Source organism: Gouania willdenowi, chromosome 9 (genome assembly GCF_900634775.1).
Source record: "Gouania willdenowi chromosome 9, fGouWil2.1, whole genome shotgun sequence".
Taxonomy (NCBI): Eukaryota; Metazoa; Chordata; class Actinopteri; order Blenniiformes; family Gobiesocidae; genus Gouania; species Gouania willdenowi.
In genome coordinates, this window is record NC_041052.1 from 8,917,526 (window position 1) to 8,983,299 (window position 65,774).

General features: G+C 37.3%; 1 protein-coding gene across 1 annotated transcript; it reads left to right on the top strand.

Annotated features, from left to right (window-relative positions):
• The first annotated feature begins 15,442 nt into the window (after positions 1 to 15,442).
• Positions 15,443 to 55,310, top strand: LOC114469995 (calcium-binding protein 7-like). Its single transcript, XM_028457964.1, is given in 6 exon segments — positions 15,443 to 16,066; positions 46,570 to 46,713; positions 46,813 to 46,925; positions 52,362 to 52,512; positions 55,181 to 55,222; positions 55,225 to 55,310. Coding segments are annotated over 6 exon segments (645 nt in total). The 5' UTR covers positions 15,443 to 15,957.
• The last annotated feature ends 10,464 nt before the right edge of the window (positions 55,311 to 65,774 follow it).

Sequence of the window (65,774 nt, forward strand, 5' to 3'; positions counted from 1 at the left end):
CCCACCCCTTCCATTATCCTACCCCAACTCCCTCTTCCCTGTTTCCTTCCCCCTCACTAAGGTGTAACACTGCGCTCTCTTTTTATACCCTCCCTCTAATGAAGTTTTTTACCCTTCCTTAGGGAGGGCTGGTGATGATCACAATTATTAATTCATTAAATTAAAATGAAATTAAATGTATTCATTCAATAAATTAAATGTATTCATTTAATTTCAATAATAAAACATGCATAGCTGTCGCAAAAAGATTGCACTCCATACTGTATAGTGTTGATTTTCGACAGCAGGTAGAAGAAAAAAAATATGTGAAGCATAAACAGTATGAATGGAACAACCGTGTGTATTTGAATTCTTGCTCGCTAGCATGCTTTTTTGAAGTTCCCTTTTACACTTCAAGTTTGAATTTGTCAGCTGAAGCAAAAATAAATGCTAGCACTATAAATATAGTCTGTTGCTTTCTTACTTGATGGTATCTTGTTAATGCTTGTTAACATGCCTCGATCTTTGCACTGTTGTACATTCATTTAAAGTGAGGTGACAGTAACGCCAAACCCAAAGTGTGTTTTACTCTATATTTGTTTGCAGTTTATATTGAAACTGTCCTAAATCTAATTTAGAGTCTGTCAAGTGAAGATGTGCATCCGACTCTATGGCAAAGAGTCTCTTTAGCATGCAGGCAGAAAGACGAATTAACCTGAACATCACTTGGATTCTGTGGAGTTAAATCTATTCACAGTCTTGCTGATGGATTTATTGCTTTTTAATTTTATCTTCGTTCATTTACATTTTGTGGGAAAACGTCTTGCAAAGTTTCTGTTTAGCAAGTTTAGTAAGAATAATGTACATTAAAACCTCATCAAAGTGTTTAATTTCACAGCATATTTTCATCATGTTAAAGCTTATGACGAGATTTAGGCATACACTTTGATGACTTTAAGCAAATAGTTAAGACATTATAATATGTATGGAAATTTATAAAAAAATATATATATAATACTTGAGGGGTAAACAGACAAGTGCTATGAGTGAGGAATTACCAAGATTTTGTTTCTTCATGGGGGCGACCGTGGCTCAGGAGGTAGAATGTCGTCTTCTGATCGAGAGGTTGGGGGTTCGATCCCAGTACCTGAGTATGTGTCGAAGTGTCCTTGGGCAAGACACTGAACCCTAAGTTGCTCCCAGTGGTCAACTAGTGCCTTGCATGGTGGTCCTGTCCCACTGGTGGGTGAATGTGAGAGTGATTGGGTGAATGAGCTGATATGTAAAGTGCTTTGAGACTGCTTCAGTGTGGTGATAAAGCGCTATATAAAATCAAGTCCATTTACCATAACTACTTTTTTTTGTTGACTTTAAATACCTTCAGGTATCTCCCTCCTCTTTCTCATTGCTGGTTATTCTTGCAGTTCAATAGAACAGGCTAGTCTTTTAGTCAGGTTAGTTCACAGTGTGCTTTTAGAGGAAAAACTTTGTTTTAGAAAGAGTAATTTTAATCTTCAACTTCTTGCATGATGATAACCGTCCTGTTCATTGGAAGAAATTTTTGTCTTTGCAAATTATAGCATTCATATTTGTGCATAATTAATAAATCCTGGACCATTCTGAACACTGTTCATTTCCCTTAACCAATGAAGGAGAGTTTTAATGTTCTTTTAGATATTAACAACTTTCTAACTTTTCATTTGTACAGTCATTTTGACATTTGCCTGGTCTGAAGAGGATAAATACACAAGTGTCAAAGACATGGCGTGGGGGGTCAAATCCGGCTCATTAGGCTCAATTCAATTCGGAAAGTAGGAGAAAGTGGAAATAGAAAACAATGATTGTGTAAATTACCAAATAATTCAGTTTTCGATATCCCAGTACCTCCAAATTCACAATCTTTGTAGGGGCTCACTATTTCCCTGTGAGATTAAAAAAAAATGACTATAGTCATGTGATGTACGCAAATTGTGGAAGAATCCTGCAACTTTTCAAAAACATTCCCACAAAATTCCCCTAAATTAGACAAAAATTGGTCACACAATCAAAGAATTATTAAAAGCTGGATTTTTCTACGATTAAGTTTCATTTCCTTGATTCCTTTAATTGTCGGTGCTTTACATTTTGTATTGATCAGTTACAGGTTCAAACTGGGACACAATTAAGTAGAAAATGCTATCTATGCTTTATGCTACCTCCAATCTGCAGCCCACTTGGGCTGAAACTGGTCCTGAGCAATTGTGTTTGTGTACTTATTAATGAACTTTCCAATAAGCTCTTGTTTTAAAGCAATCATCTAAAAAGGCAGGCAGCTACTACGATGAGCAGAGTAGACCGGTCAACACGCAGTAATCTCTCAGCTGTTTGTTGTGACTACATCTGTTTTGACTGAGCTGGAAGCGGGGGAGGGATACGAGTTTTATTTACATTTTTATTTATTTATTTTTTATTTTTATCTATACGTTAATGAGTACAGACAACACAAGCCATGGTTTTCTTACAAAAGTATTTCAAATAAGTAAATGAAAAGCTAAATATGCGGAGGCGGGTGCTGTGGGCTGAACTAAGGAAGAGAACATAGGAGAGGGTTGGGGCTCTGCTGTGGAGCGGTGGGCGGCAACTCGGCTGGTGACAAAAGGTCAGAGGTGTCTCTAGGAGGTGGGGGCGTTCCTAGGAGGTGAGGGCGTTCCTAGGAGGACTCGGGCGTATTTACACCTAAAATGGCTGCGTCAAAGTTTTTAAAGATTACTCAAACATATATGAATGAGCCAAGGCAACACTCCAGACATGTTTTTTTAATGAGGGAATGATTTAAATCTTCATTAAGTCGATTTTACATAATATCCCCCCCTTTAATGCTATTTTGTCATGTAACAAACCCTTAAAGGTACGCTTATTGTCCCCATAAGGCAATACATTTAATCTATAAATCTGGTCAAAGCAGATTCTGTCACATAATGACTCAGCAGTGAAATGCAATTAGAAGATATTAAGGCATTTTCAAAGGTTTTGTCAATATATTGCGTTACTCTCGCACTCCGCCAGAGTGACTCACATATTTCCTTTGTTTTATTTCTTATATAAATTTGACTCCTGCGTACTGCGTGTACCTCTCATACCCTCCTGAAGAGAACACAGTTCTGTGAAGATGTGCCTCACGCATGTCGCTTGGGATTACATCAACAATGCAACACAGGAAATAGGTGGGTGCAGCATCATCATTGCGCTCCTTTTTAAGCACGAGGTGTCACAGCTACATCAAATGATGCGTGACACTCTTTACCTCTTTATGCCATTTTTACGCACCTCACATTTCTCAAACAGGCTATTTTTCTGCAGCCCCGGTAAAAGCAGGCACAGAATGTACAGCGACGACGTCCCGGTGACATTTAGTGAAAACAATCTGGATTTGTTGGGGAACACTGGTTAAATAAAAACCATGGGGACCCTTGTTTTTGAAACTTTGCCATGGACATGAGAATGAGCAGAATAAAAACAATGGGCTTCTCAAGCGACATCTTTCAAATGCTAATTATTAGCATAGTTTTGACATTTCGAAAGGTTGCATCACCACTAAACAGCCAAGCTGTAAACATTAGGAGCATTGGAACTGACTTTGTATTATGGTAAACAAATAGATACAATAATGAATTCAATAATAATGCTATATATTTAAGACTTTATTAAGCTATAAAATATGTACAATATTTTAAAAGCATTTAGGCATAAAGATAATACAGTGACATCTGTAAAGTGGGGTACATGCTTATTTTTAACAGTTTTGATCGTGCTTTGTGTGTGTGTGTGCTCTGATAATCTCACCACATGCACACCACATACAAAACTATTCTCTCCCTCCACCGATATTCCTCCAAGCCAGAACTCTCTCGTGATCCAACAAGATCTCACAGTTCTTGGTAATATATAGAACGTACGACTAAACCTGAGATATGGAGAATTCATGTGTGCACGGATAGCTATCGAAGCCCATGACCTACTAAGGCTGCGTCTTTTTCAACCTTCTACTTAAAAAAGCGACTTGGAACGTCACCCAAAGTCGGAGCTTCTACTTGTTAAAGTTGGAGAACAAAATGTAATATTATAGTGGTCAGACATGTTTGAGGTATTTCAATTGGATTTGTACTTTGGAATTTTTATCTCGGAAAAGCCGAGTTCTGGGTTTCCCTGGAATGCGGTATTACGTGGCTACATTTCATTCCACATCAAAAATGAGCTGATGAAATGGCAGTAGTCGGTTTTCCACGCAATGGAGGAGTTTTAGTCGTAAATATTGAAAAAGTTTATTATTTAATTGTCGGCCTCGATCCGTTTCGGAGCCAATTATTGAGACAAATTCACTCTTAACACACCTCAGACCACAGGATAATTTTATAAGACATATTGTAGCATTGTAGCACAAAAATCTTGGGGGTTAACCCCTCCAGCTCCAATCACAGGATTTAGAAAAAGGAGGGGTGAGCAGAGCCCACGAAGGAGCTTCGTCATTGGCTGCCGCGATATATAGTGAAGCGTGTGCACGGTGCAAACTTGTTTTCAGTCTTGGACACGCAAGTGGCTGTTCACCTTCTAGACAGGTCATCTAATGTTTCATTTTCCTATATTTTGTGTGCATTCTTTTGCATGGCGACGTGTTTTACCGGTAGTGCACGTTGAGCTCTCGTGCGCGATTTTGTGCACTTCCATCAGAGGAGGAGAATGGGAGGGATTTACGTTTCAAATTCAGCCATGCCCCTCTGTCATAGTTCAAGAATCAGGTCGTGCAGCTTTAAGCGAACAAAGGGAAACATTGACTATCACAGCACCATTTCATCCCAAGAATCTCAAGAATACTTCCTTTTCGGGAACTGAAAGTAGTAAGTCAGGTGGTGTTAATGTTTACAAATGTAAAGCATACAGTATGTACAATTTATCCACTGTGATGTCCGCCACATGCTTGAAACTATAGCCATAGGTCAACTTTACTGCGTAAGGCAAACAGAGACAAACCTTTTAAGTAGACAGAAGAGGACATTATTTTTCAAAGTAACAATACAGAAAGCTTTTCTATCTGCACTTATAGACCTGTTATCAGAACCCAACAGAGAAAAAATGTTCGCCAAGGAGGAGACAGCGGTGGTAGGAAACCTTGCCCGTATACACTCATTATTTTCAATGCTACTCACATTATGCAAAAAAAGGTTTCGCTTCACACGCGTTCAGGCAGGCACACACAAATGCATGCTCACACGATTTCAGTAATTGCTGGAAACTACCGGGTCCTGCACATCTTTGGTGAAAATCGATTACACACCAGTCATCTCTATGCATTTAAGTTTTTCCATCCATTATTAGGAGGAGGAGTGTTTCAAGTCTGTGATTCAATAGTCAACTTGGTGCTTGCAACACTTAAAGCTGCAGTATGTAGAATAGTGTGCCTTGTATAGAAACAGCCACGCTCACCCTCCCCTCCCCGTTTTGGAACCTATCGTCCTTTTCCGGTATCGTCGTGAATGCGCACAACTGTGGAGCTCTTGAGACTAGTGACAAATGTAGGGACTTCATCTTGTGTTATTGGAGAGTTTTCTGATGTTTCAGATTAAGACTCTGACATGAATACACGTATCACTCTGTAGTTAACCCTCTGAGCAGCGGCAGACCCACATCATTCAGGTGTCTTGATGCTGGAGCTGGCAGTTCCTGATCTGCTCAACTAGTTTGGGACACTCTGATGTTCTATTGAATTGAATCACGCCGCATTCAGACTGAATGAATTATATCTGTTCTTTCCACTTTGGAAATGCCTCTCTTAGATTTACATGCAATGTATCCCACCTGTTCTCACTCTCCTTCTGAAACCAGTACAAGAGATAGATGCTGTGCAATCACGCAGGTCCACATGGACTCAAATCAGCTTGCTTAGTTAAACTATATTTCATTAAACCACTGTTCACATTTTGGTAACCACTCCTTGTTAAATTTCCTTTCTTGACACTAAATGACTATTTTCTCCAACAATACATAGGGTCAAGAGAAGGTGCAAAAGTGCACTGTCCTTTCAGAACACTTTGGATTACAATAGGCTCAAATGTGATTATGGATTTTTGACCAAATGAAGCAAAAAAATTAAAAACAAATAAACTTACATACTGCAGCTTTAAGATAAAGTTTAAGAATTTCCTCAACATTTTGTTTTATTTGTACTAAGTGTGTGATGGTTGTTGACTGAATTATTAAAGGCAGTGGCTATCCGTACGGTTGCCATATCAATAGACCGACATTCTATCCGTACACATAGCCCCTCATTGGCCAGTTTAGGTCACGTGATAGGTCAGTCATGACTAAGACTATACTTAACCATAAACCTGACCCTAAAAATGATTGTGATATAGGGTTATAACCCTAACCCTAAGATGCTTCCTACGTGTTCTTTGGTAAACGCACCAATAGCACCGGGGGTTGTCCGTACGGCAAACGTACAAATAGACACTTTGTGTGTCTATTGTCAATATTTAAATGAACATCGTGCTGTAGGTGTGAAGCAGATGGTATGCCTGAGAATCCTCAGAATCCATTGTTTTCAAGTTTGATGATAATTTTAGAAGCAAAAATAACTATAAAGAATATTTGAACCAGCATTATGGTTACCTAATGAGATTTCACCTCACTCTGACTGAACTTTGAGTTAGCTTAACTTTTTTCAAAAGGCCCAATCCCCTTGTGGTCCCTGCACGCCTGCCTCGAGTGTTATTCTTTTTTATTTTCTGGGTCATGAGCGGGAAAACATAAATCGGGGGGGGGGGATTGTTTTTGATGTGTCAAAACCATTTATGTTGGAAAAGGTGCGTAAATACTCAGCAGCCCAGCACAACCAGGAGGTAAACATGACGAGGCGTTCTTAGCCTGGTTTGTGCAACTTTGATGTTTGTGTGATTGTGTTAACATTCTGGAGGGAGAGTCACCTTGGAGCTGTCTTTATTTTGATATTGCTTAACCTTGGAGCTAGAGGGGAAAAAAAGAGATATCGACAAAGAAATCTTTTGTACTCAAAGTAGTGAGCGTCTGATGGATTAGTCAGTTGGGATTCGAATGCCCCAGGCTGTTGGTAATATGCTCAGTCTGGCTCCGTAGTCAAAATGTTTTGTGGAGGGGGAGACAGATGTTTGATGGCTTCTTTAAACAGATAATGTCTCCTATAGCTCTTCAATATTATTAGACAAGAAAAGGTCCCAGCGCTGTGACTCCGTAATGGTGCAACGGGATTAAAAATGACTTAGAAGCTGATGGATGCACTCTTAATGGCACATTAGGTTTCATGACATGTCTGCTCCTGGCCATTGCAGGGTTACCCCCCAAAGATTTCCTGCTTTTAATGAGCAGTGGTCTAGGTGATATCATGTACGGACAGTGTTATCTTTGCATTTAAATGAGATGATATGGTAATATCGACTCATTGGTGAACACATTTGCAGCAAGAATGTGCTCATTATATCAATATATAGTATTGAGCGGTCGGTCAAATATTGAAAACTAATAATGAGCAGGACACTTAAAATGTCAATGTGTCCTCAGTGATAGAAAATAGATCAACATTATATTCTCCGTTGCCAAAAGTATAGTGAGATGTAGAGGTTCTCACACTTTGACCTTTAAAAAATATACAAGCAACCTATTTCATACTTACATTTTTTTGTTTTTTACATGAAATATGTGCACAATCAATTCTAGCAAATAAAAGTGAATCAGTCATTATTAATAACTATAGTGTCTATTCATTGCATTTGGCATTAACCTTTTAGACAAAGCTAAATTCTAAATCCACAAATTATAACAAAATTAAGTTATTAGGCCAGTTTTCCAACCTTGGGGTCACTTGAAATTTAGATGGGGTTGCCAGGAATATGTTGTAGAAATAATTATTGTTTGAAAATATATATTAAAACACAACACACAATCTTCATTTCACATAAAAAGCAAGATTATAAAAATAAACCTCAAATACTATGTTTTGGGGGTTCTTAGAACAAATGGAGATGGGTGAAAAATAGCATGACATGGGACCTTTATTCTCCGCTAACTTCATTCTCTTGTTGTTGCTTTTGAGTTGTGTTGTGAGTTTTCAGAGAATGAAGTCACAGCCATGATGACTGCATCCTTTGCTTTAAACATGTAAACCACCATCGTCTTTCTCTGAGACTGCAAATACCACCAATACCATACCATTTCTGCCTGTGTACATTCCCACACACCTGCTTGTCCCCATCCATCCCAATGTGTTTGCTTTGCTAAATGGCTCTAGATGCATGCGGCAAAGGACAAACCGTAATTCAGGTTTTTCCATTTCTTTCACAAACAAAAAAATGTCTTTGCTTTCTAATGTCACCTTTCCCCATTCCACAAATCTTCCTTTTCAGCCCAATCCCCAATATAGCAAAGCAATACTTGAGACATCAACATCCAATGACATGGTCCATCTTGGGCATTTGCTAAAAACTAAAAAGAGAATGACAAAAAAAAATAAAAAAATGGTAATGCAAATTACCAAGAATACCATTGGGAATACTGTACATGTTTGTGCAGCAAATGTTAAGCCTGTAAGTTCATTTACAAGCAGCTTTGGCCCAGATTCTCATCGGAATACTGGTAATTTCCCATTGGATTGAAACTCATTGTCCAACCAGGGGTGGACAGGCCATTTGGCATACCGGGCATCGTCCCGGTGGGCCGTCGACCCGAAGTGGGCCAGTCTTGTACTGTACCGGCGATACACTACATTTTTTTTTTTTTTTTGACAAGCAAGTGGAGGCAGATGTGGTAACTGGTGGCCAAAAACGTGGCAAGAAAAGAGTAAAAAGTGCCAAAAAATGGCATATTTGGATGAAAAGTGGTCAAAAAGAACCTGCAAAAATGGACAAAAAATAGAGGGTAAAAGGGATATTTATTGGCAAAAGGTAGCTAAACTCTGAAAGAAAATACTTTTTTTTTAAAAAGGTGCAAAAATGTGACAAAGGATGTTGCATAATGGAAGGTTTTCTGAGGAAATAATAATTCAAACTAAGACAAATAACCACACGTTGAGCATCTCTGACTTAAAAATGGCTTCTACGTGGTGTCTGCAGATAATGTAGCGGACTGGTCTCGATAGAAAATGCCAGGGCTGAATAGTTTTCCCAGTCTCCCCCTGCGTCCTACTTTTAGGAATGGAAGTGGTTGGTCAGGAGTGTTTAAGTGCAAAAAAGGTGTGGTTTAGAAAGTGGATTTCTGGTCTCTGAGGAATATGTGATATGACCGAGGGATAGTAGTGTGGTCTGCTGAACTTCTCTCAGACTTAAAAAAAAAGCCAAACATGTATAAACATCACTGCATAATAAATACCAGTATAGTTATCTTGCCTAGATGTTGCTAAACATTTGTTTTCACAAACCAAACATGAAAGCTTTTCCCCCATATACCTTTCCTCACAGTGTCCGAAAGAATAATCGCTGAGAAGCCCAATGGATTCCCAATATGGGCCATTATTCACTTCAAAACCTTTTCTCGGTGCTGCTCACGAGCCAAGAGTGTAGTTCCTGATTGAAAAGTTGCATTTGTTCCACTGGAGCTTATGTTAGCGCTTTGGCTACATCACAATAAAGCAACATCCACAATCTTTTTTCTGTGGAAAACAAGGATGACCATATTTTTCACTTTTTGTTTGCTTTGAAGACAAAAAAGAAAGAAAAACTCATCTGGACAGTGTTTTATATGGAAAACAGTAAATCATTAAAGGTGATAACTTATGACTGTCATGAGTTGAAGCAGTAGGCATGAGTAGCGGTCACAAAACTAGTCCATGTTTATGTTCCACACTCCAAAAAACAAAGTACAAAGTAAAGATCAACCAGGGAAGCATTCTGTGTCCAAACCAGGGGTCACCAACACGATGCCCGCAGGCACCAGGTAGCCCGCGTGGACCATGTGAGGTGCCTTCAGGAGGTCGATAGTCACAGATGAACTCCATCTAAAATGTGATTTACTTAGATAAATACATACGACAGATGTAGTTGTATTTAGGAGTTAAATACTGCAGCAGGTGATAGAGTTTTGTATTAAATTACCATCTTTAAATGTTTATCTTCACTGAATTATTGGGAAAAATGTTTTTAAGTGTTGCAGATATGGTGTTATATACAGTATAATATGATAAGACGCAAAGTAGATTTTAACAAGATACGCTATATGATTAGTTAAAAGTTGTTTGTTCATTGTAAAATAGTAAGATGATAATTTTCTATGAAATATCATGAAAATTAAACTGCATACGTTTTGCTAATCCACGTACCCTTTGTTCTTTGGTGATTCCGTTTTAAAACCAAATGAAAAAATAGATTTGTTTTATTGATTTAAAACCAGAAACAGGAAAACAGAAAACCAAAAGAGCAGCATTTTTTGGTCTTACAATTAAATTTGGTTCTGTTTGTGTGATATTTATGGAGAAACTAGGACAACAGTTTAATGTTTTAATCTCACCACACAGAGGGGACACACAGAAAGCACACAGGGGACACACAGAAAGCACACAGGGGACACACTGCGTTTTATAAAAAAATGATCTGGTGTCATGTTTTCCACCTCACACTGATGGCAGACGCGTAATTTATGTCCATGACGTTTCGTTAAAGAGTTATTGATGCTGGAAGTCTAAATTAGTGAATATCTGCCCACTTTACCAAACAGTGTTACGGTCCAAATAGTATCCAGATAAACTGGTGACTGGGCAGACTTTTGCTCCCGGTCCAGACGTAAAAAGAAGCAACGCATAAGTCCCATTACTGGTGAACTGAAATGTTATTAATACATTAATAAATCGAAACCAAAAAATGAATGTTACTTAAAACACGCCCATGATATTTGGAACCAGAGGTGGTGTAATGAATCTCCTGGTGCCTCTCGTTTCTTGTGATCAACTTCCATGTGTGTTGACGGCTGCTGTTAGCGGTATTCAAAACGTGCAAAATAAAAATAGCTAAAACATCCACAGACTGAATGAAAACATGAGCAGGACCAGAAAACTGATGAAATGAATCCTATTGTGTGTGGAGACCTGGTCCAAGACCTGGGGAGGGAAACTCAGTTCTCGTTCTTTTTGTGTGACAGGGAAATTAGAGCAAGTTTAAAAGTTTTAAATCAGTTAAATAAAATAACCACCTTTGTTTTTTTGTTCATTTGATTTGGTTTTAAAATGGAATAACCAAAAAACAAAAGGTGGATTTGTGTTGTTACTTTTTTTAAGTTCCTGCTTGCCTTCCTTATTATCTTAACCTTAAAGTGATACTGTGAACATTTAGTATTTAAGAAGTGCTTTTCAAATCCGATTGTAATCGGAGCGTCACCAGTTCCAGTCTCAGTGAATGGGTTAAATGCAGAGAACACATTTTACTTAGGATGAATACAGTATCTATCCTATCTTGTCTTTTATCTCAGCTACACAGTGAGGGAAGATAATCAGAATTCACGTTTCAAGATTAAACTAATAATAGACTATAAATAAACTGGTCTTTCTTATTCCCACCCCCTTTTGAGCAGACATATTATTGCAATTATGAGTGTACATGGATCTTATATATTATTTTGAACATCTCTGATTGTTTTTCCTCTGTTGGATTTTCCTTGTACACAAAGAGTTGTTTTGTTCATTTTGTTTTTTTGTTTCCTTGTCAATGCTAGAAAAAAAAAAAAAAAACAAACAAACAAAAAAAAACAAATAAATGAAATGAAAATGAAATATAAATGCCTTTTTTTTTTTTATTTAACTTGGAATTAAAGTGAACTACGGAACCATTTATCACCAACACCTCACTCTGTAATTATATCAGAACCAACTGTTAGATAAAGGGGTTCAAGTTTCAATCATGTGGAAAGAAAAGTGTTTAAAAAAAAAAAAAAAAGCGAACAACTGTTTGTTCAATTATTATCAACTCCAACATTAATAAAACAAAAAAAATAACATGCAGCCAGTTTTTAAGCTGCTTGATTGTCCCTATTACTGCAATCAACGGGCGACAAAGTCAAATGACTTTTGAGTGGATACAGGAGGGTCATTTTCTCAGCTAGCCTGACAATCATTCATGACATAACACTTTTCTACTTGTAATGTCATTCAGTGATCAACTTAACTCTTCAACAGAATGAAAAAAATAAATAATTCAAAATATGACGAACAAAAATAAAAATCAGGAGACAATAGATGCCATTGAAGGTTTACACTATTATTATTTTTTATTTTTATTGTTTGGAAGAAAATGTATTGATTTTAAAGATACGAATCATTGACTAAAATGAAATGCGTTTGATGCAATATACTTTTGGCTTTAAACATCACTTCTTTATCTATTTTTTAAATCTTTGACAGAGGTAAGCTAGCTCGAGCATCTTCAAAATAATCTTTTAAAGATGTTTTTTCTTCTATGCCATCGTCTTTACGGAAATACTGTGGTTATGCCTTAGGGCCTAGGTTCCCAAAGTGGGGTACGGGTACCCCCAGGGGTACAAACTTGTCATATAGAGGAGTAGTCAGGAGTCTCCATACATTGTCATCATTAGAGGGTAGTCTTACCTCTTACACAGAAACAATGTCATCCAAAAAGCCAAGAACTACGTACATTGCTTTGTGCTAGCAAAACATGCTACTTTGAAATACATAAAACTTTGCGCAGAGAACGATTCAAAACTCAGACTTTCTCTAATTCAGCCCAATATTGCAGAGTGATATTCATCCTCTCAACCTCATGCTTTTCATTAAAGTTGTAGTGTGTTGTATTTCACATACAGTTTTGGGGTGATGAAAAAGAGTGTTTTTTTTTTCTCACTGAAAATGACAGTAGACTAATTAAATTGAGTGATAATTTTAATTAAGATGTTTTGTTGTCCTTACAGATTATTATTCATTTTTACTATATATTATTCTCAAACAGGATAAGTCAAATTCAGGGACAAATTTCACTGTAGGGCTACATTGGGCTACATTACACTATTGTGTTTTTTAAGTGTACAGTAGGGGGTACATGGCTTAAGGTCAAATGTCTGCAGGGAAAAATTTGGGAACCACTAGGGAACAATCTGTTGCATAATTACTTTCAGAAAAAAAAAAGTGTAATATTTTTAAATATATATGCTTTTTGATGATGTGCCTAAAACTCTTTACACATAAAAAAGACAAAGTATTTTTATAATGTAGAATAGAATCGAATAGAATAGAGTTTGTTGCCTTACGTACAAGTTAAAAAGAACAGGTACAATGGAATTATTGTGCATGTAAAGAATGTAAAGAATATGGAGGAACAGAGCAGACACATTTTGTGTGTGCGGAGCTTCAAGTTCAAAGACGTTGATGCGTCACGCCGCTCTTTTGTCACAGTTAATGTTTAACGATTACTCCCCATGTGCCAGAGTCTCAACACTGTGGCTATTGGATGTGAAAGTGCTCTGACCTTCAAAACACCCCCCCAACACCCCCACCCCACACCCCCACCCCACCCATTGAAAAGACATTTTTGGAGCAAATAAAAGGTGCCACATGTCACCCGATGTTACCAAGATGTTGGTGGCCTTTTGTTTGGAGCCAGTAGTTTGGGACACCGCTGACATTATCAGAACAACCATATACTGGGAATACACTGTCCCCAATATGTCTGATTAATAACCGGTATTTTAACAATTTCAGACAGAGCTGAATATAGAGACAGGTAAACATTGTTGGTTGGTCCAAAGTTTTGTGTTCCATAAAACCAGTGACATTCAAGTGTTGCAACATGATACAACGCATGATTGTTGCACAAAAAAACAAAGAAAGAAAGAAAAAAAAAAAACATTTCAAAGGTAATACATAAATGTTTTCTGTCTGGATATGGTTTCCATGATAATTGGAGTTTATTCATCCTTTCTTCTTATAAATCTGTACATCCATCAATCCATGTTCTATATATTTGCATATTACTGCCCTCAGGGTCACAGCAGTCTGTCTAAACCAGTAAGTCAGACAACCTTTCACACACATTCACTCCTATGGAGAAATTTGACAAATATATATAAAAAAACATGGGGAGAACATGCAAATTCCACATAATAATTATAATCCATGAGGTAAAAAACACATTATAAATAAAGTTTCAAATTAAAACCAAAATGTATTGATATACAATAGTTTCAACATTGTGTATGTTTTTTTCATTTCTATTTTGACATAACTAAAAAATATCCAAACAATAATGTATTAATATGTTTAAAACATAGATCTCCACCTGTTTTAAAACAACCCAAATATTTTTAGCAATGCATTTTTAATTCTTTATGATGAATAATATCAAAGAAATTCACACTTGATGAGTGAAAATTCAAATACAAGTTATTTTTCAGACACCGCTTTAAAAGCTGTGATGTAATTACTAAATGTGGAAGAATACATCCTGCGACCAGAAATTGTGGTATATCAAAACATCAAAAGATGCAAAATGTATCATAGTAAACGTACTATACAGTTACATAATTTCATCAAAAGATGTGTGACACAAAGGCACTTACACCTTTTAATCAACCATCGTTTCCATTCATGTATGTATTTTATCATTTTTATTATTAGTTTATTAATGTATTTATTTTTCCTCAATGTTTCTTTGTTTGTTAAGTTCTGTTTTGGTCTGTTTTGTTTGATAAAAAAACAAACAAAAAAATAAAATAAAACCAAATGTGTACTTTTGATGACAGTTGTCTGTGAAAATGACAATTTGTTTGTTAATTCATGTAATAACGTACAACAACAACAAGGATGTATTGTCGATTGTACGCATCGCAAAATTGGTTAGAGAAACAACCTGTCTTAGTAATGTGAGTTGAAAAACTGAGTAAGCTAGCTATTCAAATAAAAACATGAATATTTTTTCAAACTGTATGTTTTTTTTAGTCTTTTTTTCTTTCTTTTTTCCCAAAATATCGTCTAGTGAACTTTGCATATCGCCCACCTCTAATTACCATGAAGTGTGACTGATAAACGCTTATAAAGGACAAAGAGAGGATGCATCTGCGTGAAATGATAGTATTTTCTCTTCATTCACTCACTGTGAGTATATTTGATAGAGATGGACAGACAGACAGATATACAGACAGACAGACAGAAAGACAGATATACTGACAGACAGACAGACAGACAGACAGACAGACAGACAGACAGAAAGACAGATATACTGACAGACAGACAGACAGACAGACAGACAGAAAGACAGATATACTGACAGACAGACAGACAGACAGACAGACAGACAGATATACTGACAGACAGGAGTGAGACGTGAGTCACAGCGAACATCCTCCTCAGAATGAGCAAAACACTGCGTCTCTGAGCCGCGCCAAACCTCTGGATCTCTGCGCGCGCCCCCGTCTGCGACCAATCAGGAGCCTTTCAGCGGTTACTTTTTAAGGATCGTGACCTGCGCTCATCCAACACGTCCCTCTACATTTCATTTTCGTCCTCAGTCAGAGTTTCGTCGCTTCTGTTGGAGTATGTAACGGCAGCGGCTGCTTGGAGCGTGAGGGACGGAGCGCGTTCGGCACCTGAGCGCACGAATCCAACAAGTGGATCCACAGCAGCCGATCTCTGAAAGGCTGACAAAGCGCACAGCTAGTGGACCCAATTCTCTGTTTTTTAAGCACTTTGTGTGAGCAGTAAGCAGGACGTACCGATGCGCTCAGACGTGGAGATGCTGAGGAGGATGCGTTCATGTGCGCATCGCTAGGGTTTCATCGTGACTTTCAGCCTTTTTTTCCACCCATCTTCTAAACATCTAATAATCAAACTGTGTGAGATGCGGTAGAAAACCCAGGACTGTTGTAGGATCTCCATGGACTCTTTCCTCCACGTTGGGAAGTTGGAATCTTCTGTTTAGACGTGTTTTTGTTATTTTATTTTTTATTTTTTTTGGTTCTGTATGAGGAGGAAAGGTCGCAGCCATGCCGATGCATCCAGTCACCTCCACCCTGATGTACAGGGGGATGTGCACCATCCCAGACATCCTCTCCTACAGCGCCCCGGTCAACCTGCCTGAAGACGAAGTTGAAGGTGAGATGATATGAGAACCTGAAGGTTATCCGTGTTGGTGGATGCACAGGTGGTTGTGTTCATAAACATAAACAGGTGGTGGATGACAGCAACTCCAGAAAAAGGAGACACCAAGCATGTGCATGGTCAGAACCATGGACAGCGATCCGGGAGAAACATACAGTAAATGCCATTTTTTTGCAGGCTTTAGTGTACTCATCAAATAATGAATCCTATAGTTGACTTTATATATATATATATATATATATATATATATATGTATAACTAATCATCCAAAAATATAATTGTAAAACCATTGTTTTTTTTGTTTTTTTTAGAGATGATGCAATGGTAATGACTAGGGTTGGGAAGATGTACAACATTAACGAGAAAATACAATATACAATACTGGGCTCATGATAACAATACAGGAGGACATTTTTGAAAAGGAAAAAAAGAATAGAAAAAAACATGCTTTTATTTAGCTAACTAGACTTACTTACATACTCTGGATATCATAAAACAACTCAAGTGAGTATAAAATGTAAAATAAGCAATAACCCCCCCTACAATATCATAATACCACTTGTATCATTGACGATATATCGTGTGTAGAGCTGGGCGATATGGACCGAAACTCATATCTCGATATTTTTCTCAAAATGGCGATATACAATATTAAGCTCGATCATTTCAATTCAAATGAAGTCTCACCAGAAAGACAATTCTTAGTTAAATTTGCTGATGCAAAATGTCACAGAGGCACATTTATTAACAAACAGTTGCACAAAATGTGCCACTTTTGGATTTTTCTCCTTGAAGAGACAGCACGTGTGAGTGAGTTCTGTTATGTGGCTTGTTTAGGAGAAGATCTGGGTTAGGATACACTCAGTGATCATCTAACTGGGCTCTTATTGCCATTCTGAGAAGTAGTAAGTATATATATATATATATATACACATGTTGATATAGGCAATATTGTAATTTTCTATATCACCAAAATAAAAAAAAAAAAACTTTATACGTCTTGAATCTCAATACATCGTCCAGCCCTAATCGTGTGATATTTTAATATTGCATTGTCTTATCACACAATATGTCATCCAGAGCAATGGGATCTGTGACGGGTGCTGTGGTTGTGGTAGCTTGATTTTATGGGTCATGATGTCATATACATCATATTTGAACCACAGCCACATTTGTGATCATGTTAGGTTGACAAAATATCATTTTCAAACGTTATTACTTATTTTGTTATTAATATTTTCTTTCAAAGAACATTTACTACGGTGTATCAGAAGGTTTTTAGTAAACTGTGTAAGCTCCACATAAGATTTTGTTCATGTGTGCTTGAAGAAAATGCCTAATAATGCCTGCAACTACACAATTAAAGCATCAAACCATTTCCTGTCATGTGAAAAATAAGATCTGGTATATACAATATTAATCAACTTCAGGAATGCTTAAAATGTTCGACAAATTCTGAAAAGCCTTTCATTATTTAGCTTAGAAACCTAGATGCTGGTGTTGTGATGGTGATGCGTGTAAGTGCAGCGGCTCTTTGCTCCTCAGTATGGTGCTAACTTTTTTTCATTCCGACAGATTTTTACCATATTACCTTTTGTGGTTTTCATGATGATTGTGTCTGTTTGGCTTGAATCTTTGAAGTGTAGTTGGATGTTGTTGAGAGGGGCATGTGCAATTTCATTGTTCTAGTGCAGGGGTGTCCAATTCCGGTCCTCGAGGGCCACTATCCAGCATGTTTTAGATGTTTCCCTCTTCCAACACACCTGATTCAAATGATTAGGATCGTTATCAGGCTTCTGCAGAGCTGGTTGAGGAGTTGATCATTTGAATCAGGTGTGTTGGAAGAGGGAAACATCTAAAACATGCTGGATAGTGGCCCTTGAGGACCGGAATTGGACACCCCTGTTCTAGTGCAATGACAATAAATGTATATATTCTGAATACATTAACATGCTTGTGGAGCCTTTTCTCTATTGACGTCCAACAAATCAAGCTGCTGTAAAAGATAAATATCAGAGGTGCACGCCTATGACATTGCACACCTGGTGTCTACTAAAGTCTGTGGCATTTGCGCCACTCAGCTCCTTAATGTCAAACATCATTTCCAGAGTGGAACAACCGTTGGAAGCAAAAAAAGTCAGCGACATATTTCAGTCATCTATTAATTCACTCCAGAACAGAATGGATTTATTTATTGTTTTCCATCCTCCCACTTTAATTTGCCATCATTATGGGAGGCAATAAACATTTCTTGTTCCTATTTGTACTTGGTATTTTATTAAAAGGCATATCCGGGGCTTCACTGCTCAGGTCTAAGTGGTAGTTTGAATGGACAGAAAGTGGAAAGCCCAGAGTGATGCACAGCCAAACCCAGTAAGAGATTTTTATTTATTTTATTTATTTTTTTTTCAGCTGCATGCAAGTGATTTTCTGTGATAAATGCCTTCCAGGTTGTGAGAGATGCAGACTTTAAAAGGCGATGCCACTGAGGAGATTGAATGTTGTTGTCAGGAATGAGTACAGTATAGATTTACTGCTTTTCTCCTGAAAGAGAGAGAGAGAGAGAGCGCAGAATGGGGGGCAACAAAGACAACATGAGGAGTTTGCTAAGGGCATTTATTTAGCAACTAACCAATAAGCCGAGTTATGCCAGGATGTGTGCGTTATTTTGGAAGCGTTTCACAAGCTATAGTGCTATGACACTCGTTTCTTTCCACTGTGCAAAAAAAACACAAAACAAACAATGTTCTATTTTTTTTTTTCTTTCCTACAGCATTTGGTTCACACTCGATTTAAGTGACACTATCTCATTCGTACATACAAAAAAGTGGGAGGATATCTCGTGCGACAATGTATCGCAATATTTAAACGTAGGGTTGTCTATCAAAGCATAGTAAAAATTAAAGTTTCACATACCTCGATTAGAACCCTGCATTAGAGTTTGGTATCTAAAAGATGATTAAGGAAGACATTTGGAAGAAAAATGAGATGTTCTAGAGGTTGCACCAGCTGCTCAAAGGAAATTCACTAATTATATACAGTATACTGTATATATAGTATACAATGTTATGGAAACGGAAGATTTAGATTCCACCAAGGCATTGTGATGCCCTTACTTAAACAGATTACAAAGGGATGCAGATCAGTGATATTGTCACCACCAGCACGATGTGTTAATGTGAAACCCTTATTACACAAAGTTGTCAAACAGCACAGGAACATTTTTGTCAACAAAGCCACAGTGGTTGCTGGGCTTTCTAAGTAACATCAAAAACACAGACTCATTACAAAACTTTAAAACATTCCTGTATTCTGTAAAGTGGCTTTGAGTACCAAAAATAGCGCTGTATAAAATTGAAGCATTATTATTCATATTTTATGCAAGTTTCAGTTTGTTTTTGTCGAACAAAACCACAAATTATTCCAATACACGATTTTTATTTGACTCGCTATGTTATATAGTATGAAGCAGTTTTCAACTGTCTTGTGCAATTTGGACCCAAATAATTTGGCAAGATATAGAACCAAAGGCTGGGTTTTAACCTAGAGAATCTAAAAAAAACAATGTTTTTTTAGACACTGGGTGTCAGTACGGTTACCGTATCAATATACCGACATTCTATTCATACACAGCGCCCCTATTTGCCAGTTTAGATCACGTGATAGGTCAGTCATTGGCCCGTTAAGGTCACTTGACTAAGACTAAACCTAACCCTAAAAATTTTTGCGAAATTGGGTTATAACTAAACCTTAAACCTAACCCTAAGACGCTATGTCCTTGTACTTTGGTACCAATAGCAACGAAGGTTGTTTGTACGAATAAACACTGTTTTTTTTTTTTTTACCACCCTAGGGTCCAGCACATATAGAAATATTTTTGAAAGATGTTATGATAATGACTTGCATGAATTGTCAGTCTCTGTTTTTGCGTTTAACTTTTAGAGTGGAGCCCTTTACATTTTTTAATTAAGTATGCAAGTATGCGCAGATTTAAATTAAAATAAAAGCATACTTATTTTTCCAAATGCAGTTTTTTGTGTTTTCTCCATTTCCAAAAATATCGCATCGTTACTGTGAGCCCATTATTGTTTATCATATCGTGAACTCTGTCTGTCGTTCCACGCCTACTACTTACACAATTCAAGAAAATTGCTCTTTTTCTTGTCAGTCACATAATATGTCAAATAAATGTGATTTGTGGGGAAGACTCACAACTAATGTCCATCTGGGAAGCTATTGTTGTGTCACTTACAGTCATGTTGAGTGAAAAATGCACCGGAAAGCAGACCCAGTAGTAAAGTTATAGCATTTTTGCTGATTTGCCAATTCACGAAACTCTTAAATTTACTAAATGTATCACACTTAGCAGTTCATATACTGAATGATATTTCCCAGAAACAATCAACATGTTATTATGGTATGAAACCACTCAAAAAAAACAAAAACAAAAACTCATGGTAGCTTAAAAAATAGCTGCATCTCTGTTCACTAACTGCAACTAGAAAAACAGACAGCGGGAGGAATGAGTCACACGTGCACAAAACTGTTCTTTATTGAGTATGAAGACAAAGTCCAACATTATCCACCAAGATCCTTTTAGCACGAGAACGCAAACATTTTAGAAAACTGAAAACAATCAGTCTTGATGAACAGCTGACTGCACAAACAATTGAATGCAATGATGTGCCCTCATGTAGCGCTGTTGCATAACACATGATAAGGAGCCACTTGCTGCCATCAGAGGGTTTTTATCTGAAAGACTTTTAATTCATGAAGGACAGAGGCCTTCCTCAAGCACACCCAACAGCAACCTCAGGACGAGAGTCAAAGATAAGGAGTTTTAGGATTTTGAAAAAAAGCCAGCGAGCTGTGGAAAAGCCTTTCGCTTTGGTGGAATTAAAACAATACGCTTCTAGCTGGAATGCAGACAGTGTCCCTTTTTTTAACCATACAAGCCAGAAGCACAAAATTATTTTCTGACTATAAAGATAAGCAACGCTTTTTGTTGACACCATGGTATTTCAGGGGCCAAATACGGACCAGTTTAATGACATTATAGGTAGTAATACGAGCAATTTTATCATTTGCGTGCTCCAGTTTGCACTTCCACATAATATAGTATTTAAAGTATGTAAGGCGTCAATAATATCCAAGTAACAAGTGACAGATATCAGTCGCTGCAGGATCCTAAACTTCCTTAAAGTGTAACTAAACCCCAAAACCACTTTTTTCTGATGAATACAAATGTTTGGGTATGAAGTAGTGCTGTTGATTGATCCTTCTCCAACTCTCAACATTTTGAGAATAAGATCATGTGATGTTTTGGGACCATCTGGTATCGTAAACAATCACTGTTAGCCCCGCCCCTTTTATAACAAGTTTGGATGAACTACGGTCGAGCCCGCGGTACGTCTCCGCTCCAAATAGCATGTACCACGTTCCCGAGAATTCAGTGAAATGATAAATGATCACCCGACTATGTTCCGATAAATGTAAAAAATACCGGAAAAGGGGGTGAGCCCCCGTCCCACCCCCCTTTCAAAAAGGTCTCAGAGAGGCTCTTGACATCCGCTCATAGAAGATCCATGTCAAATTACAGCCTGATTCAATGAGCATTAACGGAGGACTAGTCATTTGAAAAAAAGTAATGGGCCCTATTCATTCATATATTGGTATGTGTCAATGATTTGATACCACCAACTGTTGCAATATTTGAGTCACAAATAAATGAGAAAACAACTTTATTGGAAATCGCCTAAAAAAGGGGGTTGCTCCCTCATCGAATTGTGCGAAGCATAATCATAATCTACGTTGAATTACCTTTGAAACGATATATCACACAACTATGTTCCCATGAATTTGGAAACTAATGGAAATGGGGGGTGGGCCCCCGGGCCCCATTTAAAAAAAAAAAAGTGCTTCGAGTGTCTTATCATATTCATTCATAGAGTATTCATACCAAACTGCATTACGATCTAATGAGAACTAACAGAGGAGTAGTCATTTGAAAAATGGTGCCCTCGGTGGCCCCCTGGAGCCTCCTTGACACGTACGGGGTAATGGGCCTCATTTATTAATTGGTATGTTCCAATGATTTGGTATTACCAACCGTCGTAATATTTGACTCGCAAATAAATGATAAATCGACTGTAGTTTTTTTCTTTTGGGGGCCCCAAAACAAAAATCGGGCTCTGATCATTGATGTAAACACATCCATAGATTATAGCGAGCAAATTTCAGTCCAATCCGTTCAAGAATAACAGAGCAGTAGCGATTTTATCTAGTGTACACAAGAAGAAGAAGAACAACAACAACAAAGTGAGTGGCCCGGCCTAAAAACTAGCACCTGTGGGTTTTATAATATGTGGTGACTATAGGTTGGATTGTGAGAAGAGTGAATAGAGCGGTATATTGAGTAATGAGTATCTAGTTAACATAGCATAGATTGTTCATTGGATATTTTACAGTATAGACTGGGCGTGTCTTAACTGCTTCAGGAGCCCCGCCCATAATCAAGGCATTTTTTTGAATTTCCCTTCTAGTGGTAGGTCAGGAGAAAGCAAGGGTTTAGTACTCTAATTTTATGACCAATTTTTATTTAATTTGGGGAAATCTTGGGTAATAATGGATGCCATCATGTGATATAGGCATGGGACTCCTGGGAAAAAAAATGTTCAGTTTCATTGAATTTGTGTATTTGGAAGTACTGAGATATCTACAACTGAATTAGTTGGTGATTTACCCAATGAGTCACAATTTTTGCCTTCTCCTGCGGGCCGAAATGGGAGCTTTAAAGGGCCGGATTTGGCCCCCAGGTCTTGAGTTTGACACATGTGCTCTACATGCACAGTCAGTAGGCGTTTGATGAAAAAGCCAAGTTATGTTGAAAGTGAACATTAACAAACCAGAACATTTATTTGCTGTGTGTGCAAGTCTGGATACAAAATGTGTAGAGGCTATAAATCGTAATCAACATCATCCATGGGTTATACATTTTAATTTGATTTTGACAGCAGAGCAGCATTGCAAAATGACTTGTTTAAACACGTTTTGCACAAGCGGCCATGTGTCATCATCTCTTGAGAGACAGGCAACAATTGGCTTGAGGTCTGCAGTGCCACATCAGCTCTGGGCCATCAGGGAGACGGAATCTTGTCACGAACCAAAATTGCACATTAAAATGTGCGTGCATGCGCATGTGTGGGTTATAGAAAGAATGATGCCCCATTGGCACGCCTAGCTACCAAGTTTGATTTTCAATTACTGCCTCCGAGACCCAAGAGAATGGACCAATGGCAGCTCACTTTGTAGTGACTGTCAAAGCTTTAATAGGAACAAAAGATGTTTTTTAGAAAATACCTGATAGAGTGTGAGTGTGTGTGTGTGTGTGTGGTGGGGCCAAGTACACAAATGCAGGGTTTTTCAATCACTGTGCCATGGGAAATGAATAAATTTCACCTAATTGGCCTAAAAAGCATGTTTTAAAACAAATTAGTTATTGTCTGTAAATGCTGCCGTGAGTCCCTCCAGTGGCAGCTGGTGCATTTTTCTCCGGGTGGGGGCTACAACTCCAAACTAGACAGGGTTTGTGTAGCTTTGAACAAATGAATAAGGACAATTGCAGGCCCAGATTTGCTTTCAAACTAACCACATTTGTTGTCACAGAACCCATAAACAAGCAAGAACAAACGTAGTGTACACAATGGAATGACTGTGTGTCAGGGTTATTATACTTCTTGAAATGTAATTTGTTTTTCAGATTTTATTTATTTTATTTCTTTTTAGTTTTAGTTTTTAAGACCTAGTTTACAAACTATGGACATATTAAAGATTTGAAATCATTACTTTTAGTTTGTTTCAAGTTTCTTTGACTTTTCTGAAAAGTGCTTTAAATCGGTCATACCTGTCTATATCCATGTTGGGTCTGATCCTGACTTTTGTAAAAGGAGGGAAAGCAGAAATATTTAACTACTTTTTTATCGTCTTCAACTCCCACTGATTCACCTGTCAATCAGTCACTTTATAACGGACGAGTGTGACGTCAGCCCCTCCTATGACTGACGACTGTGACGTCAGCCCCTCCTATGGCGGGAGGTGGTGTTGTGTAACCGAGCGGCTGCATTCAACTCTGCACAGCCGCAGACTGTGTCTGGATGCAAATGTCTGCACCCAGAGACTGTCCATTCACTTGCATTGAAAAGGAGTTGCTGCGCATGTACAACTTTTAACGAGAGTGAATGGTAAAATAATATTCATTCTGATTATCTAAATACATATATACGTTTTGTAGTATTTTTATTTCATTTTGACTATTATTATTACTATTATTACTCAAACGAACAGGGTGAGTGGTGGGGCGGCACCCTAGCGCCCACTATTGGCCAGCCGAAACTGAGTGCCTCCCCCGTCCTAAAGCGTACAGAAGTTTCCATTACCCTTGGAAATGCGCAAAATCTAAATAGCGCAATAAAAACTGGTAATGGAAACACCTGAATTTCAAAAAAGCACTCATATCGCAAAAAAGTTTTCACGTTTTCATGAGGAGGAATTTAGGACGTTTCGATATTGAAATGCATCACCCTTTTTATTTGAAAAAAGACACAAAAATGTCTTTCTTTGTGTTTATTTGATTCCTATTCAAGACACTTAGATAAGAATTACTGTATATTGTTGATATAGGCTACATTGAAAAAAAAAAAAAAACATTGTCAGTTGGTGGTTCGCTTTGGGATTTTTTTCAATGAAAAGATGTACTTTGGCTGAAAAACATTCCACTAATGTACTGTGTTGTGTGCATGAATTGGATTGGTCTCCATGATCTCAATTTCACCTCCTACACAGGAGAAAAAATATATGGTTCAATATCAATTCGACCTCATTCACCACTTGACACACACACACACACACACACACACACACACACACACACACACACACACACACACACACACACACACACACACACACACACACACACACACACACACACCCCTCGTTTAATATCAATAACACAGTAGGTTGACATTGGTATGTATTTTTTTCTGTGCAGCCTTGCAGTGATTTTCTGAACAGCTTCCCTGTGGTAAGCCTAAAGTATTTGTAACAGGTCGCACAGTAAATCTTATAAACACAAAGACAAGACAGGTAAGAATGTTTACACCTTTCACTGAGAGTTGTGAGGCTATAATATAGACCATATTTGTCACACTTGTGTCCCTGTAGCTTATATAATTTATTTTAGGATCACTTCCCAGATATGTTGTAGTTAGACTTGCTGCGGTGCACCAACACTGTCTCACATTTGTCTCAGTAAAGAAAATATTGGAAAGTTCCAGAGCAGCATCAGTTCTCAACTGATTTGGCTTTGAGACCAACCATCGATTCTTGTTGAAAAAAAATATTTATTCATGTTGCTACTTTTTCATATTCACAGACATTACAAAATATGATGCTGTTTTTATAAACTATGTATCATCACTGTGCATGCTTGAGTCCAACATGAGTATCTGTAGAATAAAACTGCAGGTTGTGCTGATTTTATATCTTTTCATAGTGATTTTTTTGTAGTAAAGTTTTGTGGTTGTGTTACGGCTGAATTTACGGTTGACCTCATTTGGAGACAGTGTATATCTGCATGTGAGCAGAGACTGTGCTGCACTGAGAATAATACGATCTGTACTGTTTAATCATGATTCAGCTGTTCAAAAGTGTAAAGAGTAATGCAGTCATCATGTATTAAAACATGACAAATTGTACACATGAACATACATTTGACGATATGATGATGAATATAAAAATGACCATAACAGTTGGAAAATAAAATATTTATCAAGGAATATGAATAAGAATTCATAGCTTTCTCTGCTCTGTGAATAAAATTCAACAACGGAAACACTGATTCAGGTGAGTTTTGGGGAAAGAAACTGATGAAATTATTCCTTGAAATGTTCAAATGACAAATGTTGCAGAGGTTCCCTCTACATTTATTAAGATAGTTCAATTAAACTGACGTGATGACTGATGTCAAGTTTGTGCTTCTAACCGGTCACAGAATAATGAAACTCTCTAAAACTCTTGGTACCAAATGTAAGAAGAAGAAATAGCACTGATCTCTTAAAGATCTCTGATCTCTTGAAGCACATTTTGTTTATATTCTCCACCAAGATAGTCATGTTTTCACCAGCGTTTATTTAGCAGGATTACATCAAAGGTACTTAATGGATATGGACAAAATCTTAACCAAATATAGAACTTACGCCATGGAAGATTCCGTTAAATATAGAGGGGATCCATGTCAATATACTGATTTTGGATCAGTTTCAAAAATCTAAAAATGTCAAAATCTTAAAACTTAGTATCTTGTAATGACAGATCTTTATGAAAATTAACTGAATTTGGTTTCATCCGAATTGCACGTAAAATAATGCCCATACATTTTAGCCTAATCAGTGTATTGTCCCATCCCTTACTAATGGCTATTTTTCTTGTACTTTACTTTTAAGACGTTCAACCGTTTTCCTTTGATAACTAAAATTTGACAAACACATGCTTGATATCAGTCAATGAAAAAAAGTAAATTAGATTAAAAAAATTACTCGTTCAAGCATTTTGAAAAAAACTTTACAGTTTACAGAATCAAGCAAGTCAGTTTAAAAGAGGACTAATCTCCTCAGAGCACTGAAAAGCGTGAAAAAAACGATTGCATTTCAGCTAAAAAGGCATTTAATTTCTCATATTGAGGTTAAACATTTGTTTAAATGTGTTAGATGTAAGAGATCTACAGTATGTATAGGAAAAGAGCGTTTTCTGAACACCACAGATTTGGTGTTTCCAATCCGTTCAGCTTCCAGCCTGTTGATATTCAGCATGAGACTCCTCTACAACACCACTGCAACAGATACATGAAAGCAGCGCCGCAGCCAAACCTGTCAACGATCCACAGCAGGGACAAATCTTTCAAGTAGCATTTTCAAACTGCGGAGGAACAGTGCGTACCAAATCAAATTCAATGCAGCCACCTGAGTGAACCTCTGCATTTTCTCAGCAACCGGACGCAGAGCTGTCCTGAATCCTCGTCTCGAGATTTAACAAATTTCGGATTGTCACGCTACCCTGTCCCCCTTCATTTTTCATTTCCTTTGGGTTTCGCTGTGCCAGAGAGAACACGCTCACATGCAAAATGAAGTTTTCTAAAGCTTCAAAATGTGATGAAAACATCCGGAGCAGCTGTTCCAACTTCTGGTGCTAAAGGCATGAATTTCAATGATGCTGTACCATTGCATTGCAGGTTGATATCATTTGCAATTACAACTTGTTATTGAATAATATTTAAATTCCTTCTAAGGGAGAAGTTGAACAGATGCTTCTAGAGCCAAAAAGTCCAGTGCAGACATTCAAACATCAATTTATACACTAAGAATATTAATAAAAGTGTAAGATATCAATATCACAGTTTTACACAACATCAAAATATTGATGACAGTCACAATCTAATCATTTTATTCCAATCATTTCAATCAGGCAAAGTATAAACATTTTATGAAAGTACTGTCAGTCAGCGTATCTGCGGTTTGTGAGTGAAGAGGAAGGGATTTGAAAGCGTTCCAGGGAGTTTGACGTCAAATTTAGTATTCAATTCAATTTCAATTCAATTCAAGTATGTAGTGCGTTCACATTAGATAGCATGAAAAGACGGAGTATGCGAGAAATACCTGGATGTATACTATATCAGGACATTTTTTAAGTATGCACAGCAGTCATACTCAACCACCCCATGATGCATTAATTGTGAGCGGAATGTGAAATTGTCCTGGGATCGGCTTCAAGCTAAAAGTCAAACATCCCCCTTTTCAAAATAAAAGTATCTCATCTTTCATTAGTTTTTAACACTTTTGTAAATAGGGTTCTTGTTTTGTTTTTGGATCAAATGAGCACATGTTGATATTCTTACTTTGTCAGTTTCTCACTTAAAATGTTTTCAGAATTTTCAAATGTGGCGAATCAACTGAGATATTTAGCCTAAGTGTGCTTCAGGTTTTTTTCCTAGGTTTGAAATGCATCTTGGGAAACTTGGAACTATATTTCAGTGGGAATACTCATCATCGGTCATGTCCCATCATACTTGTGCGGAGTGTGCCATTTCCAACACGTCAATTAAAATGTTTTTCCCAAAGAGTGAATTTGTCCCGATAATCGGCTACAAAACGGGTCGCTGCCAACAATTGTAAATATTAACCTTCAATATTTATGACCGATCTCCTGTGTTTGTGGAGGAAGCCGACAACATCAAACTCATGACCCCATGATTTGTGAACGGAAATGTAGCCAATCGAGAAGCAGCTGACTGAGAAACACGTAATGCTGTTGATCACGTAAGATTTAAGCCTTGGAGGAAGGTCGGTTATCGGAAGAAATCATTATGTGCTGGGTCGAGAGATCAGAGTACACACGATATGTTCTTTCTTCATGTGTGGGTCTGTAACAGAAAAAAAAACCTCACACATGTATTCTGCTTAATGTAGGTCTTCCTTCATCCTACAGTCCAAAAACGTCTTGGTTAGATTTACTGAGAAGGCTGAGTGGGAGTGTGATTGTTAGCGCTGTGTTTCACTGTAGTTTCCTGTGTACATTGTGTTCCAACACATGCTATTTGTGAGCTGGATTAAGCTCCTGCATATTGATAAAGCAGGGAGAAAAGGGAATGAATGAGATTTAGATATAATGCAATAAATGTAGTTAACCCAATTAGCCATAGCAATGGGACCTCTGACTGTTGAAGAGAATGACGTTAATTATCTCTCATTACTCAGTAGCATACATTAGACATGGATTGAATTTGAAGTTGCAGAGAATGTGTGAGTTAACCTGGCAAGAGCCAGATTGATGTGTAGCCCTCCCTATAACTCGAGTTCTCCACATCACTCTGGGTCTGTGTCTGGCCAATCCTTTTGAAACCAGGGAGGGACATTAACTGAATGCTTGAAGCTGATTGGGCGAAACGCTTGTCCGCCATGATTTGTTTTAGCCAATCACACGGTAACAAATGATGTCGTCATCTGCATATGTTGCAGAAACGCTGCTACAACAACAACAAGGCACCAATGATGAAAACTTTCTTTTGGAATAGTAATGCTGCGGTCATTATGTCATTGAGTGACTTTTGTGGTTTTTGCAACACGAGTATGCGAGTTCTTTCTATTTTGATTCGGAGCTATGCTAATAGCGGTAGCCCAGCTAGTATGCACCAGTTTTGCTTTGGCACTTCTGCCTTCGTCACACCCGGATATCCCGCCTTAAACCACAACACTGCCTCATGATTGGTTCTAATTGGTTCGGTTTTGAAAGGCAAAGGCGGGAGCAGCACAAAACGGATTCTGGTGTTTGTGAACACTAGGAGAATCCATCTTACAGGCAAGGTTATGTGTGAGTAGCAGGAGAAAAAAATGTACAGATTCAAGTGGTTTTGTTTTTACATTGGGAGACGTCTCGGTCACATCATCTCCAAAACCTGCAGCTATAATAATAAATTATTAAGAGTGGTTTAAAGCAGTGGTTCCCAACATCCATACTACTGGCTGACAAAGAAAAATTACAGAACAAAAAAATGTAAAGTCTTTGTTTTCATGGATGTTGCACAAATGTATTGAAAATTCCAATTTTTGTGGACATAACTCCTTTACGTGACATGATTTGAGTATTACTAGGTGAGAGGTGCAACCAACACTTGTAATTAGGGATGTTCGCTGTTAGCTTCTAGCGATATCCAATATTGCCAACATTATTTTTGATTTCCAGAGGTGAAAGTAACGGATTACTCACAATACTGTAATTGAGTTGCTTTTATGGGTACTTAATTAATTAGATCTCTACACTTCCCCGTTACTGAGTAAATTATTATTTGTTGTTTTAAAATGATCAGCTGACAATCAAATGCATCCCATCATAGCCGACCAACCAGGTTTAAGGTAATGTACTGTGGCAAAACAGCATTGAATGGAGGTTATTTTCTCAGTTTTAGAGTTCATAAATGTAGCTATACTTAGAGCCTGATATATTTATTTTTTTAGTTGAATTAATTGATTTTATTCTAATTAGAAAAAAATTATTTTACATTGTACACATACTTTGTGGAAAATAAACTAAGTTCTAAATGTGCAAGATTTAGTCTCTTCCTTCTAAAGTTTATACACGAGATGTTTACTGTATATTTGGGAACCATGGCAAGATGTATTACCAAAAAAACATGTGGGGGGTGAAAATAACTGGTAAATTTTACTTTGAGAAGTATCGAATTGAGCTACTTTTTACTTGTATGAATTACTAGTACTTGAGTAGTAGTACTGTTACTTGATTGAAATTGTACTTGAGTCGGATATATCAGCACTCTTTACACCTCTGTCAGCTGTAGGTTGAGAGTGGCGAAAGTGGCATTTATGTTTCCGTCTCGTTGGCCCCTGACACGTGACTCCAAAGAATCCTGACTACACATTAGTAGCATGAATTCAGCTTTAGTCTGTCAGCTCATAGTTTCACATTGATTCTCTAGACCAGTGTTTCCCAACCAGGGGTACGCGTACCCCTAGGGGTACGTGAGCACATTGCAGGGGGTACGTGGAAAAATTAAGAATTTATTTCCAAGATAAAAAAATAAATAAATATTCTCAGTCATTTTATAATTCCGTCAAAAACGGTCCGTGTGCGCTATGACTTGTTTCCCTGGGGAGAGAATAACCTGTGGCACAATCAAAACAGCGGAACCCTTTTTACCTGCAGCAGGTGTAAATATGGATAGATGGATGAAACGTCCTGTTGCTGTGGATACAGGAGGGGGAGAGGAGCCTGCCGACAAACGCAAGAAAGATGCCAAACCTAAACCAAGGCTGTATAGTGAAAACTATGTTTTATTTGGATTCACTTCTACGTCCGCGGACCCGCCACAGCCTCAGTGCTTCTTTTGCGGTGAAATCCTGGCAAATAACTCCATGAAGCCAGCCCATTTACAGCGACACCAGAGCACCAAACACTCGAAAAGTGTCGGTAAAACTGAGGAATTTTACAAACGTAAATTGTCGGAGTTTAAATCAAGACAGAATGTAATGATGAAGGCTACGAGTGTGTCAAACAAAGCACTGGAGGCATCTTACGCCGTATCCCTGCTCGTGGCGAAATCAAAAAAGCCTCACTCGATTGTTGAAGAGCTCATTCTCCCTGCAGCTGCGGCTATGGCTGAAATTATGATGGACAAGAAAGCAGCCGACACACTCAAGAAAATCCCCTTGTCGAACAACACCGTGTCCCGTCGGATTGATGATATGTCGGTGAATATTATTCAACAAGTAGTGAAAAAAATTAAAAAAGCCGGTCAGTTCGCTTTGCAGCTGGATGAAATGACAGATGTGAGCGGTGATGCTCAGCTCCTGGCCTTCGTTCGTTACAAAGATGTGTCGGACATAAATGAGCACATTTTATTTTGCAAAAAGCTCCCAGGAAAGACAACCGGGGAACAAATGTTCCAAATTATAGACATCTTTTTCAAAGAACACGATTTACAGTGGAAAACCTGCGGTCACATCTGTACTGATGGAGCTGCTGCGATGACGGGGAGTGTGAAGGGACTTTTCGGACACGTAAAAAAGGTAAATCCCGACATTAAATGGCTGCATTGTATTATTCACCGCGAGGCACTGGCAAGTAAGCGAATGAGCCCTGATTTAAGCAATGTTATGGATGATGCTGTGAAGGTGATTAATTTCATCCAATCCCGGCCACTGAATCACAGATTGTTTGAAACTCTTTGTGATGAGAGCGGTACAGAGCACGGACAGCTTTTGCTTCACACAGACGTCCGCTGGCTGTCCCGTGGGAAAACACTACTCAGACTTTATGAACTGCGCAGTGAAGTTTCTGTGTTTCTGACGCAGCATCAGCATCATCTTGCTTTGGTGTTTGAGGATGCTGAGTGGGTGGGGCGCCTGGCGTATCTCGCCGATATATTTACCAAACTTAACGAGCTCAACCTATCGCTTCAGGGAAAGGAGTCACACATCCTTAAAATGTATGACAAAATTAAAGGATTCACAAAAAAGCTCAAACTATGGGAGAACAAATGTGATGATGGAGATGTCAGCTGTTTTCCACTACTTGATTCCCATCTTGCCACCACTGATGTTGCCAGGGGTCCAGTAGTCAAACTGGTGCAAGCACATCTGTCCAAACTTTGCATGGATTTCAACCAGTATTTTCAGGACATTGAAAAAAAGTCAGAAGGACTGCATTGGGTGAGGAACCCATTTATTGTGAGTGAGAGCTGCAGCAAACTTCCTGCAAGGCTGCAGGAGCATCTGATGGATTTATCATGTGATCAGGGTCTGAAAATGACCTATGATGAGAAGACATTGACTGAGTTCTGGTGTGATGTGGAGAAGGAGTATCCTGAGCTGGGAAAACATGCATTGATTGAACTTTTGCCTTTTGGTTCTACTTATATGTGTGAGGTGACATTCTCAGCTTTGACACACATTAAAACCAAGCAGAGGAACAGACTGGATGTGGAGAACAGCCTGGTAGCAGCTGTTTCCACACTGTCCCCAGAACTATCAAAGCTTATGAAAGACAAGCAAGCTCAAGTGTCTCATTAATGCCCAGATGAAGAAAAGAAAGTACAGCTGATACAGTGAGTTTAAATTACAGTTGTTCAGTGTTTTGTTTCTGATTTTTCAAGTTCAAATGAGACATGTTCAAAGAAGCTCGTTTTGTGGGAAATCTCATAAAAGTTATATATAACACATGCAGGTTAATTATATTTTTGGTATTTATTTATATTTTTTCTAATTTCAACTTTCTAGTTTTTCTTTAATAATAATGTATTAGTATTAATAATACAGTATTAATAATAAAAATGTTTATTATAATATTATTTCTTATATTTATCATTTTTATTGCCCTGAAGGCAACACCATTTTATGTTCAATTTGAGTTGAATAAGATAATGCCTGAATATTATTTGTTCAATTTAAGAATAGGAAATAAAATGACGCTTTGAATATTCAGTTGTGTTGTGTTCTACTTTTGAAGAATCATGCACACACATGAGTGAGGGGGTACTCATGGGATGACAAAACGGCTCAAGGGGTACACAAGACAAAAAAGGTTGGGAACCACTGCTCTAGACTTGTTCAGCAGCCCAGTCAGTTATGGGCCTGTACATTATTATTTAATGCATACATCATTGTTTCAGGTTAAACATATTTAGTATTTCATTTGATTTTATTTTATAATGTGTATTGTTGGAATTTCACTGATAAAAATAATCGTTTTTTTCTGTGTTTTGGTGGTTTTCAGCCTTGGTTGAATTTTCATTTTGGTGCATCTCTAGTTATCGTGAAGACCTCTCAGTACAAATACGTGATCAAACATGTCCAGAAGTCTGAACAGCTCAAACTCATGTTATATTAATCTGTGTCTGTATCTGTATAAATGTGGCAGGAAACTCAACATGTGCATTAACATTAACTCATACTAAGAGGTGCAATTAATCAAAATTCGATTACGATTTTGATCATTATACTCAATAATTACAAAAACAACAATCGAGAAAAAACAGTTATTAAAAAATATATAAAATTGCCCCCTGAATATTTTCCTAATTTCATATCTTGAGGCCAACATAAGGAAAGTTGTTGCTAGCGGTGTTGAAATATGGCAGGAGAAACACAGCAAAACAAAAAAAGAACTAATTATAATAATTAATGTATATATTTCTTTATATTTTTAGATTGTGCAAAAGTAAACATACTTGATTTAGTGTTTACATTTTTCATTTATGTTTAAAGAATATATTTTTACATTGTTTTGTACAAAAAAATAAATAACTTTTTGGTTGGCAAATAATGTGTATTTCAATTTTGAGTAAAATAATCATGAATATTATTTTTCTATAACCAAGCAGCCCTAACTCATACTATTTCTTATTTATCCAACTTTATTATTATTGCTTTTTTTTTTTTTTTGTTTTTTAGGGTATATTTTATTGTATTCATATTGTTATATAAATGTATTTATTTTAAACTGAGTTTATTTCTAACTCCTTGTTTTTCTGTCTTTTTTTTTCCGCATACACATGTGTAAGCCACGCCCATAATCAACACATTTTTCCTATTTCCAGCTTAGACGCACATGAGCCCAAACCTGGGGTTTTGCTCCTCTTTGAAAGAGGTTTGTATTCATCTAGAAGCAAAAACTTTTTCCCTTTCTGTATTGATTTCTTTTCTCGTTTTTTGCTTTTATTTAACCCAAGTATGAATGACAGCTCCAGTGCTTCTTATGCTATAAACTGCCTTAAAGGCATTGTTGATGTTTCTGCTCAACTCCTACTGCAGCTACAGCAGCAACATTGACTCATTCCTTCCCCCTGAGGTGGAGGGTTGACTTCCATTCCTTTGGAAGTACTTACATGAATACAAATGAAGATATTTAAAGACACCAGCATCTGCCTGGAAACTCTGAAATTATGCACATAACGTATTGCTGCTGCAAAGTTAGTAGGCGCTGCGGGGGTGTGTACTTCTAAGGGGTCAACCGAGACCATTTTAGCACAAACTGATAGCAAGATTTGTCCAACACCATAAGAAATGCCCAATCACATTGGAGAAAGATGTGCTGGCTCATTTTCAGCATTGCAGTGTGTGAGTGCTATAGGTGTTTGTGTGGCAAAATTTTACTTTTGCTTTTACGCTCATCTGTTGCTAACGGCTATGCTAACGGCAGTTAGATCGCTGCTACCAACTGTGCATTTGAAATGTGCCCTTTTCATTTTAGCTGGTGTTGGGCACAGAACCTCCTCAGACATTTGGAGGATTTAGAGACTCCTGAGTGTTGCAGAGCTAAAGATATCTCGGAATGTGTAACGTTTCACTTCCAGGTCACGTTCTTCTTCATCTGTTTTAATGGCGACGCTTCAGAATTCTCCTTCTTCTAATTTGCACGTTGTATTTCTGGAAACAAGATCCCGACGTGTCGTGTATGAACGTACAGTGTGAGCAGTCAGATCGTGTCAGAGTGTTGGTCCGTACAGTGTGAGAACATTCATCGTGAGCTGCGCACATTCAGGCTCTGCACATGAGTCGCACAGTTTGAGCTGGAGCAGAGTACAACGTTTGAAAAAATTGCACAGTGTATCCCAGCCTTAAGGGTAGGGCAACTGTTGACTCCCAATTTAGTTTATTAAATTAATTTACCAAAACCATGATGAAGCTGTTATTATTCATTTTTATTCCTCCAAAAAAAATTAAAAGGGGGAAATTTTAACCCCTTTTTACTTTTTTTTGGGCCATTTTGTAACTTCTTTTGTCCCATTTTTGAGCCTTTTCCCAAACACTTTAGTTTTCTCAGAATTTAGCTTCCTTTTGCCAACAAATACAAAATACACCTTTTTCATAATTTTTATTCAATTAAATTTATTAACCCTTTTTAGCTACTTTTCATCCAAAGAAGCTATCTTTTACCCAATAAATACAACTTGATTACATATCTTTGCCTTTTTTCACTATTGTTTGCCACATTTTGCCCTTTTAATCTACCTTTTGCCATTACATACCACCTGTTTCCTCTTTTTTCTCAATGTTTTTTGCTACTCTTGACTGCTTTTGGTCCATTTTAGTCACTTTTCACTCTTTTCTTGACACATTTTGCCACCCGTTACTCATTTTTTGTCACTTTACTCATCGCTGTTAACTCTTTGTTTACCTTCTCGGCACGGTGGCTTCGTCCAATGGCTGGATGTGACTGGATTGATCACCATTCAATCATTTTAACTGGACCAATACATTTCCAACAATGAATTCCTCTTTGAAAAGTGAGGGTGTTTTTATGAAAGTGCGGGTGTCGCGTTTCCTGCATCCCCCACTGGTGAGACACGCCTGATTGTGGGTAAAATACAACAGTTGAATGTCATAAATGTGATAATACAATGGCTATCATGTTTTATTATGTTTGGGGAAAAGGGGATTCTCACTGGTTCGATTATTAGCTTAACTGCTAAACAACTGGCTAGACAAGACAATCTTAACTATGTGCAGTCTGCATATCTTGGAACGCTTCCATGGCATGAGCTAGTAAGCAGCACTAAAAGATGTGATTTATTCACAATAGTACCGTATACCAGTATATGGCTCTACTGCATTGGCAGCATCTGGGGAACAGTTTAGAAGTGCTGTAATCAGCAGCATCAATAGTGTCAGTCTTTTCCATTTTTTTCCATTATTACCTTGATCTTGATTCTCCAGGGTAGAACCATCACTCTCACTTTAAACAGCACCAGTCAGGAGAAGAAGGAGATCTCTAGAGTTTACCTAGTGGTTGCTTTACAAGACAATAAATACATATTAGATATAAAACCACATTGTCAGAAATAAGTCAAAGTTTGCTAAATAACACAAAGTCTCAAAATTTGGTCAAGACAATCATTTTCTGTATTTTTTTTTTTTTTTAGAGACAATCATTAAAGATTTAATAATGTTCAAATGTGCTAAAGGTTTTGAATTTTAAGTGATACAAATCCTCATCACATGAATACACTTTAGACAATAAGTATAAAGGTGAACAATACAACTATGTCTTCCTAAAAATGCCTTTGAAGGATAAAATGAAATATAAATAACTCCATTTACATATTTTTCCTCTTCTTTTTTTCATATTCATGTGGTCCTTCGCATGGATTATTTTTGGTAGAATGTGGCTGTGTCGAGGGTCGAATATGACGTAAAACCACTTCCGCAATTTAAATTTTTTCATAAAGGGAAAAAAGTGCTTGCAGGTGTGCATGTTTAGAATGGATTCTACACATTACTTTATTATTGAGGCCCCTGGAGGACAGAAGAGGAAGGGTTGTCATTTCTGCTGCCAAAACTTATCAATTCCTTATCATACCATTTTCAATTCAGATTTTGTTTAACATTCTCCTCTAGTGTTTTTACTCATTCGTCTCATTATGAAAGGTATAACACTAAAATCTAACAATGACACAATTTGTCTTCTTACTGTGAATTCTTAACTAATACTAGCTCTAAGCTGTTGCCAGGCAACCTGGAGTAATATGAGGTTACGCTCCCTGAGAGTGAAATAATCTGGCAAACACTTATTAAATTATATATTTTTTTCTTTTACTATGTTTGGATTAAACGAAATCATCAAGCATATCTGAGGAGCCTGGCATGCAGAGTATATCCGCTATGTCTATTAACTACATGCAGTGTCCTCATTTCTAATGTTCGTCATAAGAAAATTTGCCAAAATCTACATGAAAAGGACAAATAATTCCATCAGCAGTCAAACGAAAGAATTGCACTAATGATTAAAATTTAAGATTAGATAAGAATCCTTAAAGATTACCAGTCTTTCCCTCTCCCTTTAAATTTAACATGTGCTTAAAGGGCCCATGTTACGCTAAATTGACTTTTCTGTGCTTTAAACATAATAAAAATGCTATTATGGCTTCATACACATGTCCAAAGTGTTTTTTCATTGACTCCCTCAATCGTTAGTTAGACGGTGATTTGCGCCTTCCTTAATGCAGGGTGAGCCCAAACCCCTCGGCTCTAATTTGATGATGCGTTCCCACTTTGATGACGAATTTGATGCGGCACTGAGCTGGAGAAGCCACGCCTCCAGGAAGCTCTCTGCCGTGATTGACATGTAAACAGACACGCCCACGAAGGTGATCATGTCAGCATCCTTCGCGCAGTTCTATGTATGTATTTTCTACAGTCAATGTATGTACGTGTTCGTATTTATAAAGCAGCATGAGCTCGGCTACGGAGTGGGTGGGAGGAGGGCGGGCCGTCCTCTGGCCCAACGTCACCGTGCGGGGAGGAGGAAGTCAGTGGCCCTTCTATAGACACGCCCACTCATGAATATGCATAAGTAGGCCGCAAATCAGCTTGTTTGTGTAGAGTTGCTCAGAAAGTGAACAAATGAAAATGGGTGAAAAATAGCATGACATTTAAAGGGGCATTACTATGAAAGAAATCCCTTTAGAATGTTTGAGATGTTTCCCTCTTCCAACACACCTGATTGAAATGACCAGGATCGTTATCAGGCTTCTGCAGAGCTTGATGAGTTCATTATTGGAAATCGGAATTGGAAACTCCTCCTCCTGACAATCCTGGTTCCTCCTACCCTATAAGAACGTGAGCTCCTCCCTCTCAAACTACCTTACAGCTCAAACAAACACTGCGATTTAATATAGAATATACATTATACTTTGTCATTTATGCAAAGCTACATACAAAATGTGTTCTCTGAATTTCAACCCCTCCCTGAGGAGCAGTGGGCAGCAACACTATAGAACACCCGGAGCAGTTCCATTTTTAGTATCCGTTATACCGCCTCGTATCTCCTTTGACTTGATCTGACGTGTTTGTGACACAATGCGACGCAGCAGTTGGATAAAACAAATTATTATCACCTTAAATGCACTACTTCTGTAGTTAATAGAGATTAGGAGGAGAAGAAAGAAACTAAGCAGCTTAACACTCCTGTGAGAGTTTGAAGCAGCTGGATGAATCCACTGCTGATGCTGAGATAAACACAGCCTGAAACGCTGAGACGGACTCAATCACAATAGCCGCTTAAATAGCTATGTGATTTACTGTAATGTGCAGTTTTTTGGCTGAAAACAACAACAGTGTGTGGATAGCAAAATAAAATTGCTTTGATGATCACAGACTACATGACTCGCTCTTGCGAGGAAGATCAGTGTCTACAGACACTCCAGAAAACAGGTGAATTTGGGAAAATAAACCTCAAATACTAAGTTGTTAGGGTTCTTAGAACAAATGGAGATGGGTGAAAAATAGCATAATACTGGACATTTAAGTACGTTTTGGTTCCCATACTTATCAAATGCCTTGTATAAAATAACAATTAAAGCCACGTATATAACAATTATTTTGTCGCAAAACCTATTTTGAACATTTTCTGACTCGTCTATAGATACCTTTGAAGAAATCTGAGATGTAGATGAGCATTTCTGGTCTTGGATTACGTGTTTTTACAGATTAGGGTCCAGAAGTCGACATCAGTAGTAATCGTAATATCTGTTTGGTATTTTATTAATTGTTCTGAGATATTAGTTCATATATTTTAGTTGGTCTGACCGTATATTTGGAAGGCTGAAGTTTAAACAGTTGAATTTGGACTGGATGCAAGAATTTGTTTAATACCAATGCTGAACTTCTGGAGCAGGTTAAAACTGGGATGAGATCTTTTTCTAAAATAGTGGGGAGAGAATAGTCCAGAAGTGTTTGTAGATGTTACAAGATATTTTGCTGATTTTTTATGGTGAAAGTTTTAAAGCCAGAGTTTGTAGCAATAATTGTTTTTTTTGTTTTTGTTTTGTTTTTATCTGTAATTTTAATTGAAATGAGCATTTTCTTGATTCATTTTGGGTTATTAGTGTAATTATTGTAGGGTTTTAGATTTTTCTTATATGAATACTATTAATATTATTAATAATGCCATCTTTATTATGTCCTGGACAAGCCCCCAAATATTACAGCCTGGTGCTCAATAAAGGGAAGGAGGTAAAACAGCAAGTTTCTTCATTTTTATTTATAACCAAACCTGCATTGACACTGAAGGGGAGCAGAATTCAGGCAGGATTAAAAAACCACCCAGAACCATGGCCAGTACCTGGTTATCCTCATTACGTTCCCCAGCTGGTCCTGAAACCCCAGCTGCAAAGTCTGTTGAGATGTGTTCCCATTTTCTGTTATTGTTAAATATAAATTTGTTTTGTCATTTGACGTATGTCAATCATGTGACTGACGGTGATTGATAAATGGCCTGCACCTGTGTGAGTAATAAAAGTGTGAGCGTGCCACGAGACTGGATGTGATCACGAGAAGCAAAATACGAGTCTTGCTGTGTTTTAATGGTCACAATCTCGCTGTGACAGAGAACCTGCTAACAAAGTCCTACACTAATCCTTCAACATTCAGGAGGCGTCACATTTACTGTTAATAGCAAATAAAATCATTATTATCACTTTTTACGATTATCACTTATTGTTTTTCAATGTTAGGGTTGTTTTTTGTAGTTATGTTGCCTAAAGCTTAATGACTTCAAAACTGAAATTGTTGTATTTGGTAACTCGTGTGATGTCACTGCTCTGGGCCCTTTGAGTATCTATTTCCACGACTCTGCTAGGAATCTTGGGGTTGCTTTGGACAGTTCATTTAAGTTTGACAGACAAATAAGTTCAGTCGTCAAAAATAGCTTTTGTCACCTGCGTTTTCTCAGCAAAATCAAATCCTATTTGCCTCACGCCAACCTGGAGCATGTCATTCATGCTTTTATTACGTGTCGCTTAGATTATTGTATCTCTCTGTACTGTGGGCTTGATCAAACTTCCATCCGGCATCTGCAGTTGGTTCAAAACGCAGCGGCGCGTTTGCTCACGGGAACGAGGAAATGTGAGCACATAACTCCTGTGTTGGCCTCTCTGCACCGGCTTCCAGTCAGTTTTAGGATTCAGTTCACGATACTGTTGATGGTTTTTATATGTCTGAATGGGTTGGCTCCATCCTACCTTTCGGAGCTTTTGTTGATCCGTCATCCAGGTCGAACACTGAGATCCTCCAATCAATTGTCTCTGGTGGTGCCAATAGCTAAGCACAAAACCAGAGGAGACCGGGCTTTTGCCGTAGCGGCTCCGAGTCTCTAGAACAGCTTTCCGCCGAATGTCAAAATGGCCCAGTCCATTCATGTTTTTAAGTCATTGTTGAAAACCCATCTTTTTGCTTTGGCTTTCAACACAAGTTGAGCAGATCCCATGTATTTTATTATTATTGTTTTATGCTGTATATTTTGTGACTGTTTTTACATTGTATTTTATAATGTTTGCTGTACAGCACTTTGGGCAGTTGTAGCTGTTTTGAAATGTGCTATATAAATAAACCTGACATTGACATTGACATTATTACAGTGGTCATTTCTTGCATTTTTATTACCATTTCGGACACAAACAATATGAATTTATTCTTTTTGTTCTTAATTTTCTTTTCCGTTTAGTTAAATACATTTTTTAAAATTATAATGAATTAATCCACAGGCAGCTGCTTAGAACTGGCATCCCACCTTGCCATAATGGGGTTTTGATGTGAAACATGTCGTGCAGATTAGTGATAAATCTATTGTAATTACGACCGCCAGGTAGGCTGAAAAGTCATTTATTTTTATTTTGATCGATTGCCGTGAAGGAGTGAAAGCCAGCAGACTTTATTACCTGTGAAATGAACTGCGATGAGATCGGGGAAGGTGAAGTGCTTTCTTCGTTCCCGGGTAATATTTCCTCCACTTTATAAACAATACAACAAAAGAGCACGGTGGAATGATAGTGCTGGGAAAACAGCATCCATATCTGAGTGCATGTCGTTGGGTTTGGTGGATCTAATGAGGCGAGCGCTGGATGAGCTTTTATTGCTTAACGTAGGCTGTCGATAGCGAGCGCTTGACCTTTATCGGTGGTGCTTTTTATGCGTATACGTATTGGTGCACAGATGAGATAATGGAAATGACAAATATTCCAAAATCAGGTCACATTATGAAAGGTGTAAGAGGAACATATACATTCCTGTCTCGTAAGCGAATGTGTTGTATTTCACAGCCTTTTGACTTTAATCAGTCAAGGTCACCAAGGGTTAATGGAGGTTCTTGGGGAATTTTCTTCAGAATGTGAGGTACCTCAACATCTTCCCCTTTAATCTACCCTTTGCCTTAACTTCTTGTGGTCACATCAATGCTGCATTGATGGGATTCATTCCCCTCAGATTTAATAATGAAGTGAGGGGTTGACTCACACCAAGAGATGATATTACTCCTCACCGCACTGAGGACTCAAACATTACTCCATACTCCTGCTCTCCAGAGCCTTGTTAGAAGCAGGTTATGGTAATAGGAAAAACCATTTGGGTGTTCAAGTCATTCCATATTTCGTTCAAGATGGATTAAAGATGCAAGGGGCATTTTCAAAAAAGCTGGTAGGGGAGTTCACAAGCACACACACCAACAAAGCAATGGTTTTCTCACAGTGTAAGTGATAATTAACACGTCTAAAGTAAATGCAGCTCTGAATGAGAAACCAGGGATAACTGGAACTTTGGAAAAGCCCTGGATTACATTCATGGACACTTCACACGCTACAAAAGCCTCAGTATTAGTTTGCTCCACTCAAAAAGCCCTGTGTGTAATTGGCAAAGGGCTTTAATGTGGCTAAATTTAACCTTCAAGCTGTGTAGTTGCTCTTTAAGGCATGGCTTGAATATAAAACCATGTCCCAAGTTTTATTTGGTTACCTCTTTTTCTTTTTATCCAGGCTTTCACTTGTATTTGCATTTAAAGAGGACAACACTACGACTTATGACCATAGCATAAACCAACTTGTTTTATTTCTTTCTCAATCTTAATGTATTCTTTTCAAGACATTTTAGCAGTTCTAACACGTAGTGAGTATCCAGATGATAAAAACCCAATTGTGCAGTGAGTGTAGGGCAGCAGGTCTGCACTGAAGCTTTCTCTGGAGGAAATTCAGCTTCAGAAGTTTGGTTTTCACATTATCCATCAAATCATTCCAGTAGAGACTATACGGAACATGGAAAGCTGCCCTGCAAGATGCTGAATTTGCCATTTTAAAAAAGTTTTGTGAGGGCACTATATTTGTGAATCACACTGTAAAACTGAAGAAAATTTGTCAGTTATCTTACTTTTTTTTATCTATCCATTTAAAAGTCACACTAGTTTATATCAGACTGTCAACTATGAATAATTATAGTATAACAGTGTATTTTCAGACATCTAACATATATGTAACTAGGCCTAGAAAGAAGACAATTAAAAGTGATTCGTGAAATGCAAAAGGGTATTTATGCATCTGTAGGATTTATTAGACAGATATATTTGTGGTTCAGCGATCACTTTTTACTAGGGATGTAACGATTCACTCAACTCCCGATTCGATTCAAGATACTGGGTTCACGATACGATTCTCTCACGATTTATTTTACAAAATGGGACTGTAGACAAATGATGACTGAAAAATATTGTTTTATTTTTTGGGGGAAAAAAAACTATAAAAAACTATAATTTTTTTTTTTTTTTTTTTCATTTTAAAAAAAACCCTTGATAAACTTTTCAAAACAATGCAATTTAACTAAAAAATAAATCTTGAATGAAATAAATAAAGGAATAATACAAATGAAGAAGAAGCCTATTCATTTAAATTCTGGTTCTATAGTAAACAATGCAAAAGTGCATAATAGTTATTTTTAAAAGTGCAACTGAAAATGTATTTTGTGCCTTAACAATTGGACTTAAAACAAAAAAAAAAAGATATCTTGCAGTGAAGAAGAGATGCTATGCTAGCAGACAGAGCGAATAGAAAAACGTGACTTTTACAGATATTCACGTAATATTACAGATATTTTTGGTGCTAAAGGGGTAAGGAATCATTTATGAACATGTTTAAAAGTAGAAGGCGGCCAGAAAGAAAGTATTAGCAGATTCCGCCTGCCGCCAACACTTCTGGATAGCGCCCTCTGCTGGTTAAAAAATTAATGCGATTCAATTTTCACAGTATCGATGTGAATCGTGACACCTATGAATCAATTTTTAACTGCCTTACGATTAATCATTACATCCCTATTTTTTACCTTTAAAAAAAAAAGTATGGTTTTTAAAAGCGTGCAGTTTCAAAGCAATGCCTCAACTTCCAGCTGATGTTCACAGATTAAAAATATATTTTTATGTTTTTGTTTAAAAAAAAAAAAAAAAAAAAAAAAAAAAATCAATTGTAGTGGTTGCCGACTTTTTTTGTCCCGTGTACCCCTTTGCAATTTGGTCAAATCAGGTGAACCCTCTTATATATCATAAATAACCCCTCCATATTTTAATTGTTTTATTTGTTTATCAGCGGGCTCTCCTGAACTCTTTCCTGTTCATCGATCCCAAAGGCTTAACCCACAAACTCATACTAAGTTTAAAAACATCTGTATAGTGAGCACAGCATGTGAACAGTTTCTGCACACTACAACATTTGGTTACCAATTGCCATATTGTAATTTTATTGGCTAGACAAAAATGGTGTTCTAATATTTACATAAGAATGCTGGTTTTTTTGTATTTTAAATGTATATTTCAAGCAAACAGCACATTGTTGTGGTAGCACTGCCATGATTGATATTCCACTGTAAAAATATCTGATGTTATCAATGTATAGCCATAACCAAACGCACCTGCACACACACACACCCATTTTTTAAGCTGCATAGACCAGACCTTAACTCTCCGATTAGCTGGGATTAAACATCTTTAAACTTAAAGACAAACATTACTAGTATTACTTCATGGTATTAAGACAAATTAATTAATTCCATCATCATGCCCAAATGTCTCAAGGTCTTTTTTCAGATTCCATGGGATGCAAGGCAGGGTAAACAATGTCTGTCACAAGGCTTTGAGTTTCTGGCATATGCAATACTCCATCATCAGCAGTTTAGATTATAATAATAATACATCCATTTTATATAGTGATTTTTTGGATACTCAAAGTGGCTTTACAGAATTAAGGGATTTTTCTTTCACTCCACACTTAGTGGTGGTAAACTACTATTGTAGCCAACACTAATGAAATCCCAACACATAATGTATATATTACCATATCCTATTTTCAAAAGCCCACTCTATAAAATAGACTTTACACACACCAGTGGGGATGTTTTTCTAACTTTGATTTTTCACCAAACAACAAAAATACCAGAAAGAACAGCTTTTGCTAAAATAGTCTTGGCACATTATTTATTGTTTGCCTCCTTTGAGGAATACTAAGTATTTCCAGTAAAGCGTTTCCTGGGAAGCTTACTGTTCTCAAACAGATGGACCTCAGGTGGACCCAGTAGCATTGTTTGTCTACAAACAATAAAAACACACCCAGGGACAGAAGGAACAGCAGCCAGAGGCTACAGTGGTTCAAAAATATACCCCAACCAAATGGTTTGTAGGAAAAATCAATCTGAAACATCACTGCTGTGAATATTTGGTTTTGTAAAAGTGCATGCCCAGATGAATCCATTCTAATAGAGGAATGCCAAATATGGTGCCTTTGTTCTGGTTGCATAGCCTCTTTTTCTAACAACGTGCACTTGATACAACCAGCTATTTCCTCCTGGAGATACTACGTTACAAACAGCATGACCTGCTGCCATTGATATTAAAGATTTGTCTTTTTGGCCAGAGGTATTTGTCAGATTATTGGACTGTAATGTCATACTGACCTATTCTGATCAAGATCACAGGGTGTGATGGTCTATGTAACAAGCTGTTTAAAGTATTTTACTGGTATAGCAAGAAGGAAACACAGGTAAAGACACATACACAGATTTACACCTTTGATACCTAGAGAATTACAAATGAGCTATGAATCTTAATTTATAAAACCGTTATGGCACAAAATGCTAAAAGAAACACTGACTGCACAGTCAAATTAGAAAAGCTGTAAACACATCCAACTGCTCAATTAAAGTAAATGATTAATAGGCTGCAACAGAACAATGTACAGAATATTACACAAGCAAAACCAAAAAGCGTAAACTTTGCATAGCTGCAGCACATTGATAATGCCCTACTTAAGGTCTTTGCATGCAGGGACTCCATTCATTGTTTACATCAAAAAGCCACTTCCCATATGTTCAAGTGGAACAGTGATTAAGCCATTGAACTTCGAAAGGGATTAAAGCGGTTTACTAAAATCCTACTAGTTTACAAAGCCAAAGTGGCCTTGGATGAAAATATATCTTTGACGCTGTACAAGGTCCAGAACCCTTACTTCATCAGGGCCGATTTACCGTTTGTTCTCAGACTCGGGACTAAACGCAGTGAAGCAGCGTTCAGTTAATGTGCGCTACACTTGTGGAACAAACGTTCCGAGCACCATGAGGTCTTTAAATCAGACTGAAACACCGTTTATGGAGCATTTTCTTAATTATTTGATTACTTAACTAATCTGGACATGGCTCAGGTGGTAGAGGGGTCGTCTTCTGATCAAGAGGTTGAGGGTTCCTTGGGCCAGACACTGAAGCTTAAATTGTGGCCAAGATTACAAGATTGGGCGGTGGTGGCGTGACGGTTAAAAAAGAAGGCTTGTAATCAAAAAAATCATTGGTTCAAATCCAACTTGGGCCATCACTGTGGGATGTTGATCAAGTCCCTTAACCCTAACCACTCATTTTGTGCGTCACTTTGGATAAAAGAGTCTGCTAAATGCATGTCAGCTCTGTCCCATTGGTGCGTGAATGTGAATGGGTGAATGAGATGATATCGTAATGCACTACTTTGGTAGTTGTACAGCACCATCAACATTTCTCATGTAAAGCATCAAATGCACTATTTTTTATAAATAATTGACCTTGCCTTAATTGGTTGTATTATGTTTTGTTTTTTTCCTGCAGAAATCCGTGAGGCTTTTAAAGTATTTGACCGCGATGGTAACGGGTTCATCTCCAAGCAGGAGCTGGGTATGGCCATGCGCTCTCTGGGCTACATGCCTAATGAGGTGGAGCTAGAAGTCATCATCCAGAGACTAGACATGGACGGTAAGGACATAAAACTTAGTTGACAATCAATTCCTTTAAAAAAAAAAAAAAAAAAAAAACGGAAAATACATTAAGCACATCATTGATTCTGTTGTGTAGGTGATGGCCAGGTGGACTTTGAGGAGTTTGTCACTCTTCTGGGCCCAAAACTCACAGCGTCAGGTTTGCCAGACAAGTTCAACGGCACTGACTTTGATTCCGTTTTTTGGAAGGTAAACCATATTCTGATGCACCTTGTTTCAGATAAACAGAATAGTCAAGAGTATTACAAGTCAAAGAGCAAACATGGTTAGACTTGAACCTTAGGCAGAAAACTTTAAATAGTAAGTCCTTTAACCCGTCCAGTGGAAAATAGAAGGTTCTTACATATAGTCAACCTTTATTGTCTCAAGCTTTACGTGTCAATATTACATTTCTGCTGACATTATGTGATCTACTTACTCTGACAGCAGATGGAAATTAGCAGAACCGTGCTCTTGTCAGAGCTGCCTTTGTTGTAATTTTGTGAAGCGGCTGCCAGAAAGCAACGCTCCAAATCAGGTGCGAAAAAGTGGGGGGGGGTTATTTAAATTCTTGCAGCACATGGTGCACAGAAAAAGAATCTGAACCGAGGACACCTGCTGGGAGGGACGTGGATCTCTGGAGACTTGTCGAGGCAACATTGCTTCACATATCATTACATAAGAGTCGTCTTATCGAGCTTGTGCTGCCAGATTGATCACAGTGCCTCCGATCAGAGCCGAGGAGCTGAGCTGAAAATGTTAAAAAAAAAAAAAAAAAGAAACATGCACACACTTCTCTAACAAGCACAGACACTATTCGAAGTGTTCAGAGTATTAGGGTTTAGTTTGGAACATCTAATTTACATCATACACAAATGTGACACACAGACACTAACCAAGTGGTCTGTAACATCAAACTAAAGCTGGAAGGTAGCTTTGATTAAAATCTTGTTTTGAGCTTTAACAGTTTGAAATCAGGCAGTTTCAGCAAAAATTTCAAAGATGCATCTTCTGCTAAAAATAGTCCAGCTAGTGATTCTGTCACAACAAAGGCTGTGATAAGTACACAGACTGAGGGGAAACTAAGAAAACTGCACTGGATAAAATATGACATATATATAGTAGGTTCTAAACAGGATCTGGATAATAATTTGAGAATTCAACCCACACAACCCACTAAACCAATCAAATGATAAACAGAACATAAAATGAACTTATTAAAAATAAAGTGGGGAGTCAGAAAAAAATACTAAAATGCTCTACACACAAAAGTAATAAAAAGCAAAACAACAAAGAACCAATTGTTGACTAAACCAGAGATGTGTTACTTTTATCACAGCGGGGACCACAAATGTGTGATTGTCTGAACCAAGGGTGACATCATCAACATTCATGACAGCTTCTAGAATAATTACCAATATGAGCATTAGCAAAGAAAATAACTCACCTTAAAACAGTCTACTCTTCCCCACCCCTTTCATTGTCCTACCCTGACTCCCTCTTCCCTGTTCCTTTCCCCCTCACCTAGGTGTAACACTGCCCTCTTTTTTTTAATATTATTATTTTTTTAATATTAATTATTTTAATATTCCTTCTTAAAGTTTTTCTGACAGTTCCTTGGGAAGGACAGGTGATGGTCACAATTATGCTATAAAATAAATGTATTTATTCAATTACGACAATAAAGCATGTATTGCTGTCATGAAAAAATCTCACATGTAGTGTTGACCTTAAACAGCATGTGCAGACAAGGTGGTAAAAAAAACAGGAAAGAACAAATTCTTTTGTAGTTTTTGTTGCCCATCATTGTGTATTCTTATTGTGTGCTTTTGGAATTATTTTGTCTGCTTTTCTTGTCATTTCCCACCACATTTTGTGTTCTTTGAGTTGTTTAGTAGTGCATTTCTGTTGTCATTTAGTGCATTTTTCAGTATTTTAGGATGTTTATTTGGTAGCACAAATTTAGACTGAGGGCTGTATGTGGCCTCCAAACCACCAGTTGCTCATGTGTGAACTAAACAGAGCAGATGATCAAGGCCCTCCTTATATAGCCTCAGCTACTAATTACTACCAGGTGAAGGCGGTGAGCCCAGCTGAATTCAATGGCTCCTGATTACTGAGCGTGTGTGACAGCTGATGTCTGGAGATTTCCTAAAGACCCGAACACTCTAAAGAGCACGATTCTCAAACAGCTGGCTCACAGTCCACCACTGGCTCTCCATTCGCCTTTCTTTTGTGTGGCTGAACTGAAATTCTGCCTTTTTAAATATCCACTGATTAAAGTTAAAAGGTAAATATTAAGTCGTTAAATTTCCCTTTAAAGTGTAAAGGGATACTCAAGCTAAGCGCTAAAACATTATACCTTTCCATCTCTCCTTTTAGACATGCTAATATTCTTTAAAAAGAACTTGTTCATGTGTTAAATCTAGACTGTTCTATTTGATATTTTAAAAAAAACTTGTTATGCAAAGTTCTTGTACAGATATTAATATTTCATATTATTATTTCATATGTATATATTCAATATTAATATTTCATACAGATATATTTTTTTTCTAAATGTCATGATGATGACATGATTTGGGTTTAATTTTAGACTGGCATGAATTGTTTTTGTGCTAGTTTTTTTCTGAATTGCACGTTTTTAATTAGAAATTGTAAAAAAATTAGTTTGATTTATATTATTGTTTATTTCCATTTATTTTTTCATATTCCAATTGAGATGAGAAGGTCATACCCAGATTAAGTATGTGTAAGTGTGCCTCGAGTTTCAAACTAAAAAAACCAACAAAAAAACAAAACAACAAACCTGTCTTTTTTTCTATTCCCAAAGTATTGTAGTGTATTGTTTTAAGCTATCATAGTGTGTGTGTATTGTTTTCCTCACTTTGGTTTTTGGTAAATTAACCTGCCTTGGAATAAACAGTCAAAAAGCAACACATTATCTAATGGTTTTCATTAATCTGACATAATCCCCTTAAAATTATTTCTACAAGAGCCATCACATCCTATCTAGCTTAAATTAACATTTTTAGAGTGAGCACCAATGATCACAGTCAGATATCTATAGTGACACTAGTCTAAATTAATGCGATTTATTCTACTTTTTTCTGTAAATTCAAAAGCATACGTTTTTTTGTTTTGTTTTTTTTTTTTTAAGTGTGGAGTTACCTTTCCAACCCTTTTGGTGATTCAGTTTTTAGATAATAACTTATTCACATTTTTACAATACCATTGACCTTGGGAAGTTTGACTTTCAAAAAGGCTTTATTCACATGCTGCTTTGGGAGAATAAAGGATTTGTTCAGCTGTGTTATTAATTCTGATCTGATATCTACTCACTGTAAAATTGTCCATTCACTGCAATCTTTAAAGGAGCATAAGAGGACAGGATTATCCTGCGGGGCGGGTGTAGAAAATCTTGGTTAGGGGGGCACTGCAGGGGCAAAGACTCAGATTATGGTGGCACACTAAATTTCAAATAATAAAACAACCATTTAAAATCCCAGTTAATAATAATGTTTACCCTAAATGATATAATTATTTGCAACATGGGCATTTCCCGTATATGTTTAAGCAACAAAACATGTTAAACATCTAAAGAAAAAAAATGCATGTGATATGTAGTTAATGCTATAAAACAGTATCTGCGTGTGGATCAAATGCCAACTCTGAAAGTTCCTAACCTGTATAGACTATTTATTTTAAAAGCATAGAAATACTTTATCCTGACAAAAATATATATTTTATTTAAAGGTGCAGCCCGCAACTCTCAGATCACTCTTTCCCCCTCCCTCCCCGCTGCTCTATTGCCCTGCCTCCAAACTTTCCAAAGTCCCTCCCTCAGAGGCGCTAACAAGCTAACGTTAGTCCGACTGCAACATCACAGTAATATAACATGCACTGTGAAAAACATATTACTGCAGCGCTTCTCTCTCTCAATGTGCACACACCTCAGCAGCAGCAACAACATAGTGTCACTTACAGCAGCCCACACGTATGAATGTAAGAATTACAAGCTACAATTTCATTTGTCTTTTGTGAATCTGGATGGGGTTGCACTTGGGGTGGCCAATCAGATTTTAGGGTTGACACGGGCCACCCTGGGCCACCCCTTTGGTCCCGCCCATAGCAGGATCTAGAAATCAGACTCCATAGTGACACCACGGTGGTTAGTGAAGAAACACACTCCTCTATGTCAAATGGTGGTTATCTTTAATGACAGAGATGAATGAGACCTGCAAATACAAAAGTGCAGCTAAGCAGGAGCTTATAACTCTTATATAAAGCTAAAGCATGTACAAGAACATAGAGAACAAATATAAATGAGCAAACTCACATGAAATAAGTGGAACAGCTCACAAACACGTCTTAGCAGGAGGGAAGCAGCAGAAAACATGGATGCCTCCTGACTAACTCAGACACCAGCGAAGCAGAGGCATACAGTGGCCCCTAGTGGCCGGTGGTAAACCCTGCAGTTAGTGTAACTGCAGCCATCAGCCAAGCCGGTGCGGGTACGCACATCAACTGTTTGTTTCTCACCGGAGCACAGATGATACTGTGGATAGAGGATGGATACCTGACCGAAGCCTGAAGGAACCCGATGGCACCGGATGGGTCGGGTTCAGACAGATATTTAGAAAAAAAAAAGTGAATGTAACCATGTCGGAAATAAACTGAATAAATAAATAAAATAAATAAATAGTGTCGTTTGCGCGCAGCATTCTTCCTTTCCTGCTGCAGCTGCTGTAGCCCTGAAGAATGCAACTTTATCTGTAACAGATAGAGCTGTGACCCGCGGGGCAAGGAGAATGGAGCAGAGGACAATTATGAAGTAATACACCTTTGAAGCATTCCTTTTCTGCACAATAACATGGATTATCCTTATCTTTGATACATGGATTATGTAAATAGATCCGATGCTTCACTTTCGCTTGTTACACGTGCGCTGGTCTGATGTTGACATTAACAGTTGTTTGTTAATAAAATCAGTGCTTACCACGAAAACAAACGTACATATGTCATTTCTTTGAGAAAAAAAAAGAGGTTTTCACTGTTGGGTCGGACTCAGACGAGAAAATGCGATCCGATCCGCACTCCAACTGTGACACGGTTATTTATTTACTCGCCGTTCATGTGACTGTTTACTGCAAGACCTGTGCACATGCCTCTGCGTACATCTGTGGAACCAAACAGTAGTTTAGTCCACTGTGGTTGTCTTCTGTCAGTCTCCAAGCCGTCTTCTTCTCATTCTTTTTTATTTCCCGTAGTGGGCCGCCTCTCCGCACCAGCGTCATTTGACTTCACCATCAGCGTCATCTGACTTCAAGTCCTTCAATTCGCGGGAAAATTCACGCCCAGAATAGCAGTACAAAATGTATCACACAAAATTTTCAAGGCAATAGGTAGAAATGTGTGTGGGCTTATTTTCTTTGGTTTAGAGCGCTTCATCAACCATTAGCATTAAAAAAAAAAAAACTTAAAATGAGTGTTCATTTTTTCTCAAATCCTGCCCTATGCTCCTTTATTTCTCACAACAGAACATGTATCAGACAATGTATTATTTTCAATCAATTTATTTAATTTTAGCATTACATAGTTTGTTATTCATGAGCTTCTTCACAAGCCTTAATTCTTTGTCTCCAGTGCGACATGCAGAAGTTAACTGTGGAGGAACTGAAGAGGCTGCTGTACGACACTTTCTGTGATCATCTTTCCATGAAAGACATTGAGACCATCATTATGACTGAGGAGAACCACATAGAAAACCCAGAGGACTGCCAAGTGGACATCGACAGTAAGAGAAAACCCTTCAGGCTTTTATATACCGTGTCTAGAGAAGGAGAGATGTGAGATGTTGCCATCAGGTTACATCAGTTTCTTTGGCAAGGAGTGTCAAACTCCATTTTAGTTCAGTGGCCAAGTATAGGTCTCAAGTAAGCCACAGATTATTGGCAGGAAAAACATGTAATTTCAGCATTATTGTGCTCTAGGATGAACTTCTACGTGATAAATGATATGTAATCTCTAAGGCACTGACAATATCCAAGAAATGAATGACAGATATCAGTCCCTGCAGGATTTTCTCTTTAAATGTCCTTGTCTTTGTGTTATATTTTATTTCTTTGGAGTAATTTTATGAAATAATTGTATGATTTGTTTTGTTTTTTTGTTTTTGTGTTTTCAACATTTGGAGATGAAAAAAAATGACTACTATCATGTGATATAAGCATTAGAAAACAGTGAGCGCTGCAATTACTGTGCAGTTTCATTGAATTTGTGTATTTTGGAGGGGCTGAGTTATCTACAACTGACTTAGATAGAAATTTACACAACGTTTCATACTTTCACTTTTTACTTTCTCCAGCGAGCTAAATTGGCTGATCAAAAGGGCCGAATTTGGTCCCCGGGCCTTGAGTTTACCACATCTTTCTTAAGCTGTCGAGATGCAACATCAACAACTGTTTGACTTTAATGAGAATAAACCTTTTTATCTATCTGTCAGCTACAATTTTGACCCTATTACCATCCAAGTCACAAAATACATTTGGATATTCTTTTTTTTTTTTTTTTTTTTTTTTATCTTATACAGTTTGTATGATTTTCATTTTTGCTTTCATATTTTTTCTTGGAAGTTGGTGCAGGAAGAAGATATATTTTCAGCCATCAGCACTTTTAAAAGATCCCATTGAGCTATAAGTGATACGCTGTGCCGTCTTGACTGCAATTTTGTAATAACAAACCATCACATTGTTCCCTCTGATGGCTTTTGTTATGTTGCAAATGAAATCCACTACAAGCTTGAAAGCATCCGTCCACCTACACAGCACTGCATGAAGAAAGCTGAGAGTCGTCATCTTTTTTTTGTCTTTTTAATCGGTTTTGAAAATGTCTTAATGGGTTTTTTTTTTATTTCCTCAAGTGGCTACTTCTGGGACCTAATTTAGAGTTTGGAGGAGGAGGAAAAAAACATTTTCCAAGACACTTCAGTGAAACTGGTTCTATTTCGGCCACAATACATCTCAGTGTGTGGATGCATTTAAACAGGATTTTTGTTATACTGCTTTAATGACAACTTGAGGATTTCTAGATCACTTCAAATTTTCTTATTCACAGACGATTAAACACATACTTCTGTCCTTTTAAATTGTGTTAAAAAAAATTAGTAGCACGTTACTTGAAGTTTTATGCAAAAAGTTTGTCCTTACACTGTCATTAAATGTTGCTTGTTACACTAACCTAACCCTATAACCCTTCATTACCATATTTTAATTTGGCTTTGAATATACACACTTTATAGGGCACTCATTTGAAATACTTTGAAATCAAAAATTCAAACTAAGAGTGTTGTTGGGGGACAGAACCTTTATTTCTGCTGAATTTTTTTAAAACAATTTTTAAATACCATTCAGAAATTCAACAAAATGACCATATTTGGTTCCTTGCCCTTAATTGGTAAGAAAAAGAACAAGGATAGTTATCTTTATTTATCTTTATTTTTATTTTTTATTTTTTATTTTTGTATCCTCCATTCTTTAATTATCCCTTATCCTTATATTTATCACTATTCTTAGTATTGCTGCTGGCTTTTGTTTTTGTGGTTTTTTTTTTCTAACTCTACGTCCTGTTGCCCATGCCTTACCTTTAGTCCCCTATCCTACCTAACCCTAACCCCTAACCCTACTAAACGTCTAACCCCATCGAACCCTAATCCCTACCCTCAACCCTACCCCCTACCCTAACCCTACTAAACCATAACACCACCTAACCCTAATCCCTACCCTTAACCCCTAACCCTACCTAGCCCCTACCTAACCCTACTAAACCATAACACACCCACCTAACCCTAATCCGACCCTTAACCCTAACCCGACCTAACCCCTACCCCTAACCCCACTGAAACTCTAACACCACCGAACCCTAAGGCCTACACGTAATCCTAACCCTACCTAACCGCTACCCCTAACCCACGAAACTCTAACACCACCTAACCGCTAATTCCTACCCTTAACCCTAACCCCGCACCCTAACCCTTACTAAACCCAAACCCAGCCTAACCCTAATCTCTACCCTAACCCTAACAATACATAACCCCTAATCCTAACCCTACTAAACCCTAATCCCCGCCTAATCTTAATCCCTACCCTTAACCCTAACCCTACCTAACCCCTTACTCCTAACACTACTAAACCCTAACCCCGAACACCACCTAACCCCTAACCCTACCTAACCCACTAGATCCCTCCACCAAACCCAAAAATTACAACGTAGCTCATAATTTAGCAATGACACTTAATGACAGCCTTATTCATGCTAATGACAGATTTGTATAAAACTTTAAGTAAAGTTTTCATCAATAAATGTACATTATAATACGGATACACTTGGATACAATACACTTTAAGCATTAAACCGCTTGATTCTTTTGTCTTTCCCTCCCTCGCCTCTTTCTTTGTTTCTTTCAGCCTCCAGCCCGACGCAGCAAGTCAAGCAAACATGTGTACGCAAAAGCTGATATGCGCCTTTGCCATTGCTTTTATTATCAGCGTAATGCTCATTGCGGCCAATCAAATGCTGCGGAGCGGCATGAAATAGGAGTCCAGGGAAGAAGAAAAAAGACGCCTTGACTTCCCACACAAAAGGCCACCTTTCAGATCAATGACAATGAAAAGAATGAACTGAATAATAACATTAAAAAAACACTACCATACAACTGTAAGGACTGGCAGAGCCTTTTGCTGCAGGAATTTGTCCCAGCAGCATACACATGTTGACTCATATTAAGAACAACAACTAAGGAGCAAAGCTGGGTATACATATCGAAACCATACCAGTCAGTATTTGTTGTCTGTGTGCGACTGTGCGTTTAAGCAGTGGTGCGTTTAATAGGCTGTCAAGAGAAGTTTAGTGAGTGTCTAGTTTTATATTTGTCCACTGTGAATTGGGGTGTTCATTAAAAAAAAAAACACAACAAAAACAAGCAGACAGAAAGCTGTGAAATACCGTCGAAACAATGAAGTATCTATAAATGTATAACTGAGGAGGCTCACGAGTACTCTCTGTGCAGGTCAGTGCACCACACTGAGGATGTAATGAATGAGGGCCACCATATATGAGAAACAAAGGAAGAGGATTAGGGCCAATTTTGAGGGAGAAAACATTTTTGGACAAATCAAGAATAAAGTCGAAATGTCAAGATTCAAGTTGAAATTTTGAGAATAAAGTTAAGTCAAATGAAGTCAAAATATAACATTGTGAAAAAAGTCGAAAATCTGATAATGAAGTCAAATCTACAGAAGCTGACAAGGGCCAATTCATCATATGACAACAAACAGCAGTTTGTGCCGTCTACAAAATGTTGTGTATCGATTACAATCTCTTAAAGGAATTTGAAGAAATATACCAAACTGTTCCAAAGAAAAAAACAGTCAAGTTTGGAAGAAATGGAGCATTCAGTCCCATCTGTGGTGATTGAAGAGCTGTACGGAAACAGATTAGGGCCAGTTTTGATGGAGATTGTTGTCATATATGGGTGAATTGACCCTAGTCAGCCTCCTTAGATTTGACTTTAATAGCAAATCTTCGACATTCACAATATTGTATTTCGAGTCTATTTTTGAAATTTCCAGTTAAATCTTGTCTTTTGACTTTAATGTTGACATTACATTTCAACTTTATTCTCTAAATTTCAACTTTAATCTGAACATTTTGACTTTACAATTCCAGCAAGTTCATTTTGTCTTCTTTTTTTAAATATATGTTCAGGTTTTGTTTTTTCAGACAAGGTTTTTCAGGAAATTATGTCTCCAGAAAGAACTCTTAAGGACACATGAAAGCCATCGGAAGATGCTTTGATGCTTTACTTAAGAGAGAACTCGCAGGGATACATGAAAACAATCACCTCTGAGGAAGACTGGCAGTTGACTGTCGAAACATTTCTTGAAAAAACCTTGTCTGAATAAACAAAACCGTAACATATATTTCAACTTTATTCTCAACATTTCTACTTTATTCTTGATTTGCCCAAAATTATTTTTCTCCGTAACCACTGGGGAAACCTCAACTTCTTTCCCCTCATACTGGGAGGAAGACAAGGTGGTGAACAGCGGTGATGTTAAACTCAGGCTGAATGGAATCGAGGAAGGTTACCAGTTTTCAGCAATTGGACACAGGCTTAAAAGATGATGGGAAAAAAAAAACGTTAACAGAGCCTCAGAGGATGACCATCGTCTATGCATGAAATGCATGGATCTTAACCAGTCACGACTTTAGTTTTAGAGGTTTGTCCACTGTAATAATCATTCTGCCTGTGTAACAGAGCTGTAACTCTGATCACCCAATGAACAACTGTGAGCAACTGTGTAGTTCAGGGTATGGGAAAATTAGCAATCACATCAAAAGTAAAGCATTCAAGTGCATGGACAAGCAGGGCTGCTTTAACGACAGTAAGTGCTCAGAAAATGACTAATCACAAATTCAAGTTCACACGTCCGGCGCCTGAAGATCATCTCTCACATCTAGAAGAAGGGAAACCACCATAAACTGTGGCTGTTTCACTCAAATATTTAAAGAATATGCATTGCAATCAATATGGTTCGTGGTACTGAAAAAAATGTTAATGAATGTACTCTATTTTTAGTTTGGTTTTAATGTCTGGATGTGTTGCTATGGAGCAATAACTATGTATAACCCACAAGGCTTTGCATTGAGGGAAACAGGGAATACATTGTTGATATAGGTTTGAGATAAAAAGATTAACGAGTAGTAGTTATAAGTAAGTGTGGACGTTTGGGGCGTCAAAGGGTTTTAACCGATGCAATAAAATCTTTTGTGTAAAGAACCATCTGAACATGACTGAATATAGTTTTGACTGTTGGATATACGTCTTAAGATGAATCCATTCATATCTATCTCATGTAACAAGCACACACACATACACACATGTATTTACATGCATGTATCAACATTACCAAAGCTTTGACGAACCTGTGCACACAGGTTTAGACCACACATACCACAGGACTCTCAAACTGGTGGTCACTGAGGTACGGAGGCAGGAGGATACGCAGCTCCGTTTTCATTGTCCACCTTTTGCGTAGCAGTATCTAAGTTGCACTTATGGGTTTCAAAAAGAGAAAAATCTTCTTTTTATTGAAATTTAAATTTGTCAGACACATGTTTCCAAAAGCTTTGTCGGCATGAAATTCAAGATGTTTAAAGGGATCCTCCACTGTTTGTACAAATGTGGCCTAAAACTTTTGAAATGCACTTATTAGAGAGATCTATGTTAACGAAACATATTATTTTGCACCATATTTCTTTTATTAACGTCTACTATTGGGACTACTTTACCGTTTAGAACCTGTGTTATGCCATCTTGAAATCACGTAATTGATGACATCACATAGCCCCATTTTCCTGGAATCATCCCATTGTTTTCTATTTGAATGAAGCATTCAGCCAGGGTTTTAGCTCATTTAACAGCTTTTTCAGTCAAATTGCCAATTTGTGATGCTTTTAGTCGGTCTAAATAATTAGGAAAAGTTAAAGATGTCGATGTAACCCTCTTTTGTTTATCGAAAGACAATAAAATCAGTTGTGACCTGAAAAATGATCTATGATCGACAGTTACAACTCTGTGGTTTCATAGAAGACAATGAAGCAGAGAAGAACAGCTCTCCTAATGACCTTAAACAGTGTGCAGTTGATGCTCTGGTGACTGATGTTAGTGAGTAAATCACGGACTGTTGAAGGTTTTAGGTCAGATTGTTAAAAAAAAGCGGCGAATCCCTTTAAGACTCAAAACTCAATCCTGCACTGCAAAAAGTGAAATCATATTAGATGAACTATCTTAAATCTAAGCAATATTTCTTTATTCTTTATTAAGTTATTTCTTCACACCAGTTAGTTTTATGTAAGAGGATTTTACTAACTTTAAAAACACCTTGTTGTGCCAATTTGTTCTGTTCTGTTGGCAGATGGTTTCGAATTTTATGAATCTCGGATTTTACTAAAAAATAAGCTTATCAGGCAAATAATGAGCATATATTGCTTTAATTTAAGACACTACAACTTATGAAGATTTCACTTTTTGCAGTGTGAAACAAAGGGTGGGAGTAAGGACTAGCTTTTTATCAGCTTTGTTAGACAGTGACTCATTCATTAGATTGTAGTGTGTTAGAGCATAAAGAAAACCCACAGCATTGCAGAGCCTACAGGAACACAGTAAAAGATACCAGTAGAAGATTTCAGGTTCATCTACTGTAGATTGATGTGGAGCTAACGTTTCACTGTAGGCTATCATGCTAAACCTTAAAGCTGCCAGCAACTATAGTTATCACATCTTTTAACACAAATAAAGACATATTGTAGGCCTCATAGATCAATAAATCCAAAGGTAGGTACTGTATGTATGATATTAGCTTTTTGCCAATATCCAAAATGCTGGTATTGTCTAACACTAAATATCCAATTTCTATTATTAACAGATACCGATAAATAGACAGATCCTTTCCCCACCAACCTAATTTTAGGTCCTCTAATCTTTCATGGAAATAACAGGTTATGGCCAACTTTTACTGTGATGTCCCACATTATGTTTTCCAATAATAAACATCATCTGTGCAAAATGACCGCAATCATCGTAATTGGGCGACAATATCGTCCATCTCTAATCAAAAGGTGTTTCTTCTGCAAAATGGGAGAATTTACTCATTAGGAAGGGTAAAATTGCCTCTCACAACTTTTTTTTTCATCACAAACAATAGCTTTGTTGACAAGAGGTCATGTGACTTGAACTTGAACTATGCATTGCATAGTGGGATTGTGAATCCAGATTTTGGTGTTTCTGTGGAAAGCCACAACATCAACAGCCGGCATTGGCGCAACTTTTAAGTTGTGAAAACACCAGAAATGTCATGGTTTTTGGAAGTGTGTGCTAAAAATGTTAAGGATTGTCGCTGGCAGCTTTAAGAAACCACAGAACAGAAAACAACCAACAATCCTGTAATTGCTTTCCACATGTCATATTCTGATTAGCAGAATATTGGTGTAATATTTTATGGCAAATCAGCTATAAGAAAAATACCTTTTTTTTTTTTTACCTCAAACCACTGTCAATTCTTTGTGAGAGGTTAAAAAAAAAAAATCAGATAGTTTTGTTTCCAAATTGCACTTTAATCTGTGCTGTTGTGCAGAACAACTCACCACCATGATTGTTCATCAAATAGCTTAGACAAAGCATCACCTTTACTTCGATGTATCTATTTTTGGTACTTGTGTTTAGATAGAAAACAAGCTGGTGGGGGGAAAAATTGTGATTTTTGTTTTATTAATGTAATTTATGTTTATGAACATTTCCCGAGGAGCCAAGTTAGTAAACATTAAAGTAATAATTTGATTTGTTGCCTTATTCTTGGAATCACTTAAGCATTGTGCATACACATCAAATCCAAACATGAGCAAAATGTGAAAAAAAAGTATATATTTATTTTCTTTTTACAAATGAAAAAAAACTGTAAAAATCTGTTGCTACATGTTTTGTCTTCATTCTACTGTAATTTGATACCCGTCTTTTAACCTTGGAGATGTGATAACTGTTCATTCACATCTCATACTGTTTGACTTTGTCTTCGGAATGGTTATTTCACATCAATAAAACTTCATAACAAAAGTGTCAGTGAAATTCATCAGGTTGTTTAAAATCGATTTTCCTTCTCCACTTGTTTAAGCAAATCAAAATGTGCCTCATTTGTCAACTTACAATGCTAGGATTGTGATGAAGTAGTTCATTGTTTTTATATTATTTCACAATATAAAAGCCTCTGCATTTTTGCAGTTTTTGGAGCAGGATATTTTCTGACAGATCTGGCAACACTACAATTATAACTGCACCCGTTCAAGAGAAATGAATTCCTTAACATGAATAAATAAACTTCTAAATATTTATGTTGTCATTATTAACTTAAAGCTGCTGGGGACAAAAACAAACTTTTTTATTTATATATATTTTTTAGCACATATGAAGGCATAGTGTAGGCCTCATAGATCAAAAAATCAAAGTTATTTCTTCCAAATAAATAGAGGGAATTACTCACAAACAAATGTTGATGGTTAAAAATGCCATTCAGAAAACTGTCATGAATTGCATTGTGGTATTGGGAGTCCCTTATGCTGCGTTCACACCGGATGTGTCACGAAATTTCCGTACGTCCAGATTACATACAAAGTCAATGGATAGATTGCGTCCCAGATGCAAAATCTTTCCTGTGTGGCGGTGCGGTTTAGGGTTAGGTTATAAACCTATATCGCAACAATTTTTAGGGTTAGGGTTAGGTTTACGGTTAGGTGTAGTCTAAGTCACGTGACCTAAACTGGCCAATGACTGACCTATCACGTGACCCCTCGTGGCCAATGAGGGGCACTGCGTACGGTATAGAATGTCGGTAAATTGATACGGCAACTGTACAGATTGCCACTGCCTACTACAAATTTCCTCCATATTTAGGTTTTTCCGTAGAAATCCACATTGGCACAACTTTCAATTTGTGAAAACAGCAGAATGTCACTTTGGCAGAGTTTTTATGGCCACTCAGCAGTGGATGAAAACTTTTGGAGAAAATACAAGCCCAGAGTTAAAAAAAAAAAAAAAAAAAAAAAAAAAAAAAAGGCAGCTTTAATGTGTTATAAGTGTAAGTTAGTGCATTCAATAACTTTAGTATTTCTGCATGAGAGCACTGAATTAAAGCTGTCTATGTGTTTGACATACGTATTTGCACAAATCTTCTAAAATGTACTAAAAAAAACATGAAAGCTTTGCTCAGAAAGTGAATAAGTAATATGTTAAGGTTTCATTTATTCAGACAACCGACAATGCCAGTCTTCGTCAGAGGCATCTGCTGATTGCTTTGATGTTTCCTTTGAAGCTTCCTTGACTTTTGTGGGAATTTGAGCTTGTGTTTTGCAGAACTGGCAACTTCTATATTGTGGGGTGGTAAATTAATTACTGTATAATTAATCACTAATTCTAGGTTTTTAATGTCAGGGTAAAGGGTTTTTACCCTGTCATGCCATTTTGGTCCTTTATGTAGCACCTGGTGAACTCATAGTGTTTGTTTTATATCGACATGCTGTAAAAGTCTGTCTGTCATATTATTTATTCAAGCATCTCTATGTGTAGTTGTGGCTTTTGATTCATGTCTTTGGATCTGTTTCCTTTCATAAAATATTCCAGTCAACATTTATAAGTCATTTAATGAGCTATTCGTCTGGGTTTGCTCTCATTTTTCCTTTTCTTTTTTGTATTGTAATGAGCACAAGGAGGGTCAGTAACAGGCTATTATTGTTCTGTGTCTCTGTGGGTTTTGTCACTTCTTGCTGCGAATGATATTGAAAAGCATTTCATTTATTTTGTCAAAGCATTATTCAGTGATCGAATTGCCTAGAGGTGACACTGTGTAATCAAGAGAAAATAGCCAACATTACATTCATCTATTTCACAGGCTGTGCAAAAAAACGCAAAAAAAAAAACAAAAAAAAAAAACACCACCTTGAGGAAACACACAAGGAAATAACATTTTCGGCCAACCACAACAAACCATGATGGGAACCTGATAATAAATGAAGGTTTGAAACTAAGAAATAGGAATGAGTTCGCTGTAGTTTTTGGGTGCTGGGTGTAAACTTATAGTTACACACACTCACACTAAACTAAATCTATCTAAATAGTTGAAAGTGACTTTCAGGTATTTGTATTTCCCAAAGAAATCAATAGTAAACAAAGGTGATGAAAAGCTTAGTGATCCATAGAAGTTCAGAGCAATCAATTTCATTGACTTTAGTTATTATGGGCCACAAATGAATACACTTTACATTACTTTATTGACAATAAAGGACATCTAATACAATAAATTACTGTATTTGATGCCCTTGATTTTTTTTAAAGCGCACCTGAAGTGAATTTCAATTGCTCACTTCATCAAAAGATTATAGAAAAATACTAAATACTAGGGCGACTGTGGATCAGTGGTAGAGTGGGTTGGGGGTTTGAATCCTGCTCTATCCATTGTCATTGTGTCCTCGGCTAAGGCACTTTACCTACATTGCCTAGGTGTGAATTTTGCTTGAATGTTGTTGGGGTCAGAAGGGTCGTAGGCACGAAATGGCAGCTACGCTTCTGTCAGTACGCCCCAGGGCAGATGTGGCTACAATGTAGCTTACCACCAACTGTATGATTGATGTGAGTGACTGGTGTGAATGAATAATGGTTTCTGTTATGCCCTTGAGTCTCCTTGAAAAAAAGCACGATATAGATCCAAGCCATTAATAATGATATTATTATTATTATTATTATTATTATTATTATTATTATTATTATTATTATTATTATTATTATTATTATTATTATTATTATTGTCACATGTGCTCTAGATCAACTTTTACACCAAAAAATATTCAAAGAAACATTATTTTACTTTTAGGAACTATTTATATTGCAATATAAGACAAGCTCAATCAACATTCTCATTTCAAGTCAACAACTGACTTAAAAAAAATCTTTCTACAAGCAAAAATATCAAAGTAATTTGCATTTATTTGTTTTTACTAATTAAGACTCATTGGTTGATGACGCTTTTGCCCACACAATACATTTGGTGGCACTTACACAGTCAGTCTTACAACATTCAATCTATTAAACAGGAAATAAACATGTGATCAATGTTTTATCAAACCAGCATTGCACATTAAACAAAGATGCAGTCTCTGCTTCACATTTTAAACAAACAGGATGAAATGATGTCACTGAAGGAAACAACAACAAATTGTCAAAAGCACAAGCAAAGACAGTGGAGCAGTGAGGGCGATAATGAGGAAAAAAGCAGCGCGCAGTGAGGCAGAGAACAGGAGGGTTATGGAGGGGGAGTGACAGAGACAGGGAGGAAGAATTAGACATTTTACACAATAAGATACAAACATACAACCAACATAAGCTAAAAAATAAATCGAATGAAATGGAATTCTGGACCATTTAAGGTAATGTGCAGCAAAAGTCACGGACATATTTCATTTGTATAGGTGTTTCCAATTATATTACCCAATCATCTGCTACATTTTTATTTCTTTTTTTAAAAGATCGAGTGGGGGCAAACATGGTAACAGGTGGTCAAAAATGGTCCAAAAGTGGAAAAAACATAGTTAAAAAAGAGTATAAAGTGATGGCAAATAAAAAGGAACAAGGTGGTATTTAATGGTGGAGAGTAGCTTAAATGAGCAAAATGTGGCAAACAATAGTGAAAAAGGGCCAATGTGGCAAACAATAGTGAAAAAGGGCCAAATGTGGCAAACAATAGTGAAAAGGGTAAAAATGTGGAATAAAAAGTGAATAAGGTGAAATGTATAGGGAAAAAAATAAAGAAGTGGAATTTATTGGGCAAAAGGTAGCTAATTTGTATGAAAAGTGCATGGCGAACAAAATTCAAGAAAGAACAAAAATTGGATAAAAAATGTCAAATTGAACCTGTAAAAATGAACAAAAAATAGGAAAAAGTACATTCCAACTGGGAAAACATGATTATCTTCATTGCAAACAACGGTGGTAAACAAAATTTACTGGTACTCATTTTAAGATGAGTACCAGTAATGACGCCATCATTTTAGAGGGTTGATTTAACAGTGTTTCATACTATATTTGTGTAAATGAGCAAGACTCTAAGTGTAAAACTTTGGATTCACACGTTACCAAAATGACCTTTTTTAAAAACCAAAAACTTCCTCATTACAGACTTGATGAAAAACCAAGCAGCACAACATGTCCTAACAGCGGGGCACGTAAAGGAACATATCCACCCACAGCAGTGCAAAGCACACACGCAGACTTATTCTGCATTGTTTGTCTGTGATTTCAATTTACAGTTGTACTTCTGATTTCAAATAAAAAGCTGTCTGAACTTTATCATGTCTATCTGTTTCATGGAATGTAGTTGGCCACCAACCACATGTTGTTGATCCCCTTTTCTAGACATAGCAATTGAAAATCAGCAACACAATATTGCATAAAAAGGCAAGCTAAAAGGAAGATGTTCTTCCTTTTGCAACAATGAGGCTGTTACTCTTCAAACTCGTATGTTCACAAGTAGAAGAGTATTCAGTAAACTTCAAGGAAAACTCATCTAGAGAGGTTATTTTAGTCCATCTCAAGGTCAAGGCCAGCTGGTTCATGTGAGTGAGGATCCAGGGAACCATCCAACGCCATTACTGTGAGATTTACAGTGAGCAGATGGGCACTTAACACCAATGCCAGGCCATCAATAGCTGGGTTTCCATTACCCTTGGAAATGCGCAAAATCTAAGTAGTGCAACAAAAACTGGTAATGGAAACACCTGAATTTTAAAAAAGAACTCAAATATCTCTAAAAGGTTTTTACACTTCATGAGGAGGAATTTCAGATGTTATAGAGTGTCATAAGAAGGTTTGGAGAGTCTGTCTTCTTGCAGCGAAGTCTCGCTGGATGAGAATTTCATAGGACTTACGAGACTTCTGCCCAAAACAACCTTCAATGGAAACACATTCAAAGCACAATTATACTTAGTCGACATTTAGAAATATCGCTTTTATTTTGTGCTAATGATCACTGCCAAAGGGTTCAGGCTTTACGTTCTCCTTTTTTCTCATTCACTGACTTTATTTATTTTGGTTGTTCAGTTCTGACCGATAGAAGTTCTTTGTGTCCTCTTCTGACTCACTCTTGGAGGAGGTAAATTACTGCACTGAGATCCAACCCAGCTGTGTCACTGAAACGTGATCAATGTTCCCATGACAACCACAGCAACAAATCAAATATTAATGAAAGGTCAGAGATAAAATAACATCAGGTGTAAATCTAGTGGCCCGTGGCTATAAAAACAGCAGTTCACAAGAGTCTCAGTTCTAAGTATTTATTTACCTCAAACCCCCACACTGCAGAGGTGGCCTCCTGAGGAGACTTTGCTTTGAGGACAAAAGCAAAAGTGCCCCACTTTTGGTAATTGCCTTTCTCTCCAGAAGAAGAAGAAGAAAGAAGA